This window comes from Chelonia mydas, chromosome 5 (assembly GCF_015237465.2).
Source record: "Chelonia mydas isolate rCheMyd1 chromosome 5, rCheMyd1.pri.v2, whole genome shotgun sequence".
In the NCBI taxonomy this organism is placed as follows: domain Eukaryota; kingdom Metazoa; phylum Chordata; order Testudines; family Cheloniidae; genus Chelonia; species Chelonia mydas.
In genome coordinates, this window is record NC_051245.2 from 39,533,703 (window position 1) to 39,605,791 (window position 72,089).

Sequence of the window (72,089 nt, forward strand, 5' to 3'; positions counted from 1 at the left end):
TGTTTGAGCTTGGGCTCGAGCCTGGGCTGTGGGAAGGTCCCAGAGCTCAGGCTGCAGCCCAAGCCCGAATGTCTACACCTTAGCCTGTGCCCATAAGCCCAAGTCATTTGGCAAGGGCCAGCTGCAGGTTTTTAATTGCAGTGTAGACATACCTTTGCTGCTCAACAGTGACCCATTTTGTCTATGAGCGAGCCACAAGGATGAAAAGGTTGTATGAGGGAGAAACCCTAAAAAGCCCAATAGTGACTGGCCCTGCTCAGATCTGCATTGATTGGGAAAGAGTGGGTGAAATAGCCTTTTCCCTCATCATGTGTTCCTGCTCATGGCCAGCCACAGTCTCGATGGGGAGTGCTGGGTAGGGCCGCTGGAAGAGCTGACCTTCCTAAAGATGGCAGGAAGGGGGAGAGATGTGGCCCTTCCCTCAGTTGTCACCAGCCAACAGAGATGGTTCAGTGTTGGAAGAGAACATGCTATACCCTTTCAACAGGAGGCTGATCAGCCGGTCTGTAATGCCTCCAAAGACCCATACTGCCATGTCCAAAAATCATGAGATTCTTTTAATCTCATGATTTTGAGCCAAAATTTGGGGTTAATTTCCTTTGCCTTCAGATTTTTGAGCCTTCAGGGTGCACTCAGGTCACACTGTTGGGCTTTTCTCTACCACCATGCGGGCTAGAAAGTTAGGGGTTGTTTTGTTTTAAATAAAAGCTGATTTTCACACATAATCATCCACCCGTACATTCTGACTGCTTTATGCTGCTCCAGTGATGCAAGTAGTTGGATACCCAGCTTAACTGACCAGTTAAGTAATGGCTATTACTAATTTGCATTGTAGAGCTGCACAGAGCAACCAGGATGTACTTGTGAACCTAGTCCATTAATTGTGTGACAATAATTAGTTAAGATGATGCAACTGATTCATGAATATGAACAGGACACTCTCACTGCCTCTCACTGTACATTTTATGCCTGTCAATCTTGGCACCTTTTTACAGACTCCACATTGACCTGGAAATAAACCTCAAACTCTCAGTAATGTTGTTCTCCTCATGAAATCTCGCCACAGGTGTATTGCATGTTAAAATGGCCATAGTTTGAAAAATCTCGCAGAAGATATGTAACTGACCCATACCAACACGGAAATATCTAGTTTGCCAAAAATAAAACCTTGATGGATAAATATAATTTACTGCTGATGAAACTAATTTTTTGAGGGTTTTAAACTGGTAGATTCCATTAATTTTTATTCCCTTTTATATGCACATTTCTATACTTTCAATGCCGACAGCGAAAGCCATTGGCAGCGATTATCAATGACAGCACTGCAGCAAAAATGCACTGTATTTCATTAACTGGCAAACTGATGGCACAACAGAAAGACCTTCACACACTATCCTCTGTTTATTTCTTCTGCCCAGTGGCATCTCTTCTGAAAGTGATACCCTGTTTATAAGGTGTTGAGACCCAAACATTGACTGCTTTTAACAATATCCCTCTCTGTCCTCAGTATTTGTTGAACTCATTTAACTTTAAACCTCATGTAAGACCGAGAGGCTTGTTGTCAGTGCAGTGCATGGGAAATAATTGGTTACTCCAAACTTTATTGACATTATAAGGAGTGGCATGGCTAATTCCCATCACACAGCACAGAAACTCTTATTGTTTCACACTAGTTGCAGCACTATATTTGCCTCCCTTGAGAATTTTGATGAACAGGCTTATGAGTTTTTAGAATGGAAACTTACTGCTATTTGAATAATATGATAACTCTCTTTACTAGATCATGCCCTTTGGACGTGTGCTAATGAGAGCTCAAAATACATGGACCAGCAAAGACCTGCGTGAAAATGAGTCTCAAAATGTAACAATTTTAAATTGGATCATAGTGTCGTCATCTCATTTTTGAGTTACTTATTTTGTAAAGAGGCATATGCGTGTTGAGTTGACCATGACTGAAAATAGTTTTGCCATAGAGATTGATAGAGGAAGACTTCTCTCAAAGGTGAGACAAATATCCTGCATGAAGATGCAAGAGTAGGGGGAAGGAGGAGGAAGGAAAACACCAAGTAGAAAGCTTACAGTTGTAAAATAGTTGTTTGACTATTTCTTATTTATAGACTTTTAGGCCTGATTCTACTCTTACATCAGGCTGATGTTATTGGAACTCCTCTGACTTCAGCAATTTACATTGGTGTAAATGAGAGCAGAATGAGATCCAAAGTTTCTAACAACTGCATTCACATGAACAAATACACAATATCGTGGAGACCGAGAAAAAAAAGTCAAAATTAGTACATGTGCTTTAGTGCATGTGTTTCTTTTGGTCCCTAGACTGAGGGGTTCTGGAGCTGAACAGCATAATGGGTGAGAGACTGGTAGGGTGACCAGATGTCCTGATTTTATAGGGACAGTCCTGATTTTGGGGGCTTTTTCTTATATAGGCAGCTATTATACTACCCCTCCCCCCGCCCCCCCCCCCTGTGTCCCAGTTTTTCACACTTGCGCTCTGGTCACCCTAGAGACTGGATTCACAGAACTGTAGCTGGAGTGTTCACTGGAGATCCAGCGATACTTCTCGGGAGTTAATCTTTATAGAGAGTTTGGGAAAAAAGCCTTGATTAGGGGTGCACAAGGATGGTGTGCCTCACTGTTTGAACCCTGGCAATCCCGCTGAGATAGCCACACTGAGTATGAAAATTCAGGAAGGTGGGGTTTTTAACAAACAGCCTAGGTCAGTTTTGCCACTACTGTTTGTTTTAGCTCTCAGCTGGATGATAGTTGTCATCCAAGAAGGACTTCATTTCCTTTGATTTTATAAGTAGTAATATATATACCCCCTCGGGATTACTCACATCTCACAAGGTAGAACATCTGCAGTTTCTGCTCCAATATTGCAAACTTTAGGTTTTAACAAATCAAGCATCGTGACTGCTACTGTCTTATATACTGTGTAATACAGGTATATTAACTATCTTGTAGCTAAACTGTAATTACAGTTCAGATGTAATTTTTGTTGCACGTCATTACTACTAATTCATAAACTGGAACTGTATTTGATACTTGAATTATACAATGTAACTATACTGTAGTTGGAGCTGGAAGATGTGCTGATTTAGCATAGCTTCCTTTGGTAGAACTCCTGTGGATCTTTTACTATGGGGTGGTGGTGGCGGCAACAGTGCCCCTTGGAGTGATTCTGGTCTGGGGCACTGTGAGCCTCATAGATGCAGAGATGTGTGATTTGCATTGAGCCCTATGTCTTGTAAGCAAGTTGTATAGCACAAAGAATGTCCAGCATAGGAACATGTGACTCTTTCACAGGAAACTGACTCTTAATGGTACCCTTTTGTTTCCAGAAGATGAGGATCTCTTTGAGAGAGATGGGTGGGGGGAAGATTGGCGTGCTTTAATAACCCAATAAAACAGTGCGTAAAGGGCAAACCCTGGGATCAGATTGTCCACTTGTGCCATTTTTACACTGGTGTGATCAGAATTAAGTCCCCTGATCTGTTACACTGCTGTAGTTCTGGAGCAATTCCAATGACTTCAGTGGAATTACTTTGGATTTATAATGATATAGGAGAGTTCAGAATTCTGACTTGTGTTGATAAAGAACAATAAAATAGAAGCAAGCCAAATAACTACAACCTTTTGAACAGATTTTATTTCAGCTGAGTGTTGTGAATACCAAACTAGCTATCTCTAGGTGCTTGATTTCTTTCTTAAACATTTTAGTTAGCACAACCAGTGCTTCTCGACACCAGCGGCTTTTCTTGTGGTCACAGCCACCTGGGTGGTGATTTTGGGGGAAGGATGTGCAAAGATGGGTAGAGGAGTAGGCAGCCAGTGAGTTCCCCATATTTCTGTGGGCAGTGGAGTTGGGCTCCGGCTGCGGGGCTCTGGCCAAAGGGCTTTGGGCCCTGGCTGCATGGCAGCAGTCTCTGGCCCTGGGTTCACTCACCATCTTCCATTGCCCCAGCTCCTGCCACCTTCTCTGGCCCCAGGCTTCAGACATGCAGTGGCGGGGTTCATCCACTGGCTGTGGGACTTGGGGCTTGGGATCCAGCCCTGACCATGCAGCAGCAGGTGCCAGCCCAGGGCTCACCGTCCCCCCACCCATCACCCCTGACCCCCACTGTCTCTCCTGGACCCCTATCGATCCCCGCAGGTCCCCGCACCTCCTTACCTACCTCCCCATTAAGGGCTTACTCAGCCCCAGCAAGCCTGGCGATAAATTAAATCTGCTGTGAAAAGTGACATTAACAAACATACAAATAGCACTTTTCCTAGCAGACTTAGTAGCTAGCGGGGAGGATGTGAAAAGTGATATTAACATACAAGTATAACTTTTCACAGCAGCAGACTTACTACCTAGCAAGTCTAAAATAAAAAGCAACCAAAAAAAGACAAGAACATCCAAAGCACCTTGTGTTTCTATTCTGTTTAGGTCCAGTAAAGAATAGAAACAACTGTACATTATTTTTATTATTGAGTCTGCAAAAAAACCCCTACATAAATTACAATGATTTGGACATGTATATGTGGATATTTATTTGTTTTTCCTAAAGACAATTCAGTATTTTAGGGAAAATAGTCAGAATGGCCACCAGCAAGAGTTGGTGGCTACATTCTGGGGCCACCAAATATTTGTTGTGAGAACCTCTGACCTAGACAGGCAAGCCTGATGATCTTAGTGGAGTTCTTTAAAACTCTTTTAATCTCTGCTTCTTTCCCCAGACCTGAAGAACTCCTCTGTGGAAGCTCACAGGCTTGTACCTTCCACCAACAGAAATAGGTCCAATAAAAGATATTACCTCACTCACCTTGTTTATTCTTTAAAGCTGCCAGTTTTGACTGTTAACTTCATGATTTGTGCTGGTGGTGAAATTGTTAATGTCTATTCAGAATAATGGTGCATAATAGTTTATTAAAATGTCAAATAGTACATCCAGAATTCCCTTACGTCTCATTTAAATGTAGCCTCTAGTGGTTCTAAAACACAGACCTGCACTTCAATAAAGAGTCTAATTTACTATGTCTCTCTTAAACCCCCTAATCTTGGTTCATTAATTATGACTATGATTTGGAATACATATAAGCAATGCATTTTGACTTGATCTTGAAGATATTACAACTTGTGTCAGTGTGCAGTGAAAGCCTAGTTCATCCACTCAATCATATTCGTCTGTTTATACTGTGTGAAAATGTTTTCCTTTTCTCAAGGTTACTGAAAACTGTTTGCAGCCACTTCCTTGGAGGAAAAAAAATAATCAAGTACAAAGGTAGAAAAAACATCTCTAACTCTCTTGGTAGATTGGATGCTTTAGTTTAATGTCCTAGTTAGTGTTTTACTTTTGTGATTGAATATGCTCACAAAAGTAAATATCAAATAGCACTGGCTTGCAATGCCCAGTGCAACCACAGCTCTGTAGGCTCAAGCCAACTTTGTTTTCTTATCTTCATTGCCCCATTATTGTAGTCCTGGGCCTTTTTTGAGTCTACTTAAACTTAAATCTGGGTAAGTAATGAAGAAAACTTCTCCCCAAACATTTAATGGGATTCTAAGTTTAATTCAATTTGACCATGCTCTCGGACTGTTATGTCTTTTCCACAAAGATTTGTTTGAATGCAGACATAATCTCTTGCACTCTAGATATATCTTTGTGCAGAACAGGGATGTTTATATGACCTTACAGACAAATAATTTTTGTGTGACCAGTCTACCTGAGGGATCATCTCTTCTGCCCCCTCTCCCCCCTGCCCCCCGTGCCATACTGCCATAGCTGTGGACAGAGAGGGTACTCAAGCTGGATCCCGTCAGTATAAAAGGCAGGAGGTTCTTAGCTTCCTGTGAGGGCTCCAGGACTGTAGAACTTGTTCCACCCCACCCCGTCCAAAATAGTCTGAATTTGGTGACTTTCTAGGCATGCTGCTGAAGATATGTTTGAGAGAATTTTTGGAGAAGGCTGGGGATTTGTGTGACCTCTTGGTGCTAAGTGGCAGAGGGAACAGGGGGTATATAGAGTTTTACAGAGATCCCCTCAGTCAGATACATGCGTAATCATTCACTGAAGGGTGCTATGTGAGCCGTCTACCAAGAGCCAGTAGCCCTCTGGTCATTTTCATACTTATGAAATGCATGCCAGGGCTAATATTTAAGAAGTCATGTATTTACACTAAAAATTATGTTCTTGGAGTTCAGGCAGGTCACCAAGAGGTGACATACCTGTTCCCAGAAGGAACATTCCTGAGGCAACAGCCACATGTCTACCTATCTGGCCATTTATGTATTGAATGGCTCATAATGTAGGCCTATGTCCATACTGAGCCACAGGCTAAATAAGAGTAAAAAGTTACGAAAGAGGAACTTGATGGGGAGATGTTCTGCTTTTGCAAAAAGACAAAGGCTTGTTTGGGTATATGTAGGGGTGTAAAGAAATACATGGAATCCTACGTGCTCACCTCCGAGGGAAGCTAACAGCATGTCTGTCTCATTAAAGGAGGATTATAGCCTGGCTGTAAAATGCTACAAGGATTTGGGGTGAGCAATATTCTACAAGACATGAGTATCTTGTAAGTCTAGGCTTTAGAATGTGTGTTATGATTTGGTTTTATATGTAACCATTTGTTTCCAATACTTCTACTCACTATCCCTTGAATCTCTATGATTTGTCAAATAACCATATACTTGTTTTCGCTATAAACATATCTGAGAGCTGTGTGTTAAACAGGGCATCTCAGATGGACGTGGTAAGCTGGGATGTATTGTTTTTTTGGAGGCTGCAAATCTGTGAATACTGTGAGCGCCCAATGGACCAGGGGCTGGGCACTCCAGGTAGAAACTGGGGAGGCTGCTAACCTGTAGAGCAGGGGTTCTCAAACTTCATTGCATCGCAACCCCCTTCTGACAACAAAAATTACTTCATGACCCCTGGAGGGGGGACCAAAGCCTGAGCCCGCCCAAGCCCCACTGCCCCAGGTGGGCGGGGGGTGGGGAGCTCGAGCCCCACTGCTCTGGGCAGGGAGACCAAAGCTGAAGCTCAAGGGCTTCAGCCTTAGGCAGGAGGCCTGCAACCTGAGCCCTGCCGCTCAGGGCTGAAGCGCTTGGGCTTTAGCTTCGGCCCTGGGCAGTGGGGTTTGGGCGTCAGTCTGTCTAAACCAGTCCTGCCAACCCCATTCAGAGGGGGTCATGACCCACTTTGGGGTCCCGACCCACAGGTTGATAACCACTGCTGTAGAGAGACAACAGGGCCCTGGCGGGGAATGCTTGTGTTTCCCAGGGCCAGTGGAGGTGGGAAGCTTGCCCCTGGCAGGCACAGATAAGACTTTCTCACACTAAAGGTAGGTAGCAGCGAGGTGCCTCACAAGCCTGGACATCGCTGGGAAGCATCACCATCTGCTTCTTAGCTGATGAAGTGATGGATAGCTGAGTTCCTGTTGAGCTGACCAGCATAAGGCTGCTGAGATTGAAGTGTTTGGGGAATGTGTTTCAGGGCATCTTAGTGCCTTGGATCGGTGTCTTTAGTTATTTAAATAAATGGTCACCCAGTGGCTGCAGACAGGGGCTCTCTGCCCTGCTTCCAGCAGTTGGAAAGAAGGGGACAGGCCAGCAGAGGGGATCAGTCACAGTAGCAGCAAGACCCTCATGCAGCAGCATCCAATGGGCAGGTGCTGTAAGAGGCGGGGAATGTTTGCTGCTGAGCAGTCATTCTCAGTGGCTGCGAATGATGGATTTATTTTGTTAATGAAACACAATATTTTTAATAACCTTAGTTCGGTTAGGAAAGAGCAGAAGTTTTCAGTGGGTCAGCGGCTCTTGAGGAGGCACTGGGAGAAGCAGCAGCAGCTCTGAAGGGAGCAGGATCTTCTGGAGGAGGGCTAGCCTCCCTGAGACAATTAACCAAACAAGTTTTGAGCAAACAATGACTATTTTTGCTTTTATGCTGTTCATTTTTGGACTTGGTCTGATTTTTAGAGCCCAACTTTAGATGCCCATTCTTATCTGAGGGTGCGCGCACACTTTGAGCGGGAGGTCTAATTTCCAGCTGGAGGATATACCTGCATTGCAGCTGATTGAGCTAGAGTGCTAAAACTAGAAGCCTAGCTGCAGCTGCGAGAAGGGCTAATTCCCCCAGGTATGTACCCATGCAAGCTGCTAGGTGCGAACTCGGGCATCTGGCCTCTCCCACTGCTCATGCAGCCATGGCTACACTTCTAGTTTTAGTGTGCTAGCTCAATCAGAACTATCCTGGGTTTGTCTCCTCAAGGTGGAAATCCTGCCTTCCAGCTCCTTTGCAGGCATACCCTAAGTCAGTGGTTTTCAAACTTTTTTTCTGGGGACACAGTTGAAGAAAATTATTGATGCCCACGACCCAGTGGAGCTGGGGATGAGGGGTTTGGGATGTGGGAGGGGCTCAGGGCTGGGGCGGAGGGTTGGGGTGTGGGAGGGGGTCAGGGTTCTGGGCTGGGGGTGCAGGCTCTGCGGTGGGGCTGGGGATGAGGGGTTTGGGGTGTAGGAAGGGGTTCTGAGTTAGGGGGGGCTCAGGACTGGGGCAGGGGATTGGGGTGTGGGCTTGGGGTGCAGGCTTACCTCCAACAGCCCCCGGTCAGTGGCGCAGCGAGGGTGCAGAGGCAGGCTTCCTGACTGTCCTGGCACTGCAGACCACGCTGCGCCCTGGAAGTGGCCAGCAGCAGGTCCGACTCCTAGGCGGAGGTACGCAAGCGGCTCCGCGTGGCTCTCGCCCGCAGTCACTGCCCCCCACCCCCAGTCCCATTGGCCAGGAGTGTGGAGCCAGTGCTCGGAGTGGGGGCAGTGTGCAGAGCCCCATGGCCCCGCTGCCTAGGAACCGGACCTGCTGCTGGCCACTTCTGGGGTGCAGCACCGTGTCAGAATAGGTAGACACTAGCCTGCCTTAGCTGGGCAGCACCACCAACGGGACTTTTAACGTCCTGGTTGGCGGTGCTGACCAGAGCCTCTAGGGTCCCCGAGTGCTGAGCAAGGTGACCCAGTGCCTTACATGCCATGACCCAATACTGGGTCATGACCCGAACTTTGAAAAACACTACCCTCAGTGTCTAAGGCCCTGATCCTGCAAACCCTCACATGTCCTTAAGTTTATGTGTGTGAGTAGGTTCATTGACCACAACATAGTATGAGTACCTGTGCAAGTGTTTGACACCCTAATATGAATTTGGACCGTTAGAAATCTAGGTATTTTTGGCCAAAACACTTATTTTCTGTTTGTTTTTCTAAGGTGTAGAAACACCAGCACATCTCATGGGGAAACCAGACAAAAACAAATCCAGGGCATGCTTACTAAAGAGGAATTATATTTCACTGTTAAGTTTCCAATAAATTATTTTAAATTGTGAGAAATTATTTTCTAAAATGAGAAAAATACCATGTGCTTCCATCTTAATTTTACTATAGCTGAGCACGAGTGTTGGGGTGTGAAGTTTCTGATCCACAGTGTGAATTGCCATATTTAGTCCTTGTATTGTGTAAAATCTCCACTGGTGGGAATTCAGCAAGTGCAGTGCTCTGAGGAAAATGTTATAGCAATCCATGCTGTGGAGCGGAAAGCATAACTTCTGCCCAAAGGTTTTACCTCTTAGGCATCACGTTTTCAAGGCTTCCACCGCAACTCCGAGAAAGTTGGGGTTTATTTTTAAGGAAAGCTGAGAGATTCACACAACATGACCACAGGAGGTGGAGCTTTAAGAAAAACACCATATAGTGTAAGATTCATGAGAGTTGGGAAAACAAACTCTTGCTGATTTAATTTCTATTTTCCTTTTAAACAAAAACATTGTGTATTATTGATAAGGGCAGAGGCTCAGGTATTTAAATCAGGAACCCTGGCAGTAGCTCTTTAGGTCCTGAGCTTTGTTTTACATTAATTCCCACACAAAAACTACAGCTTCAGTTTGCCTATGAAAGTGGGCCAGAGCACAGTAATCTTTGACATAGTGACTAAAATAGGCCAGAGGTGTTATATGTGTATAACTGAAAGCAGAATTTGGCCCTTTGTTTTTCATTTAATACTGAACCTGCTAGTCAAGGACTTTCTTCTTGGCGTAAGCAGACTTTGGCTACCGAGTAAATGGCAGAGGCTTTCACATATTTTTTTAATATAAATTCTTAATATCTTCATTATTTTGCAACTTTTATTTCAATAGCACTGCAAAGACATATAGTGCTGAGTAAGAAATAAACTCTGCAAACCTAACGGTAATTTTTGCCCTCACGTTTTTTACAAGTGACAGGCTTGAATGGATACAATTCAAATAGAAACATGCTGAGTGGAGCTCTTAAACGTATGCTCATGTTATGTAGTGGTATAAACCCATAAAAGCTACTTTCCTTGAGAAAGTGCAAAGTTGAACACTCACATCTATTTGGCAAGCATTTTTTTTGCTTATCAAATGCATCAGGATAACCATCTGTCAACCAAAGTTAGCCAAGAACCAGCTTCATCAGTAGGGTGACCAGAGAGCAAGTGTGAAAAATCGGGACGGGGCGTGGGGCATAATAGGCACCTATGTAAGACAAAGTCCCAAAAAATCAGGATGTCCCTATAAAATCGGGACATCTGGTCACCCTACTCATCAGTGCAAACAGCAACACCAGTGGGAAGCCTTCAGTACCCGCTGTTCAAAATGATGCTGCCCCTAGGCAGGAAATCAGGGAGAAGCACCTGTGGAATCTGTGCAGACAGTACAAGTAAAACACAGAATAGTTTTCTGAGGCATAATAGTGTCTCTGTGCCTGTCAAGAGCAAATACATTTACTGAGGTGTGTGGAACATGGTATACCAAGTGATAAAACAGAAGGTGTTAGTGTTGTGCCTTCGGCAGAGAACAAGTAGAACCACAAAGTGCATTTCTGCAGTATTTTATTACATTAACTAAGGCTGCAGAAAAAAAGAAAGGAAGCAAGATACTCATATTTAGGGTATGAGGAACATGGAAACACTGGTCTTTGATGCACAAGTTCTACAGTGACTGAAAAGCTACAGGAAGTGAATAAAGGGCTAAACTAATTAATGGCCATAGTATATCTAAAGCTGTATCTGCTTAAAGTAACAGATCCAGTAATGACTCTTGTTTATGCAGATTTTCTGAATTTCTGGTTTCTGAATGTTAATTTCAGCAGTTTTTCTGACAAGGTGCACCTTGGCTTCAAATGTATTGCAAGTATAACTTGGAGCAAAATTTGAGCATGCCATTGTCACTCAAGTTTATTTCTTTGTCCTCAGTAAGTGCTTATATTTTACAGATTACCATTTTGCCCAGGGCTGTAAGGGATGTGTGTTTCAGTGGTACTCTTCAGAGGGAGCTTTGCTGCAGCGAATTTTCTGTACATCCTGCTAAAGATTCCTGTAATTTACAATTGCATATGACAAAAATATATTTCATTTACAGAATATATCTTATCTTATAGTTAGGGCAGCGGTTCTCAAACTGTGGGTCAGGACCCCAAAGTGGGTCACAACCCCATTTTAATGGGGTCGCCAGGGGTGGTTTAGACTTGCTGGGGCCTGGGGTCAGAGCTGAAGCCTGAGCCCACTGCCGAGGCCAAAGCTGAAGCCTGTGGGCCTCAGCCCTCGGTGGTAGGACTCACAAGAACTTAAGAGCAGCCATTCTGGGTCAGACCAAAGGTCCATCTAGCCCAGTATCCTGTCTTCCGACAGTGGCCAATGCCAGGTGCCCCAGAGGGAATGTACAGAACAGGTAATCATCAAGTGATCCATTCACTGTCTCCCATTCCCAGCTTCTGGCAAACAGAGGCTAGGGACACCATCCCTGCCCATTCTGGCTATTAGCCATTGGTGCAGGGGTTCCCAAACTTGGTTCGCGGCTTGTTCAGGGTAAGCCCCTGGTGGGCCACAAGACGCTTTGTTTACCTGAGTGTCCGCAGGTACAGCCGCTCGCAGCTCCCACTGGCTGCGGATTGCCGTTCCCGGCCAATGGGAGCTGTGGGAACATTGTTCCCATTGTTATGAGAAGAAGTAAATAACACTTCCTCAATCCTATCCCCCATTAGTCACCCCTTTTCCAAGATGAAAAGTCCCAGTCTTATTAATCTCTTCTCATACAGAAGCCGTTCCATATCCCTAATAATTTCGCTTGTTCTTTTCTGAACCTTTTCCAATTCCAATATATCTTTTTTTCAGATGAGACAACCACATCTGCATGCAGTATTCAAGATGTGGGCATACCATGGATTTATATAGAGGCAATATGATATTTTCTGTCTTATTAGTTATCCCTTTCTTAGTGATGCCCAACAGTGTTAGCTTTTTTGACTGCTGCTGCACACTGAATGGATGTTTTCAGAGAACTATCCACAATGACTCCAAGATCTCTTTCTTCAGTGGTAGCAGCTAATTTAGACCCATCATTTTATATGTATACATTACTTTGCATTTATCAACATTGAATTTCTTCTGCTATTTTGTTGCCCAGTCACCAAGTTTTGAGAGATCCTTTTGTAGCTCTTGGCAGTCTGCCTGGGACTCAACTATCTTGAATAGTTTTGTATCATCTGCAAATTTTGCCACCTCACTGTTACCCCTTTTCCCAGATCATTTATGAACATGTTGAATAGGACTGGTCCAGTCCAGACCCCTGGGGACAACACTATTTACCTCTCTCCATTCTGAAAACTGACTATTTATTCCTATCCTTTGTTTCCCATCTTTTAACCAGTTATCAATCCATGAGAGGACCTTCCCTCTTATCCCATGACAGCTTACTTTGCTTAAGAGCCTTTGGTGAGGGACCTTGTCAAAGGCTTTCTGAAAATCTAAGTACACTATATCCACTGGATCCCTCTTATCCACATACTTGTTGACACCCTCCCTTCTCCCCCCAAAGAATTCTAGTAGATTGGTGAGGCATGATTTCCCTTTACAAAAACCATGTTGACTCTTCCCCAACAAATTATGTTCATTGATGCATCTGACAGTTTTGTTCTTTACCATAGTTACAACCAGTTTGCCCGATACTGAAGTCAGGCTTACCGGCCTGTAGTTGCCGGGATCATCTCTGGAGCCTTTTTTCAAAATTGGCATCACATTAGGTATCCTCCAGCCATTTTGGTACAGAAGCTGATTTAAATGATAGGTTACAAACCACAGTTAATAGTTCTGCAATTTCACATTTTAAGTTCCTTCAGAACTCTTGGGTGAATACCATCTGGTCCTGGTGACTTATTAGTGTTTAGTTTATCAATTTGTTCCTAAACCTCTTCTAATGACACCTCAATCTGGGACAGTTCCTCAGATTTGTTACCTAAAAAGAATGGCTCAGGTTTGGAAATCTCCCCCAAATCCTCAGCCATGAAGACTGATGCAAAGAATTCATTTAGTTTCTCCACAATGGCCTTATCCTTGAGTGCTCCTTTAGCATCTTCATCATCCGGTGGCCTCACTGGTTATTTAGCAGGCTTCCTGCTTCTAATGTACTTAAATTGTTTTTGCTATTATTTTTTGAGTCTTTGTCTAGTTGTTCTTCAAATTCTTTTTTGGCCTTCCTAATTATATTTTTACACTTAATTTGCTCCTTGCTATTTTCCTCACTATGATTTATTTTCCACTTTTTAAAGGATGTCTGTTTGCCTCTAACTGCTTCTTTTACTTTTTTGTTTAGGCACTTTTTTGGTTCTCTTACTATGTGTTTTTAATTTGGGGTATACATTTAAGTTGAGCCTCGATTATGGTGTCTTCAAAAAGTTTCCATGCAACTTGCAGGCATTTCACTTTTGGCACTGTAATTTTTAATTTCTGTTTCACTAACATCCTCATTTTTATGTAGTCCCCCTTTCTGAAATTAAATGCTACAGTGTGGGGCTGCTGTGGTGTTTCCCCCACCACAGGGATGTTAAATTTAATTATATTATGGTTACTATTTCCAAGTGGTCCAGCTATATTCACCTCTTGGACCAGATCCTGTGCTCCACTTTAGGACTGAATCAAGAATTGCCTCTCTTCTTGTGGGTTCCAGGACTAGTTGATCCAAGAAGCAGTCATTTAAGGTATCAAGTATCTATATCTCTATCCCGTCCTGAGGTGACATGTACCCAGTCAATATGGGGATAGTTGAAATCCCCCATTATTATTGAGTTTTTTATTTTAATAGCCTCTCTAATCTCCCTGAACATTTCACAGTCACTCTCACCATCCTAGTCAGGTGGTTGGTAATATATCCCTACTGCTATATTTTCATTAATAGAGCATGGAATTACTATCTATAGAGATTCTATGGTAGGTTCGGTTCATTTAAGATTTTTACTTCAATTGATTCTACGCTTTCTTTCACATATAGTGCCACTCTTCCACCAGCATGACCTGTTCTGTCCTTCTGGTATTACTGTGTCCCATTGACTATCCTCATTCCAAGTTTCTGTGATGCTTATTATATCAGTATCCCCCTTTCATACAAGGCACTCTAGTTCACCCATCTTATTGTTTAGACTTCTAGCATTGGTATATAAGCACTTTTTAGCTGTCTGCCATTACATTGTGTAATTGAATGGGACTTTTTTTCATTTGACCTTTTCTCATCAGATCCAACCTGTATTTTATCATCTTCCATTCTCTCCTTCTTACTAGGACATAGAGAATCTCCATTAATAGATCCTCCCCTAAGGCACGTCCCTGTCCAAACCACATGCTCCTCTGCACCTGTCATCTTTCTCCCAGCCCTTAGTTTAAAAACTTCTCAATGACCTTTTTAATTTTAAGTGCCAGCAGTCTGGTTCCATTTTGGTTTAGGGGGAGCCCTTCCTTCCTGTATAGGCTCCCCCTTTCCCGAACGTTTCCCTAGGTTCCTAATAAATCTAGACCCCCTACACCATTGTCTCATCCACGCATTGAGACCATGGAGTTCTGCCTGTCTTAACTGGCCCTGTATGTGGAAGTGGAAGCATTTCAGAGAATGCCATCGTAGAAGATTAGGGTTGGAAGAGACCTCAGGAAGTCATCTAGTCCAACCCCCTGCTCAAAGCAGGACCAAAACCAACTAAATCATCCTAGCCAGGGCTTTGTCAAGATGGGCTTTAAACACCTCTAAAGATGGAGATTCTACCACCTCCCTAGGTAACCCATTCCAGTGCTTAACCACCCTCCTAGTGAAATAGTTTTTCCTAATATCCGCCCTAGACCATGGAGGTCCTAGACTTCAATCTCTAACCTAGCAGCCTAAATTTGGTCTCCAGGACCTCTCTCCTATCCTTCCCTATCTCATTAGTACCTACATGTACTACGACCACTGGCTTCTCCTCAGCACTACACATAAGTCTATCCAGATGTCTCGAGAGATCCGCAACCTTCGCACCAGGCAGGCAAGTCACCATGTGATTCTCCCAGTCATCGCAAACCCAGCTACCTATGTTTCTAATGATCAAATCCCCCATTACTAATACCTGTCTCTTCCTAAAAACTGGAGTTTCCTTCCCCAGAGAGGTATCCTCAGTGCAAGATGATACCATGACATCATCTGGAAGGAGGGTCCCAACTATGGGATCATTTCCCTCTGCTCCAGTTGGATGTTCTCCTTACCTGAGACTTTCATCCTCCTTAACAGCACAGAGGCTGTCAGACCAGGAGTGGGACTGCTCTACTGTGTCCCGGAGAGTCTCCTCTATGTACCTCTCTGTCTCCCTCAGCTCCAGCAGTTCAGCCACTCTGGTCTCCAAAGCCCGTACATGGTCTCTGAGGGCCAGGAGCTCTTTGCACCGAATGCACACATATACCACCTACCCAAGGGGCAGATAATCATATATGCTGCATTGGGCACAATAAACTGGATAGCCCCCACTCTGTTACTGGACTTCTGTCTGCATTATCTTTTTACTCCTGAAGCTCATTCCTTGATTGATGTTTTGTTTTAATCAGGAGGTGTTACTGACTTTAAGTTTAAAGAATGTTATGTTTGTCTAGCGCCCACTCCCCCACCCCCCGCCCCCACTTCCCTTCTAAACTCCCTCGCATAACTCCCATGTTATCCACTCCTGTTCGCTAGCACCTCTGGTAACGCAGGTTACAGGCCCCCTGCCTGGGGCCGAAACCCTTGGGCTTCGGCTTTGGCCTCCCTGTCAGAGATGGTGGGACTCAGGCAGGCTCAGGTTTCAGTCCCCCCTCCTGGGGTCGTGTAGTAATTTTTGTTGTCGGAAGGGGATCGTGGTGCAATGAAGTCTGAGAACCCCTGAGTTAGGGAATGCCTCCTGTACTGTGGTAATACTAATTACCCTTAAAGGATAAATAGCAACAGTTTAAGAGCAACAAATGGAGATAAGCATAGAATTTCAATAATACAAGCAGATCTTTTTGTCTGAGCGGGCAAAAAACTAAGCACATTTTACTTATAGTAATAAAACCATTCACAGAAGTCTAGCTGGACTGTTGGATTACCCCCTTTTTGGCACAAGATTGAGTGGGTTCAAATCCCTTTGTAGCCATCCCAGTGAGAATTTTCTCCTTCCGTGACACCCATCAAATCCTGTGATGTATTTTGTTGTTTATGGATGAAAATAGCTTTAAATGTGGCAAGTATTAGTATCTAATATTTCCCTCCACTGTGCAGGCAGAGTGGAACCAGGATAGATGAAAACAAAGTATTGTACTGAAAATAGTCCGCAAAAGAAAACTATGTTTGTATAATTCCAGTATTAGTGGGCAGTCAGCAGAAGGGGCATAACTTAAAAGGGCAGCACTCAGCATATGTTTTTATGTGGAGCAATACAAAGGAAAAAACTTTGCATATGGAAAATAAAATTGATTATATGCCTGACTTCAAGGCAATCATTCCCAATACACTATAAAGCCAGTGCACTAGGTATAAATATCTCAAACCAGTAAATATGCCTTAACAGAGAGAAGATTGTCCAAATCCAGAACATTAGCTTTAAAGGGAAACAAATCTATTCCAGTGGTTTTGCAGCTTCTGGGAGCCTTCAATCCTCCCTTGACATCACTATCCTCTCTAAGCATGTGGATTAGACCCAGATACACAAGATCAAAACACCTCTGCTTTTAGAAATTCACTGATGTTGCAAATTTGCAAGTTAGCTGTATTTGAAAAACATCTAATCCCCAAGACAGTGGTTTGTTGTTTTTTTAAAAGAGAGAAAATGTAGGTGTCTGAATACACAAGTCAATTTCCACTCGATTGTGCTTGTTCTCTTTTAATGTGACTTCTGTAAAGTGTGCGGGGCGGGGGGGGGGGAGGAGGGGAGAATGAACTGTGCAGGTAAATATCAAAATCATTTCAATTTTAAATGGCTGGTTGAATCTTTTATTATAATATTCTTGTGGTTTTCTGGCCTTCAAAGAATACAAACTATCCTGGCCCCAGATCTGGCATTCATATGTCACTCTACCATCTCCTTTGTATCCCTCTGTTTCCTATTATAAGCTTTTTAGGGCATTAATCTTGTCATCTGCAAGTAAAGCACTGAGTATACCTATGGCATTATATAAATCAAATAAAAAAACAATCCCCACTCAGATCTGGTCTACACACAACTTGTCCCTGTATAACTGTTGGTTGGTGGTGTGGATTTTTACTAATATAGTTATATCAGCCCAACCCCTGGTGTGGCCACAGTTATACTAGTATAAATGTGTGTATACCATTATATCTTCTTCCCCTTTACACATGGCAGAGGTAGGCAAACTATGGCCTGCGGGACCTTGAGCTCCTGGCCAGGGAGGCTAGCCTCTGGCCCCTCCCCTGCTGTCCTCCTTCCCCTGCAGCCTCAGCTTACCATGGCTGCCAGCACTCTGGGCGGTGGGGCTGCAAGCTCCTGCTGGGCAGTACGTGGCATGGCTTGCTCCGGCTGGGTGGCACAGCTGCCAGTCCTGGTGCTCTGAGCAGCATGGTAGGGGGCGGGGAGGGTGGGGCGGGGGGTTGGATAAAGGGCAGAGGGTCCCGGGGGGCAGTCAGGGGACCGGGAACAGGGGGTGGTTGGATAGGCGTGGGAGTCCCAGGGGGCCTGTCAGGGGGTAGGGGGTGTGGATAGGGGACAGGGCAGTCAGGGGATAGGGAGCAGGGGGTGGGATAGGGGGGTGGGATCCACTGGGGGTCCTGGGACAAGGAGCAGGGGAGGGTTGGATGGGTCGGGGATTCTGAGGGGGGCACTCAGAGAGGGGGCGGGGGCCAGGCTGTTTGGGGAGGCACAGCCTTCCCTACCCGGCCATCCATACAGGTTCGGAACCCCGATGTGGCCCTCGGGCCAAAAAGTTTGCCCACCTCTGACATACGGGAACAGCCATACCAGTATAAAGTATCTTTAGACTGATATAAGTGCACCCCCACTAGGCAGTTATACCACTTTAACTATACTGGTATAGTTTAATGGTACCACTTTTGAGATGTAGAAAAGGCCTTATTTAGTGTATAGGTTTCAAAGCTCTTTAGAAAGGTAGTTTAATATTATCTCTAATTTACAAATGGGGAAATGGAGGAACAGGTAAGTGACTTGACCGTGAGGTCATGTTCTCCAAACTCAGATCTGGTAAACACGGGACCACATTGACTAATAATATACCAAATAAACTTCATGCTGTGATACATTAGGGGTGAGGCAGGAAATGACTGTCTGATTTTAGCAGGAATTAGGTCGTCTTGAACAGGAAATGTGACTGAGAGAAACAAAGACTGCTTTTTCTGTTATGACTTGCACAAAAAATGATTCATCAAAGAGAAAATGTGAAGCCAAAGTGAAGTAGCTGGAAGATGCTGCAGCAAAGCCGAACCTAACCTTTGAGCAGTGCAGACTGAAAAAAAGTGTTTGAAAAAGGATTCAAGAAGGCACAAAAACAAATTAATGGATTTATGAAAGAGACGAGTAAAAGGTGTTACACACACTGACTCACCATGTTTAAGTGAAAATCTGATAGTAAATATTTTTGGAAGAACTCTGGATATGTACTGAAGTATAACAAAGAAGTTAACCAGACAGACAAATATGTCCTACCTTCCATTTTGAGTCAGACACCAGAGAAGACAACAAGCAAGCAATAAGAAAACACTGCACACAAACAATCATGAAGATTGTTGGTGAATGACTCCAAATCATAATAGTCCATTAGACTTCTTAATACTGTTGCTTCTTTACTTGTATTTGTAGTCTTTTGAACGTGACTGCAGTAAGACTGGTGAAGGAGGTCAGTAAGAGGGCAAGAGAAGCATTGCCTGATATGAAAACACTGGCTATAGAATAATATCTATGTTAGCCTGTGGTAGGCTTTAGCATCAGGGAAGCATTGTAATGAAGCCACTGTATTGTAGCCTAAGAACCACAGGACTGCTGGAAATTAGCCTAGTGAATGAGCTGGCACAGAGTGGCGTGCGCTACTGGTGCTCTGCTAATAAGAGCATTAACACTGTACCTATGTGTATACTTGAATTCACATCCACAAGACTGCTACAGTTCATAGAACTTTCTTCTTTGTTGTATTCTTTCTCTTTACCTTGAGGATTTACTGTCTTGGACAGTAGAAATCGACAAATTCCTCTTCCATATACAGTATGTTGAGGCAATTCCATTTTGGCATGCCTGCCATGCTAACAGGTTTTTTTTGTTTCGTGGTGGGTGGGTTTTGGTGGTTGTTTTTAGGGATGTGTTTCTTCTTCTGCAACCAAGTGTTAGAAAGTGAGAAGCCTGAATCACTTGCTTGCTGACTCCTCCTCAGGTTCCATAGTTAACCAGCATTTTGTCTGGACAGGGAGGTCCCTGGAAAAGGGTTTCCCGAACTCAGTGATGACATCCTGCTGATACTTTTTGTTTCTGTATCCAAGCACTCAAGGCTGTTGGAGATCTTGACCCTCTGCTCTTTAGCCAACTGTGTGGCTGCAGCGTTACTTCAAAGTTTCTGAGGAGGATGCTGTAGCCCAGTGGGCCAGCCTACCTCTATTATATTCACTGCTTTGCATTATATTCTGCTTTATTACATTCAGCAGAAATGCAAGGAACCTAGAGGCTTGTATCCTGTAAGACATTGACTTCAGCAGTTAGCATGAGGCTTGAGGCCTACGAACTTTGGCATAGATAAACTTAGGTAACTCATACGTTTTGGGGAACTGGAAATAGAGTGTAGGGGGGAATTTTGTCCATTATGACATCAGCCAATCACAGAACATGAACTGACACCAGCTTCTGGAAGGTCGGTGGAACATCTGACCACAAGAGTGCCATGGCAATGAATTGCCGTATATGATGATGGGGTGAAATCATAAATACACTAACCCATAGAAGGAGGACAGCTTAACATTGGTAAGGAGAGGAAATACAAATAAGGAAGAGGGGAGAAACCCCTATTGAATATGCATTAGACATGGTAACGTCAGCGTAACATATTAAAAAAGTGGCATCCCAGGGCAGTAGAGGAAATATGTAGCCCTTGGGAGGGGCCAGAATGATGGCCACTGGTGAAGATAAGGAAGGTGACGGTGATGAGGAAGATATTGGATAACATTTCAGGTTGTTCTGCAAGGGATGGTGTGAGTATGGATGTTCAGAGGTACCTTCTGTATTGTCTCTATCTACCTTGCTGAGTTAGAGTATGTGTTGCTTTGCTAAATATATTAATAAATTATTTATTTGTGAATATAAACGAGTTCCTATAATGTGAGTGTTGCACTTGTACACATCGGGGCTCCCAACTATATAATAATTTTAATAATACTGGGCCTGATGTTGGGACAAGAACCTGTCAACCCTTAAAGTGATAACTGGGAATTTTTCCTCATAAGCTATAGATCAGGCTAAAATGCAGAGAGCCATTGTAACGACTGTCTCACTGAGAGATGCATTCAAAGTTTCATTGATCCTATAACCTTTCTACGAGGTGAATGGAAGGAATGGGCTTGTGTAATGCTCCTCCCCCGTTTCATATCAGCCTTCTGTGACATACTGGATTTGTGATATGCTGCTTGGATTGGGCAGGAGGGATTATCATGATGTCAATTTTAATAAAATAAGCTTGGACCACTAGTGACTTCCATTTATTCTAAACACATCTTGTTCTGATGGTGACACCTAGATTTTTTTTTTGTTTCAGGGAGATTGGTTTCACAATTTAATTAGGTTGGACTCTTATTAAAACAATTTACCGCAATTAGGACAATTAATTTTGGAACAAAGACAGACAAACATAAAAGAGGGAGGAGAGTGGGAGTTACATAAACTCACTCTCTTTTTAATTGTTTGTCTGCCAGACTCCTGTTGTTCTCCATCTCTCCACTTCTCATCTTGGATATCTATCTAGGAAGCACCACACACTGCTGTTGACAAGCTGCTAGAGTCCCATTAACTCTTCAGGTTTGCTAACAGCTATTCTTTCTCCAGCAACAATGCCAAGAAATTATAAACAATTGTGAAATCCTCTAGCTCATAAAAGTTCCAGCAGTGTTCTACATTAAGTCCAAAATAGATAGTGTAACTGGATTTGCAGCATCTACAAGAAAACGTTGTAAAGTGTCTTGACTATTCAGAGTCGATTAATTTTTCAAAACTTTACCATTAAGCCAGGAAGAAAAGTGTTCTTTCCTATATTAACTTTCTGAGGTTTAAAACTGTTTGGCTAATGTCTTTCTCTATTCACAATTGTTTCAAATGTCTCTGCTCTTCCCAGTTTTGCCCAGGATTCATATGGAGAAATACGGAAATCCCAACATAAAGCATACTAGCACATTGATTCAACTTAACCAGACCCAGAAAGTACAAGACATCCTGAGAATGGTCCAAAGCAGACTGCGAAGCGTTACAAAGGAATTTCATTAAACTTGGTGACTGGGCAACAAAATGGCAGATGAAATTTAATGTTGATAACTGCAATGCACGTTGGAAAACATAACCCCAACTATACATATAAAATGATGGGATCTAAATTAGCTGTTACCACTCAAGAAAGAGATCTTGGAGTCATTGTGGATAGTTCACTGAAAACATCCACTCAATGTGCAGCAATAGTCAAAAAAGTGAACAGAATGTTGGGAATCATTCAGAAAGGGATAGATGATAAGACAGAAAATATCATATTGCCTCTATATAAATCCATAATATACCCACATCTTGAACGCTGCGTGCATATGTGGTTGCCCCATCTCAAAAAGATACATTGGAATTGGAAAAGCTTCAGGAAAGGGCAACAAAAATGATTAGGGGTATGGAACAGTTTCCATATGAGGAGAGAGTAATAAGACTGGGACTTGTCATCTCTTTTCCAGGCTGAATAAGGGGGGATATGATAGAGATCTATAAAATCATGACTGGTGTGGAGAAAGTAAATAAGAAAGTGTTATTTATTCCTTTTCATAACACAAGAACTATGGGTCACCTAATGAAATTGTTGGTGACACTGGGCATCATACTAGGTAACTCGGGAGGGTGGAAGGCCACGAGTGCCGAGGAAGCCCCCCCTACGCTAGGCCCAGACAAACCAAAGCCTCTCCATTCCGTGAACTTTCTGTAATCCTGCCAGACTATGAGGAAGCTAGTATAAAAACAGAGACAGAAAGCTGCAAAAACAGTTCAGAGCAGACAGCTTGCTCTCAGAGACAGCCTTCAGACAGCTCCGGCCAGGGTAAGCGTATAGATAAGAAAGGACTGTTTTGCACTAGCTTTCTGCAACACAGGATCGGATACAACCAAATAAGGCAGGGCTTACATAATGCTAATGAGGAAACATCTAATTGGCCGCTTTGGCTGTATTATTGTACAGGGCAATAGGTAATTGGTTGTATATGCTTCTGTAGCTAAGTTGGGAAAAAAGGTATAAATTGTATGATGTAATCTGCAGTTGGGGCTGCACGATTTGAGACAGCTGTGTCTCCCTGGGCCTGTTTGCAGCTGCAAATAAACTCTCTGCTTCGCCACCCCGTTGTGATTATTCGGTGACGCACACTGGGCAACAAACCCCTACTGTTGCTTGCGTTGGGCTCTCTGTGCCGGCAACAAAATCAATAGGCAGCAGGTTTAAAACAAACAAAAGGAAGAATTTCTTCAGACAACACACAATCAACCTGTGGATCTCTTTGCCAGAGGACATTGTGAAGGGCAAGTCTATAACAGGGTTCAAAAAAGAACTAGATACGTTCATGGAGGATAGGTCCATCAATGGCTATTAGCCAGGATAGGCAGGGATGCAAAACCATGCTCTGTAGTGTCCCTAGACTCTGTTTGCAGAAGCGGGGAATGGGCAATAGGGGATGGATCACTTGATAATACCTGTTCTGTTCATTTCCTCTGAACCACCTGGCATTGGCCACTGTCGAAAAACAGGATACTGGGGTAGATGGACCATTGGTCTAATCCAGTATGGCCGTTCTTATGTTGTTAACTGAGCCCAGCTTCTAAACCAAAAGGGCTCAGTTAAACCTTCATGCATGGCTATCGGAAACATAACTCTCAACCGTCTAAGCTTTCTTTACTTCTACTCTGTACAGTAATCAGCCTAAAACTTGTTCGCTGGTGCAGCTGAGTGAATTCTGCTCTGCAGTAATATTAGTTACCAAAGTTGATCACTGTGTCTGATCTGTGATCACAGGAGTAATGACTTCTACTGAGTGTCAGATCTCATGAGAACTGTGAGTGTATTCCATATTTTTTCATGCAATGCATAAGGGTGGCTACAACCCCTAGATGGCTTGTGTCTGTGAAGTTAAAGGCAAGAGCTCCTCAGTGGAGGGCCCTCAATGCTGTTATTTATTCATTGTCTTAGTCCAACATTATCAAAATTTATTCGCTTTCAGGGCCCAATGCAAAGTCTATATTTACACATATTCTCTAAGCTATGAGCTGAGTGTGTTAACCATTTTTGTGGTGATTGGAGGGGTTTTAGTAATGGCATTGAATCAACTTGGAGTATTTTTAAAAGAATCATTAACTTCAAGCTCTGGCCACATGACTAATATGAGTCTGAAAAATACATAAATAAAAATTATAGTCTAATTTAAGATGACTTTTCAGAAGCTGTGAAACTTAATGTATGTAGCAAAATTAGGGTCAAACTCTTCCCATTCACACCTGTCAGGATTCCCTCCCCACTCTGAACTCTAGGGTACAGATGTGGGGACCTGCATGAAAGACCCCTAAGCTTATTTCTACCAGCTTAGGTTAAAAACTTCCCCAAGGCACAAATCTCTATTTGTCCTTGGACTGAGGTATGCTGCCACCACCAAGTGACTTAGACAAAGAATCGGGGAAAGGACCACTTAGAGTTCCTATTCCTACAAAATATCCCCTCAAGCCTACACCCCCTTTCCTGGGGAGGCTTGAAAAATAAACAAGGTGAGCACAAACCAGACCCTTGGGTTTGTAGGACACTAAAAACCTAATCAGATTCTTAAAAACCAGAACTTTTTATTATAAAGAAAAAAAAAGTAAAAGAAGCACCTCTGTAAAATCAGGATGGAAGGTAATTTTACAGGACAATCAGATTCGAAACACAGAGGATCTCCATCTAGACCAAACTTTAAAGTTACAAAAAGAAAACCAAGAATACACCTTCCTCTCAGCTCAGAGAAAATCACAAGCCAAAACAAAAATAAGCTAATGCATTCCCTTGCTAGTTCTTACTGATTCTAATGGAGTTGGATTGCTTGCTTCCTTGATCTGTGTCCGGCAAGCACACAGGACAGACAGACCAAAAACTCGCACCCTCCACTCCCCACCCAATTTGAAAGTATCTTGTCCCCTTATTGGTCCTTTTGGACAGGTGCCAGCCAGGTTACCTGAGCTGCTTAACTCTTTACAGGTAAAAAAATTTTGTGCCTCTGGCCACGAGGGATTTTATAGTACTGTATACAGGAAGGTTGTTACCCTTCCCTTTATATTTATGACAACACCCCTTGCAATCTCAGTGTAAGTCAGGGCAGAATTTGGCCTTGATTGTGTGCTATTTGTAATCTATAGCTGTTCCACAAATACTCACTCACTCATTTTATCTTGAGGCCCTGGTGCCCCACCTACCCTTATGTCAGACAGGCCTTCCAAGGCCGGGGAGCTATGTCATGTGTCCTAGTGAATAGAGCATTGGATTGGGACTCAGGAGACCTGGATTCTGTTCCAAGCTCTGTGTGTATAATATAGTGTGTGTGTGTCTATATATATATAATATACTGTTAGCTAAAAGGTCATTTGGGGATAGTTTACAAAGAAGGGGTTTGTCACACTCAGTTGTATATTTTTTTAATTTTGATTAGCTCTATTTACGTCTAACTACGTGTCTGTACAACACCTAATACAGCGGGGACCCACTCGCGACTGGGGCTGTTAGTCACTACCATAATATAAATAATTCCAGGGTTAGACACAAAGTCAATCAGACTACATTAAAAAGCCATGTTTGGTCAAGTCTACTCAATGGGCCATTTTTTAAAATGTGTCCTCTACTAGCCCTCTTAACTGTCAGTTCTGTGTGCAAATTCATCATTTTTTGTTCTAAAATCATAGTACATGCAGATTTGCACGTGCTAAATGATTATGCTTGCAAAACTGAAAAGGCAGAATTAGAGGTCAGGTTGATGGTGCTTTACAAATACAGCCCTGTACTCCACACTAGGCAAAATCTAATTTCTTTTTTGAACATTCCTTTGCTGTGCCAAACTCCCACTAAGATCCCTTAACCAGACATCAATGGGAGTTGCACATAGCATACGCATCTGAGGACAGAATTTTTCTTGATTCTGTAACCCATGGATGGTCACTTGCACATAAATAACTTTCCACCATATGCTCCAAATCTCGTTACTATGTATGTATGAATGTGTATGTTTAATGCATTCCTACTTATATGCCCACACAATAAAATTTATCTTTAGATAGCAGCTTTGGTTATATACAGAATTATGGTACAGTGTCTTATAATTGCAGGCAAAATCTAAAGAAAAAAGAAAATATCTTAGGCCGCGACTGAAAGATGGGATGGGATTCAGTGGCGTGAAAGACGTTGAAGGATGAGCATTCTAAGTACACGGTAGCTAGTGGAAGAACAAAGGAAAGGATATTTCCATTGTGCCCCCTCTCCTTAAAGGAATGAGGCCAAAAACATGGGCAAGAGGGGATGTGCAGTAGAGAGGAATTGGTGAGTATGTGGTCAGATGGGTCAGGAAGGGAATACTTTATGAGAATTTGAAAGCTAGGAAGCTGAAATGCATGCCCTTGATACATGATCAGAGTGACAGTGTCCCCCTTCCTGGAAAGAAAGTTGCCTTGTTGCAGTATGCTGTAATCTGAATATAGATCACAGATATTTTATTTATAGTTCATAAAATGAAAAGATCTTATTTTGTTAAATTATCTCATCATAGTAATGGCCTCTCCACAAGTGACTAATGTTGCTAATAGAAAATATTCCCTTTGGTGAGGGATAAACCCTTGTTATGACTGGACACATTTATTTCAGCCGATCCATCTACAAATAAAGCATTAATGGTAATCTTAGCAATTTCCACTGTGGCAGAAATATCTTTGATTTTAATGGAAAGGCCCTAATATTATCTGCAACAGACTTATCTGAAGCTTGAAGAAAGAAAAGTTGTCATATTTTATTTCTTCTATTTTAAACTATACTTTTAGTTTGTCAAATATTTGCTCTATTGCTTGTGACTTTAATTGTTTTGTAAACGATTTAACTTGTCCTGAAAGGGTGTAGTTCTTCTGAAGAATTTTATGTGTCTGGGAAAAGTGAACAAATTTACAGTATCTAAAGTGACCCTGAATAAGTGCACTGTTTATTTTACAAATTATTTTGATGTCCAAGTTGTCAGATAAAATTGCTTCAGAGGAAAGGAGTGGTTGTCTGGGTGAAGGGGGGAGAACGCTCTTCCCTGGGAAGCCCATTAGTGCCAATTTCGCTAAACTTAAAGTGAAACTGAATGTGATTCCTCCTTAGTCTGTGGTGTACATTTCTCCCAGTAATTAACATGCATGTGCAGTCTGGCACAATTAAGGACAATTGCCAATGTCTGTTTAGGAGAAGCCGAGGGCTAGGATAAATGGGATTATTGGAAGTCAAGATTAAGATTCTCAATGGCCTCTCTCTGTGCCTCTCTCTGGCTAGCGTTATCAGTCTCTCACTTTCATAAGCATCAGACTTACCCAATTTTTCATTTAAAAATACAAAATTCCACTGCACACTTATATAAATAAAGATGGAAGTGTATACAAGCTGAAGTGCCTATAAGCTACAATGGTTCAACATAACGTGCTTTCAAAAGACATCTTTTTGAAGAAGATATTTCATTTTAAATTTCCTCTTTGGGGGGAAAAATGAGACTCCAGAGACCAAATAAGCAATGGCAGAAGCGGCAGCATAGTGTGAGACAGTTAATCACAAAAAAAGCAGGCTTATATTATTTGTTTCATGACTGTGTGTTTGTGTATGTTATCTGTATGACATAGCATCCAGCTGGTGTGTAAAGAGCGAGTCTTTAAAATATCAGTACTCCGTCACCTAACAAAATAATGCCATGAAAAATAACCCTAGAACCTCTATAAGACATGTTCCTTCTATAGCTGAGAAACTTCTTCCAGAGAAATATTTACTAAGAACAATATGATAAGAGATTAGGAAACATTTTCCCGGAAAATCATTAAGAATGCTCCAGTTATTATAGGAAATCGATAACTTTTACTGTTTTGTAACAGATTAGTTACCAGCTAGAAGGCATTTGAATATCGTACTGATGGGTGCAGTGATGCATCATTGATGGATGACTGCTGACTTCATAGGAGCCATTTCCACAGCATGATAACCTGAGCATGAGAGAATAGAGGTGAAATGAAAATAGTAAATGGGCTTTGGAAAAAATATGTTAAATTATTTACTTTAAAGAACCAGTTGAATGTTAGGTCATCACTGCTGGCCCTTTTTGTGCCTGTGCCAACAAAGATTTGAAGGTCCCAAGGGGCAACTCATGGTAGGTCTTAGCTACTGAGTGAGCTTGGGTTTTGGACCCAGATCTGGAAGCTCAGATTAGCCTAGCCCAGGTGTGAGCTTCCATATTAAGTCACACTCATGTCATACCTGTGTAGCTGTGATGCAGCAGGCACTGCCCTAGAACGTCTTGGGGCACATCCCGTGGTTCGTAGCACTGCACTGAGATGCACCACTCTATGAATTCTTGTGCCATGTATTGTAGGAGAACTTGTCCGTGTTTCCTCAGCCCCTGTGCGGAAGTACTCTGAGCCCACCAACACAGTAAAGTAAGGCACTTCCAGTTTGGCATGCCTTGCGTTCTTGTTCACGGTCTCTGTTTCAGTCGACAGAAGGCCTAGATCCAACTCAAACTGATAACCTGTTGGCAGCCTGAGCTCAGCCCATACCCACCCTGGATCAATCCAGGGAAGGGGTTGCAGCCGCCACCCGGGGCAGAGGGAACCTGGGATGGCAGGGGTGTGTGTGACCACCCCGCCAGGGGCTGGGAGGAGGCTGAGCCACAATGGCAGCTCCAGAGGGAGGGGCTTGGAGCTGTTTCTCTGCATTCCATAGAAACAGAGCAGAACCTGGTACGTGAGGGAGCTGCACCCCGGAGAGCAGAAGGCAGGCCCCACAGAGCAGCACCCTCGGCACCATGAGTCGGGGCATGGCTGCCTGAGGCCAGGGAGCTCCAGCATGGTTCCCTCCCCATGGTCCCACTCCTGCTGCTCCTGACCACCCTGCCACAGCCCCTGGGCAGCTCCAGACGCTTCCCTGAGCCATGGGTGCGGTGCTGGGGGCGTGACTACTGTGCGGCACCAGCAGGCAGCTCCAGGCACCCTGCGGGGCACCCTCCTGCCCCAGTCCGAATGCCAGCACCGGCACCCACTGAGCTCGCCCTCTATGTGTTAGGGGAGGGATCATGGGCCCCTTCTGAGTGTGGGGCCTGGTGCCACAGCACCATTGCTGTCATTGTAAACCCAGTACTGGAACTAGGCCAGGAAACACTGGTGGTAAAATTTCACCCACTAATTCTTGCATCCAGCCCAATATGCTTTAGTTCAACCACAGTGTGTCTTTCAGAAAGTCATTCAGTCCTGATATAAAGATTCCAAACAATAGAGAATCCACCAGTGGTCAGCTGCTCCAATGAATGGTTACCCCCATGTTTAAAACATCGAGCTTTTTTTCCAGATTGAATGATTCTAGCTTCATGTTCCAGACATTGGCTAAAGCATATCTAGTATCACTTTTCCTTTGGCTTTTGTTTCTTGCATCTTTACCCAAAGAATTTCATCCCCTCAGTCTTTATTGTTGAATTGTCTTATGGATATTTAAATCCAATACTTCTGGCAGAACATCATCACCCTTATTTTTCTTCCCTTTCTCTCTCACCCTATACTTCATAACCTTCTATATTGAAATATCTCTTATCTGACCCTCATATCTTTGAATTATGCCCACTAGTCCCTACTGTCTACAATTCGATAACACTGCCAGATCTTTTCCATAGTTCCTTTTCATTTGTGAATAGGCACTTTAGAACATTAATACTCTGCTTATTTTTCTGTTTCAGAATCATTCTAATTTTATATGTTGAAAGTATATGGCATATTATTTGAGTTAAGCCGAAGCCCCACCCCTTTCACTCATCTTGTTTAGACTTTGTCTGCTACAGATGTTAAACTTACCAGTCACCTGATCACATATGGAATTTCCGTGCCCTGTGAATCCAAAACACTCCTCTGTACATAACCAGTGAAATCATTTTTAGCAACCAATATCATTCTTCTCCTTTTTTTGACTCACATTTGGCACCTGCAGAATTTCTGAGAAAATCACTTCTATTGATCCTGTCTTCAGTTCTCTTCCAAGTTTCCACAAGTGTACATGACTCTTGATTTTTCTGTGGCTTCCTTTTCATGCCTGCTTCTTGGTCACTTGATCTCAGCTGACCTTATTTCAGAATGTTCCTCTAGCTTGCCAAGGATGGAATAGCTAGTGTGGGAGCAGGGTTTAATGGCACTGTATCATTTTTTGTATGCCATTTCCTGATTTCTGAGTCATTGTGATAGAATGATGATTTACACCTGAGTTTGAGCCATATGCATTTGATGCCATTTTTAATGAAATGTACATTGGCAATCTCTCCTTGCTGAATTCTAGTCCAAATAGATCATAGCTCAGCATGAACACAATAATACTGCACTTATTGGACTACCCTCTGTCAGATCTCAGCCTAATTTAAACTCATTTACAATCCTGGAATTTTTTATAATTCCATCTGACATTGTAGGAATGGAGTATCTTTTTTTTTTTTTAAAGGAACTCTGGAAATCCTCTTTAGGATTGGTGAAACTTTAAGGTTCTAGAAGGATAAATCACCTGATCTCATACATCAGTGATCCACATTTTACTTGTTGGCTTTCAGATAGACCAAGTTGGTTACTAATATTCATCAGTAAAATAGCATGCCCTTCAGAGTCCATTCATTATGAAAATGTTAAATATTTTTATACGAACTTGCAAGGGGCTTGATCCCGGAATGCATAACTGTGGAACATAGAACAAGGTAAAAGGTCATGAGCAAGATAGGAAGCATAGAGGGAACCCAATCTTGCCTACTAACGGAAGTTACAGCTAAGAGGGGATTGTCAGCTACGTGCTTTGTTTGCACAGCAAGGATCTCATTTTAGTCCATGTTGTCTCAGTTTCATCTGCTCTCTATCCATCTCCACTTCCAAGAGGAAGGAGCAGAGCCTTGAGAAGTCATACTACTCAATGCAAAGGAATACATCTACCGCTTACATTTGCACTGGAACCAAACAGCCTTGCTCGCCCTGCTGCATTCTGTGCAAGGATTTGGATGATCTTGTTACATCATAAGATGTAGATTAGGTTTGATAGCATCTTAAAATGGAACTCACTTTCTCATGTGCTCCTAAAACCTTAGAAGCTTTAGATTGTTCCCCAATCGTTCTCAAATGGAAAATGACTGTTTAATTCTGCTTGTCTGTCACATCAGAAATGTTACCAGTGACAATCACATCAGCACTCTTGAGGAGGAGACTATCGTTTCCACGCATTCGCCATATCACATTTTGGAACCTAGTATGGGGTAATGAGTGGCTATTTTATACTATCACTATCAAGATATTAACATTTTTTCTTAAGTTCTTTTCAGTTAATAGATCAGAATGTGTAAAAATAAATGTGTTCCATTAGGAATAGGTGCAATCTATTGTATGGATTCTGAATTGTTCTTTGGGACCGTACATGTTACAGTTATGTGAGAGCACCCAGAGATGAATCAATGCCGTGATGAAGTCTCTTTACATTTAGCAAAGATGAGAGTATATATTAAAGTCTAAATGCCTGGTATGCCTAGTATATATGTGGTAGGATGTCATTAATCATTACTACACAATGACTGAGATACTGGAGCCCTGTGTATAATTGCATATAGCAATGCATTGTATTAAATATGTCCATATCAGTAATCACTACTTATAATTTAAATCCATTCAGATGATAAAGTTAGTGCAGAACTTAGCAGTTCATTGTTGGAGTCAAGTATCCAACTTTGAGCTCATATGACTACTGTTCCATGCTATGCACTGGCTTTCCTGTGGTCTTTAAAGATATGTCTACACCACACACTTCTTCTGGCAGTGTGTAGAGTACATACACAAGTAGCCCCCCTAGCACAGGCATGCATAGCAAGGTAGATGGTGAAGTACTGCTTAGGTGAGAAAAGTAAAGACATGCCTGAAGCCTATATACCCTACATGGCTCTAGTCACCCAAGCAGGGCCTCCCCATCTACACCGCTATTTTTAGTAGTGTAGCGTCTTGATGCCATCCTGCCGCTAGAGCCTTTCCCTGCAAGTGAGAATGGCTCAGGCAGGAGGGGAAGGCAGCAGGTAAAGGTTCTGCCAGCTCCCCTCTGGCAAATTTTTTCTCTGCTGCCTTGCCCCTCCTTTAGATCCTTTCACAGACATGTGTGGCTACACACTGCAGCCTGGACGCAGCTTGCTTTTTACTGCAGTATGTAGCTACACATACCCTATTTGCCGCCAACCCTGGTGTGCAGCGTAGACATAGCCTAAGGTATTGATTTCAATGAGAGAGAGAGCTGCTGGCTAGACGTTCCTAATGAGCTTTCATCCTCTTTGGAATTCACCCCCTCCAACTGAACTCTGATCCAGAACAGCATAACCAGAAGGCACACTAGGACATTTGCTTTTGAAAGAGTGTTTGAGGAGGGGCTTGGAGTGGGTTTGTCTTTGTGAATCTGGGGAAGGGGAAATTTTGATTTGGTTTGTATTATATTCTGCTGCCTGTTGTTGTATGTAAGGAGGTGGGGATGAATGACCTGTTTGGTTCTTAAAGGTTGTATAATGTATATTTAATTGACGGCAAGGTGCTAAGAGCCTGCGATAGGAATTCTGTTATGTATCTTGTTTAAATCTAAATAAATAAATCAGAGTTATTTGATTTACAGGGGGGATGCGGTGCACTTGGTGCATTTCATGTAAAGTCTCCTTTTAAAAAAAATCCACTCTAACAAGATTTAAATTATACACATTTTTCCCCTTTCTAGAATGTTTTAGCACCCTAAGATACATGTATACTTTGAAAAGATTCACCTGTTCTATGCTATTAAATGTTAAAGTGTGATCTATTACTTTTGTATAGTAAAGTACAAGAGCAAATTTTTTGTAGCACCTTGCATGGGGATTTAACTGTGCAACTCTCATTAATGCTAATGGATATTGTGTAGTTAAATCACGCTGCACTGAAAATTCTATATACCCTTATGTTTTTGAACTGGGAAGGAGCTGTGCTGGAGGGTGCGGGGGGTGTTGGTTAAAGGCAGGCTTAGTTTAGATATAAAGCCTGATTCTGATGTGCCTAAATAACTCTACTCGTGTGAGTATTCCAATTGAAGTAAAAACATCCAGGGTAGAAAAGGAATAGTAAATTAAATGGCATGGGTCAACCTAAATAAGGAGACTATTGTCCCTCAGTGGGACTACTCACATAAGTAGTTACTTGTAACACTTTGCACTAAAGGCTGTTTTGTTTCTGTAATTGCACTTTCCATAGTTTGCACTAAAGGCTGTTTCTGTAATTCTCAGATATGGATTTATGAAATATGGGAGCAGAAGGGCAAGTTAGTCCTAACTTTGTCTGAACATGGTTATTTAAATTGCTAATCCTTTACTAACCTTTCTAATTGTTTGGGTTTTTTTGGGGGGGAGAGGGTATGTGGGATATTTTATTATTTACATCGCATTTAGTACCAAATTGCGCACTTGCAGTCCTACTGCTTTCATTAACTGAGGTCAGAGAGAGGTGCCTAAATTGTCCTGTCCTTTTGGTATGGGATGAGGAAAAGTATTTTCTGCATTCCTACTAATGCTTTGAAATTAAATGAGTACAGAGCTCTTATACTGTGGAAATCAGATTTCATGCAGAAACCACTTGGATTTGGATGTAGCAGTCTTGCTTTTGATTCCAATCCCAATTAAGTACAGGCTGTTTCCTAGCTATTTAAAGGCATCAAATGAAATTAAAATATACATTTTTTCCCCAGAAGTGGCACCTTAAATACTTGTTGTTGAGTATGTACCGTAAGAACTTAATTTAAAAGCCTGGTTTAGCCTGGAATATCCATCAAGATCCCAGAAAAAGAAGTGTAGGTATCTGGGTTAAAAATTATCTTGATCTATTGTGTATGTATAGTACATAGTGCAGATACACACTGATATGGATAATGGTTCCATTCAGAGTAATAGTTGGCTTGTGTGAGGCTTTGTTAACATGTCTTTAGCTGTGCAATAATTGTAAGCTCTAATGAAGCAGAACCACGGAGTAAAACACAGAGCCAAATCCTGTCTGTGGTGCCTAGGTGCATGTTGGGGGATGCAAGGTGGGAAGGGCAAAAGAGAGAGCAGAGATGGCATTTGTATAGACACACACACACACACACACACACACACACACACACACACACACAAGTGTATCAGCAGAAAGTGCAACCTAGAAATCTAGAAAATGCTTAACAGGGAGCCCAGCCGATGCATTTGGAACACCATGAGCTCAGGTGTCTGGTATGGGCTTTCTCAGTCTCCCAACCTCCCACATGTGGCCAGTTATGCACATTTATGTGCTAGAGAGAGTGTGGAGAGGGAGCAAACAGCTCCTTTTCAGATCAGCTGGAAGATGCCCCCCATCACAGATCCTCCCTCCCTTCTGCCTGTGTTTCAGCAGGATAACTCAAATGCAGCTGGTACCATTACACTCTTTACCCACCCACATAATGACCACTTTGCAAATGGCTGAGACTTTGTCCCATATTTGAAGGTGGGAAATCTAAGAGAAATTTGACACCTTCCCCATACTGGACATAAACCCCATGAAACTTGTTCAGTGTTCTGTTACGAAAATCTCCTCGCATTTGGTGACCTTAAACATGATGCCTGCGCAGCAGGTTATTTCTTTTGTAATTAGTCACAGAGAATATGGAGGGGGATCATTTCCAGCAGTGGATTAAAGTAGACTCCATGAATTTGTGAATCCGGGTCCTGGCCTAGATTGGGCCTATGGAACCACAAATTTTGGATCCAAGAATTCATGGGCTAGAAGAAGCCGCCAGGGAGTCATGGAGTCCTCCATAGTGACTAGGGAGCAGTACATACTGCTGGCAGTGAGCCACGCCTTTCAGTAGCACTTTGAGTTGTGGTGTGAGGCTTTCTCTTTAGACTGGCTCCAGCCGCTATTTTGCTTAATTCACCCCTGGTAATTCCTTTTAACTGGCATCAGCTAGTATCTTGCTGAGATCAATGAAAGCACATTAAAAGTGAAAATGATTTATCTGTAGTAATTTCATTAACTTCATTAAGCTCTTATAGCCATGTGGTGACATCAGAAGTCAAAACATTGCAGCTTGGTGAAACTAAAACTACAGAAGAAAATGCTATAGAAAACTCCAGTCTGTTGGGGCATCTTGATGATAAAGCGAGAGAACTGAAATAATTACAGCCACTAAGAAGATGACGCCTCTCATGATTCTCTGTGGCTGCCAGAATGAATAGTTCTTTCTAGTTTATCTCATGTCCCTGTATCTTAATTTTAAAAAAAAAAAAATACAGAATAGCTTATTTATGTGCTTTCATATATTTTTGTTTGCCTTATTTAATAATGGATGGCTGTGGCGTGAAATTCACATATGGGGCTTTGCTGCCATTCATAAACCATTTCAGCAGCGGTTCTGCAGAGTCCCTTGAGTGAAGTAAAACTTTATCTCCAATCCATGGCCACTTATTATCCTCTGCTGTAAACTAAGTGTTTCAATGCAGGTAATTTTTAACTCACTTCATTAGAGTTTAAGGCTAGATGCTGCATTCTCAAGGAACCCAAGTCACAAAAACGTTACTCCAGGTTGTGTCTTCATTATCTCTCAAGATACATAGGGTAATGCCTGTTCACTGCTTGAGGGGGAAACCATCATGGAAAACCTTGTTGATTCTAGAAACAGTTTTGGTGTAACTCAGTAGCTGGCATTCTTCCCTTAAATTAGTATACACTAATGTTCCAGCACTGTGCTTTTAAAGGTTCCGGACCAAATCATCAGCTGGTGTAAATCTGCAAAGTTCCATTTAAATCTTTTGGATGAGATGAAGACTGAGGTCCCAAACTGTTGTCACTATAAATCCTAGGGTATTTTGCCAAGATTAAGGGATACTAGATTAGGTCTCGATAAATTTTCAATTCAGATTATAATGTCTTGCCCAACTAAATTCAAACTACTAGTGAACACTATATTATATTTTTCCTGCACTAAATTGTTGCATATTGTTTCCAAAGGACAGGTGGCTACATTTCAGTAGTGGGTGAATTGATTCCTATATATATGTATGATGTAGAAATACTTACATTCAAGGATATGAATTAAATGCTCCAAAATCTAGAAAGGTGAAATGTAAGGTTTAATGTATAGCCTCTTACTGCAGTGTGATCACGGGTTCTTAGACACACTTTTTTTTTTTAAACAACCTCGTGTATGTGCTCACATTCCTAAACTCTAATATGACTAAACAATTTAAAGAGAACTGTGACTGATGCATCCGATGAAGTGAGCTGTAGCTCATGAAAGCTTATGCTCAAATAAATTTGTTAGTCTCTAAGGTGCCACAAGTTCTCCTTTTCTTTTTGCCGATACAGACTAACATGGCCGCTACTCTGAAACCTGTGACTATTAATAACTCCTATTTAGCAGCCATCCTACTTTCAGTTCTTCCAAACCAGGCAAGAGTGTACCCTCTTGGGTTTTGCTCATCTTTGAAGATATATGTAGCAGAGCAGGATTTGAAGTACCTGAGTTTTAGTCCTCCCTGATGAGAGGAATTTGTAGCATTTGGATTTTCTCTCTTCTAAGGCCTTTGGTATTCAGATTGGTGCCAGCTGAGACTGTGGTTGCCTACCATAAATCTAGCTGGTAAGGTGGCTTTGCAGCTAAATTCCTGGCACTACAGGAAAATTTGTCTGTTAACAATAAATGATCTAGCAAAAATATTTTTAAATGAGTTCTATTTTGACTTAATATGTTTTGATAGGGAAGCAGCCCTGGCTAGCATGCCATGTTCTCTGGTTCTGGTTAACTCAGGGAAATAAAGGCAATGGTATGTGATTTATTAGTGGCAGTGGACTTACTATCTGCCCTTCTTTGGACTAATCAATATATAGGGTCTTTAACCTCTAAAAGGGAATTTTTAGTTTGTGGTTCATAGAACCATAGAATCACTGGATGATTCTGTTTGAATTCACCAAACAAAATGTTTTAAAATCTTGAAGAGCTGCCATTTCCAGCTGCAAACGGTGAGTTAAAAGAACTTGAAGATTCTTTGAAAAGGAATTTGAACATAGTTTTTGTATGTAATTATGGGTGGGGCTGGTAGCACCACTTGTTGTTAAGGTTGCCCAGCACTTCCCATTATAAGCCTATGTTTTAAGCATCTTATAATTTTGCCAAACTTTAGCTGTGGGGCGGTAATTTTCCATGCTGGATGTCAGCCCCAGGCTGAATTATTTTTGAAAATTTAAATTAAAATGGTCCAGCCATTTCTGAGAAATATGCTAGGGAAAAATAAACTGTTTCAGTTGCTAAATTCTGGCCACCTTTTTTTGAAAACATCAAACACCCACATACTTTGGAGCAGGGACTTGAAATTTGGTGCAGAGCTGGACTTTGCATCAGGGATGATGTCTTTTGCCGTCCCTTTGAAAATCCTCCCAAAATTGTCCAAGTAAAGCCTCTGAAGACTCAGTTTACACACACTCAGTATAGACTTCTTAAATTTTAGCACCTAAATTCCCCAAAGATTCAGCTGCACTGAGCATGCTCCATCCTGGGGCTAAGCAGGACTTCCCCGCAATTTCAGTTCTGGGCTGCTGCCCCTGCTGGGCCCAGTTGGAAAGAGGAGGAAGGTTCCTGATTTGAATACACAGGGGATAAGAGTTGGACCTGGGGGGAAGAAGGACAGATCTGTTGAGGAGCCAGGTCTGATGGGAAACTGGGACTCACTGGGCAAAGGGACTGGGACAAGGAGCTGGGGGTGGGATGGTGACATTGGACAAGGAGACTAGAAGGAAGATTGGGACAGGAGCATGTAGAGAGGCAATTGGAGGAAGCAAGGGTATGGGGGAGAAAGACTGATCAGATAAGGAGCCAGGAAGCGTGGATCTAGCACTGGACTGGGCAAGGAGATGTAGATTGCGCCTGGGAGTCTAGATGTGGGGAGAAACTCAGATTGGGATGAGAAACCTGAGGAGTAGAGACTGGGCCTGGTTAGGTGAGGAGAATGGAACTGAGACAGAGAGCCAGGGCATGGAGAAGAGAAAGAATGTTACAGGAACAGGTTGGAGGTGATGGAGCAAAAAGAATCAGACTTGGGTGGTGGTAGAGAAACAAGCTGAAGGGTTTGTGCCCACTAGAGAATGCTCTCCTCCAAAGGCTGGATGGAACCCAAGATCCCTGTGTCTCACCATTCCTCTGCTGTCAGCAAATATCTGTGAAACCCACTGGCAAAGTGCCCCATCCTTCTCTAGTGCTGGTCCACATAGAGGATAATGACCTACTAGTGCTATCAATTGCTCTGTTAGCTCAAGAGGCAGAGGCTGTGTGGTGGATCTAAAGGCTCCAATCCTGCCGATGACCCATGTTGGTATCCATGTGATACCGTGTGATGGAATAGCTGATTTTTTTTTGCAGATCTTTTAAAAGCCTAGGAAACAGCACCCAAAAAAGACCATGTTAAAGGAACATTGTTAAGGTTGCAAAGTCAAGTACTCAAAAGTTGGGAAATGCCAGAATTAAGGATGCACAGGCCCTCTTGCACATATCCATTATGAGACCATCTTTAATTCCTTTATCACATACTATTTTACCACAGGACTCCTGCCTCATTCAGTGCACTGGACAAACCTGCTCAGGAGATGAAACAGTATTGTGTATTGAAAGAGGCTATTTTTCTCTGAGTGATTGTTATAAGTATGTGCATCTTGTACACCGGTGACTGAGATTTTTCTCTAGTGGTACTCAAGGGGTGGCCACGCATTTGTCCTGCCTCTCCTTGTGCCTGGAGCCAGGGATATAAAGGGTGGAGCTGATACACCCCTCCTTCATTTCCTTCTTTCTGCCTGTGGTCAGTTGCAGCACTTTGCTGAACTTTAGTACAGTCTTTGTCTTTAAAAATGTGTATATACCTGGTTGGTTGATACTGGGGCGCTCCAGTCAGCATCCATGGAATCCTTCATCTGTTCAGCTGCTTAGGCCTGATAATAAACAGAGAAGAATCCATCCTATCACTACTTTAAAGAATAGAGTTTATGAACACTGTCCTAGATTCAACTTTGGCCAAGGTATATCTGCCAGAAGCCAGATTTCTGGATCTCTAGACCTTTGTGCAACCTCTCAAGAAGTAGCCACAACCAGAAAACGGCACTGCCTCAGGATCCTGTGGCATATGGGCACTTGCACATATGTAATGCAATATGCCAGGCTCCATCCTGTCTATGGATACAGATGGAAACACTTCTTGCCACAATTTGACAGCTTGCCGTGATGTGTCTCTTATGCAGTCTTCAGTCCAGGAGATTTTGGACTATCCTTTGCATCTGAAAGAGTCAGGTCTGGCAATCAGTTTGATTAAGGTGCATCTGGCTGCAATTTCAGCATTTCGCTCTCATAATGACTGTTTTCACTAATCCCATGGCAACCAGGTTCCTAAATGGATTGGACAGGCTTTTCCAACCAATTTGGGATCCAGTCCTACCTTGGGACTTGAATTTAGTTTTGTCAGCACTTATAGCACTTCCTTAGCCTCTTGCTCAATGTTACATCTTTTGGCTAAGGTGGCCTTGAGAGTAGCCATCGCTGCTGTGAGAAGACTAGGGCAATTGCATGCTCTGATAACCGATATTCCTTATACAATATTCTACAAGGATCGGTGCAGCTTAGTCCTTCAGCTTCATTTCTATCCAAAGTAGTGTCTGACTTCCATCTCAGTCAACCAATATACTAACGGTCTTTTTCTAAAGCTGCATCCTCATAAAGCTGAACAAAAGCTGCATACGCTAGATATGCATCGAGCTCTGACTTTTTCCCTGGACAGAACAAAGCCCTTTTTTTGTTTCTTCTCAACTCTTTGCTTCCTACGTGGAGAGAATGAGAGGTACTCCTGTGACAAAACAGGCTTTCTAAACGGATTACTAGCTGTGTATCCATGTGTTTACATTGTTAAAGGTCTGATGTCGACTGAAAAATTGCCAGTGGATTCAACTAGAGCAGTGGTTCTCAACCAGGAGTTCACGTGCCCTGGGGTACACAGAGGTCTTACAGGGGGTACATCAACTTATCTAGATATTTGCCTAGTTTTACAACAGGCTGCAGAAAAAGCACAAGCTAAGTCAGTACAAACTAAAATGTCACACAGACAACAACTTGTTTATACTGCTCTATATGCTATACACTGAAATGTAAGTACAATGTTTATATTCCAATTGATTTATTCCATAATTATTTGGTAAAAATTAGAAAGTCAGCAATTTGTCAGTAACAGTGTGCTGTGACACTTTTTTGTATTTTTATGTCTGATTTTGTAAGCAAGTAGTTTTTCAGTGAGGTGAAACTTGGGGGTACACGAGAAATCAGACTCCTGAAAGGGGTACAGCTTACCTCCTTGTAACTGTTCTTTGAGATGTGTTGCATATGGTCCATTCAACAACCTATCCTTTTTCCCCAATGCTTCAGTTTATCCCTATGAGATTCCTGTAAGAAGGAACTGAAGGCAGGGAGCTGCAACTCCTCCCGTTGTACCCCTCTGCTCCAGGGACAAGGGGAGGCAGTGTGCATGTGTAGCTGCCCCATGGATGTTGCGAGGGAGAGACTCCAGCACCAGTGCATGAGACATGCACACACCTACACTGGAGTGAATGTATGCAACACATCACAAAGAACAACAGTTAGGATGAGAAAGTAAGTAACTGTTTTTTGTCTCTTAGATCCTTGCTTCATTTCTTGCACAAGCTAGGAAGATGTGCACTGAGAGAGGCAGGAGATTGCAGGAAGAGAAAGGATGGTCTCGTGGTTAAGGTAGTTGAAAGCTGCCCTGGAGAACAGGATTCTCTACCTGCCTTTGCCACAGAGTTCCTGTGAGATGCTGGGCAAGTCATTTTAACCAGACTTTTCAGAGGTGGTCACTAATTGTGTGTTCCATCCAGAACCCAGAAAAATGAGGGAAGACCTGGGATCTGATTTGCAGAAGTGCTGAGCAATTCACAACTGTAACTGAAGTCAATGGGAGCTGTGACTTGCACAAATAAAGTGCTGTATAATGCTAAGATCTCTGAAAAGTCAGGCCCTAAGCATCTTGTATTGGACACCCAAAGATAGTGGATACCTTTGACCTTAGTCTCTCTGTGCCTCAGCTCCCCATCTATAAGATGAAGATAATAGCACCCCCTCACCTAACAGGTGGTGTGAAGAGACATTAATTAATATTTGGGAAGCACTCAGATACTATAGTGATGAGCACTTATAGAAAAGCCCATGAGGCAACTAATAACTCTGCCTTCATAGAAGAGTTTGTATAGTGTGCAGTAAAGTAAGGCCTAGGGCCACACACTAAACAATGAGGAGAGAAAACGCTATTGAATAGCTGCTCTTTAAGTGAGCACCATCCATTTCATGCACTGAATGACGCAGGAGTCCTGTGGAAAAAATAGTATGTTATCATGTAATTTAAAAGCTGAGGCATAATGTATATGCAGACGGGGGCTGAATTAGGGTTGAATGGGCAATTTTAATTCTGGCAATTCCGAGCTCACGAAAGCTTATGCTCAAATAAATTGGTTAGTCTCTAAGGTGCCACAAGTACTCCTTTTCTTTTTGCGAATACAGACTAACACGGCTGTTACTCTGAAACCTGTAACTTTTAATGCTTGACTTTGCAACCTTAATGTTCTTTTACCATAGTTTTTTGTACGCTCATTTTCCTATGTCGTAATTTGGCCCCTTGTGTGTATGCATTGTGATACACTTAGCTCTCAGTAGCTACTAGAGTTGAAGTTGTACTACACTTTCCAACAGCAGGTGAAATGCCTCTGTTTTTGTCCCCCAACAATAAGGCCATTGTAATGAAACCCCTATAGGAAAAGAATATGGTTGTGACAGGACTAGTAATGTTTACTTCGCTTCTGAAATGAGTGGCAGTGAGTGCAACGCAGGTGACATTGAGAGTTCGACATGGTGGATCATTTAAAAAAAGTCTAATCACTGCCATCATATCCAGACCATTACCTAAGCCCTCTCTGCTTATCCGTTAGGTTTCAGAAATGATTGCCCAATTTCACAGCTTTTTAATAAGGATTTTGTTGCTGATATGTTCTTTGAATCATGGCATTTTCTCATGAACATTTTCAACCTTGCTTCCAATGTTTTACGAAGCCAAAATAGAAAAGGAGTACTTGTGGCACCTTAAAGACTAAAGCTTATGCTCAAATACATTTGTTAGTCTCTAAGGTGCCACAAGTCCTCCTTTTCTTTTTGCGAATACAGACTAACATGGCTGCTACTCTGAAAGCAAAAATAGGCATTTTTACACAGGGTTAGCTTCTGCTTTTTTTTTTTTTTTTTAAGGCAAAAGCAAGATTGTTTTGTTCTGCTATGGGAAAATATCTGGGGTGATTAATGTTTTCTTTAGTTTTTTTTAAAGTGGGCAAAATGTATTTTGAAGTAGAGATAACAAACTTACTAAGTGGTTCTCCCCATAAGAAATGTAGTAAAGAAAAGAACTGGCCAATGGTAGATTCATATAAAATCACTTCATAGACTTCAGTTTTAGTGTGGTATGTTTAGAAATCTGGGGAGAGATATCAGAAGCAAGAGCTAAAAGCCTTCATCAGTGGAACTTTCATACATGCATTCAGAATGCCATTGTACTCATCATAGTTACAAGCAGTGGTGGATTACTGCATGGGGCCCCCAGAAAAATCGCTCCCCACCACGGCCCCAGGGCTGAAGGAGCTCTTGCTTCTCACTGTGGCCCCATGGCCACAGAGCTTCTCTGGTCTTGGGGGCCATAGCAAGGGGGAGGCAGAAAGGAGCAAGAGGGGCAGAATGAGGCATGGCTGTGGTTGGAATGGGGCGGGCCCATGGGGGAAGGGGCGGAATGGAGGTGGGGCTGTACGCAGAAGGGAGGGGTGGGGCCAAGATTCTGGTGCCACGCCCCCCCACTTGCTCTGGCCCAGGGCCCCAGAAGATCTTAATCCACCTCTGATACAAGAGTGCATATAGCAAGAGGCTTGCTAAATAAAGTACTGGTAATTCTTCTGAATGAAATGTATCAACTAAGGAAGGAAAATATTTGGGGACAAATTTTCCTTCTTAATACTGTTGCAATGCCATTAACGTCAAACTCTGCTTTCAATTAAACAGATACCCCACATCCTGTTTTCATTGGAATGGTATTATGTGAAAACAACTCTTACTGGCTCATTCTTATGCAGAGTAGTGACTAGATCACTATTTGTGTATGATGTGATACACAGCTTGCATAGGATGCCTTCCTTTCATAGCCTTTTCTCCTGAACGCTGTTTATTTTTGATTTATGCTAACTGCAGAAGCACGCCTATCTGAGGCTCTGTTGCATGGATCTACAAAGGGATTTGTGCACTGCAACACTCAGGCTATGCCTACGCTGCACTTTCATCGGTAAAACTTTTGTCGACCAGAGTTGTGACCGCTGACAGAGCTACTGCCTCTCGTCGAGGGTGGTTTTATTTTCTCAACAGGAGAGCTCTCTGTTGGCAACAAAGAGCAGCTAGACTGTGTACCTTACAGCAGCACTGCAGTATTGCAACACAACTTTTAGGTGCCTATAAAATCACAGGAACAACACTGTGATGCACAAAGCCTGAGTTGGTTGCGAGGCTCCCTCTACAATGAATGGGGCGAGGTAGGTGCTTTAGAATACAATCCACAAAATCCAGCACACTAGGTGGAGAGACACTAGCCAATGAGGGTTTGTTGATGAGAGGAGTGTCCTGAACTCCTTCCCCTCTCACAAAGATAGGCACCACCCTGAAGCCTGGACTTCCCTGCTTATCTCTATTTGTGATCCACTAACTCTGGGAAGTAGGTGCACCTCACCTAACTGTCCTGCAGGGCTTGATCCTGGAGGCGTGCTCAGAGCCTACCTACCTCCCAACAAAATGGTTGGGGTTGGGGCCGGGGCAGGAGAGAGAACCTCCTTTAAATCCTTTTGCCCTGTGGCAAGGGTCCTTTACCCAGAACGTGGGAGACCACCAGTTGAGCGAACGGGAGTGGCTAACGGGAGGTTTGTGAGGGAGTTTAGAGGCAGAGTGTGAAGGGGCGTTAGCTATACCTAATTTTTTAAATGTAAAGCCAGAAACACCCCCTGATAAAAATAAAACATCAACAAAGCTGCAGGAGTAAAAAGAATGCAGGTAGAAGTCCAGCAACAGAGTGGGGGCTATCCAGTTCATTGCACCCAATGCAGCATATATGATTACCTACGCTATGGGTAGGTGGTATATGGTGTGTATTCGGTGCAAGGAGCTCCTGGCCCTCAGAGACCATGTGTGGGCTCTGGAGACCAGTGTGTCTGAACTGGAGGAGCTAAGGAAGACATAGAGGTACATAGATGAGACTTTCCGGGACACATTAAAATGGTCCCACCCCCAGTCTGACAGCCTCTGTGCTGGTGAGGAGGATGAAATTCTCAGGGAAGGAGAACGTCCAACTGGAGCAGAGGAAAATGATCCCATAGTTGGGACCCTCCTTCCAGATAATGTTATGGTATCCTCTCACACTGAGTATACCTCTCTGGGGGAGGGAACTCCAGTTATTGGGAAGAGACAGGTGTAGGGAGAAGGGGTATAGATTTATTAGGAACTGGGGAAACTTTTTTGGGAAAAGGGGAGCCTATACAGGAAGGATTGGTTCCACCTAAACCAAAATGGAATCAGTTTGCTGGCACTTAAAATTAAAAAGGTCGTAGAGCTGTTTTTAATCTAAGTGGTGGGAGAAAGCCAACAGGTGCAAAGGAGCAGGTGGTTTGGATGGAGACATCTCTTAGGGGAGGATCTATTAATGGAGATTCTCTATGTCTTAGTCAGAAGGAGAGCATGGAAGATGGTAAAATATGGGTAGGATCTGATGCGAAACAGTCAAATGAAAGAGGCCCATTCAGTTACATCATGCAATGGCAGACAACTAAAAAGTGACAAGTTTTTAAAGTGCTTATATACCAATGCTAGAAGTCTAAATAATAAAATGAGTGAACTAGAGTGCCTCGTATTAAATAAGGATATTGATATACTAGGCATCACAGAAACTTGGTGGAAAGAGGATAGTCAATGGGACCCAGTAATACCAGGGTACAAAATATATTGGAAGGACAGAACAGGTCGTGCTGGTGGGGGAGTGGCACTATATGTGAAAGAAAGCGTAGAATCAAATGAAGTAAAAATCTTAAATGAACCAGACTGTACCATAGAATCTCTATCGATAGTAATGCCATGCTCTAATAACAAAGAATATAGCTGTAGGGATTTATTACAGACTACCTGCGCCAGGATGGTGATAGTGACTGTGAAATGCTCAGGGAGATTAGAGAGGCTATAAAAATAAAAAACTCAATAACAATGAGGGATTTCAACTATTCCCATATTGACTGGGAACATGTCATGTCAGGATGGGATGCAGAGATAAAGTTTCTTGACACTGTAAATGACTGCTTCTTGGATCAACTAGTCCTGGAACCCACAAGAGGAGAGGCAATTCTTGATTTAGTCCTAAGTGGAGCACAGGATCTGGTCCAAGAGGTGAATATAGCTGGACCGTTTGGTAATAGTGACTGTAATATAATTAAATTTACCATCCCTGTGGCGGGGAAAACACCACAGCAGCCCAACACTGTAATATTTAGTTTCAGAAACGGGGACTACATAAAAATGAGAGAGATAGTTATACACAAATTAAAAGGTACAGTGCCAAAAGTGAAATCCCTGCAAGCTGCATGGAAACTTTTTAAAGATACCATAATAGAGGCTCAACTTAAACGTATATCCCAAATTAAAAAACATAGTAAGAGAACCAAAAAAGTGCCACCATGGCTAGCCAACAAAGTAAAAGAAGCAGTGAGAGACAAAAAGTGGGAGTCAAATTCTAGTGAGGAAAATAGAAAGGAGCATAAGCTCTGGCAAATTAAGTGTAAAAATATAATTAAGAAGGCCAAAAAAGAATTTGAAGAACAACTAGCCAAAGACTCAAAACAAAATAGCAAAGTAAGTACATCAGAAGCAGGAAGTCTGCTAAACAACCAGTGGGGCCACTGGACGATGAGATTCTAAAGGAGTACTCAAGGACGATAAGGCTATTGAGGTGGGAAACTAAACGAATTCTTTCCATCGGTCTTCACGGCTGAGGATGTGAGGGAGATTCCCAAACCTGAGCCATTCTTTTTAGGTGACAAATCTGAGGAACTGTCCAAGACTGAGGTGTTGCAAGCTGAATTAACAGTTGCAGCTATCCCTCATAACCCAACACTAATTTTATTGGGGACCGACTTTTTTTAATGTGGCTCAGGCTGTCCAAGGGTCTGTCAGCAACACGGAGGGATCTTGTGCTGAAACCCCAGAGGGAAAGAGTAGTCAGAGAAACTGCTGGGGAAATGGGAGAGTATCTCTTTAATTCCTCTGCAGCATTGGAACACTCTCTGCTGACAAGGGTTGCGGTGGTTGAGGCCTGCTCTTACCTGGAGGCCAAAGACCGTCTCTTCTCCAGAGGGGAAGGGAATGTTTGGCTCCTATCTGAGATGTCCCTGTTTATGTATCCAAGGATTGCATTAGCCCTTTTAGCCACAACCCTGGGACTTCACATCCAACTGATTATCTGCCACAACGCCCAAATCTTTTCCAGAGGCACTGCTTCCCAGGATAGTCTCCCCCATCCAGTAAGTATGGCCTACACTTTTTCATCCTAGATGTATACATTTAAATTTAGCTGTATTCATAGATTCATAGATTCATAGATATTTAGGTCAGAAGGGACCATTATGATCATCTAGTCTGACCTCCTGCACAACGCAGGCCACAGAATTTCACCCACCACTCCCACAAAAAAACCTCACACCTATATCTGTGCTATTGAAGTCCTCAAATTGTAGTTCAAAGACCTCAAGGAGCAGAGGGGAAATGCCTATCAGTAAAAAGTTAATTGAATCACATTCTAGCATATAATTTGTTTGTTTTTGCATCATGTGCTGGCTAAATAAATACCCTTTACAGTAGGTTGGAAGAAGGTGGGACTCCTCTTGCATACAGAGTATATTAAGTATCAGATACTGTGAAATTATACACTCCGGACAAAAATAGTTGAAGGACAGGGAGGGGAGAAGGAGGAAAAGAGAGTGGAATAGCAAGTTATTAGCAGCTTGTTTATTTGTCAAGCAACTGATAATATCAGGAGAGAAAATAGGAAAGAAGTCATTGGGCAAACTGTGGGATTTCACACTGTACAAAGCTCTCCTTCTGATGATTTCTCATCACAAAAATAAAAGGAGTACTGAGCCTCTTCCCTTCCCTTCAAGCTGTAATCACTATTAAGTAATAACTTATCTGTTGCCTTTTTTGAATTGGGAGGGAGCTGATTACAGCATGTGTGTACTTAAAAATCTGATTCTAGCTGCATCTAGCTAATGCTTAACATAGGGAATCTCTCTGAAACCTGTAATATTTCCAAAAGCAAAATGGGCTTTGTACTGTGCCAACTGGTTCCTGCCCAATATGTGCTGCTGGGACAATGTTCTCTCTTCAGGCCACTATAGTTTTCCTAAGAACTATGGATGAAAGCCACTTCTCTTGCACATTCATCATGCCGAATGCAGCCCTGCTGTTACTGTAACCATATGGGACAGCTCCTTCTGGTCCTTGCTGTTCAATGGAGAGTCTTGAGTACATGATGTCTCCAGAATTACTGCGATACCTCTCTTTAGAGGCTGACTGTGTAATTCCCTCTCATGGGGTGATCTGTATGAAACACCCAAAAGATCTCCCCTAAGATCTTAACTAAGACTCTGTTTATTAGAAATAGACAGAGAAGACATAGCACATGAAACGGAATGAAAGCCAACTCAGATTTAAGTCAGTAAAACAAAACTGTACAGGTGTAAGTGTTCATAGGGAGGATAGAAAAAGAATTTTTTTCACAGCTTCAGCATTCTGTGTTAGTCGCTTGTCGTCTGTCAAAACGTCTGATCATCACTCCCTCGCTGAGCAGCTGGAGTTCAGTCCGACCCTGAGGTGAGCTTCAATGACCCCCTGCACTTTCAGAGCAATTCTTCCAGTATGGCGTGAAGTATCAGTAAAGTAAAAATGTTACCTTTCATTTCAGCATTGACTATGTGTACAGACTAGGGCTGTAGTGTTTGCTCTAGTGCTCTTAGCATGGGAAGCAGAGTAATCTCCCGTTTCTTGGGCAAACAGGCTTGTTTGATTCAGCTGTCTCAGTACCCAATCGTATGTTTCAGTTTCATTAGTTGAAATAACAAAGGATTATAAAACCCTTAGATGAAAATAATACAGCAGAGGCAAAGAAGCCTGACTTCTGTCACAGCTCCCAGTGAGCTCCCCTTTCTAGCCCCCACCACCCCATAAGGGGAATCCAAGCCTCTGCGCTCTGGATCCCCTCGGTTGTGTTAAGCTTCTGGCACCTCAGCAGACTGCAGCATTGTTTCTTCCCTTGGCCTCTCTGTCATGCTTCCTGGGCACAGACTCCTGTCTGCCAATGGAAATGGGGCTCCACCACCCACTTTCCCTAGGCTCCGAGCACCAGCACTGGCCCCTGAGATACCCCACTTCCTTAAACACAGCCCTTTCTCAGAACTCTACCCTAAAGGTGTGAAGCTTCTGGTTTTGGTTTAATTCTCTCAGGGGCACACACTAGTTGTAAAGCACTCAGCATGCATGCACAGATACACTTTGCACAGTTTAACACCTTTATCCTTTTTTACACTTACTCATGTGAAGTACAGGAGAGTACAGATCATAAAAACCAGTTAACATGCATGTCCCTGCCTGAGTTTCCTCCCCACTCCAGGGCATTCTTTAGGCTGAAGTCTGAATTCCTTGTATTGTCCAGTGTCCTTGGGGAAAATTAGGACTCAGGAAAATGGGTAGGGCCCCCGCCCCACGAGGCTGCTACATGATGCATGACCTGTCTCTCCTGTAGCCCTTTACCCAGCTTCTGCTCTTGCCATCTCTTGCCCCACACTTCCTCTTCCTGTCTGGCTCCCCCAGTTCCTGTGTGTTTCTTTAGCTAAAACCCTTCTGGTCACCTAGTCTTTTTTTTGTTCCACTCCTGGCAAGTTTCCATTTCTCCTATCTTCCTGCCTGCATTCAGAAGAATCAGCTAAACTAGAATTCCAAGACTTGAGCTTCTTTTTTAGCATAACTTTTGTGTGGCTAAAGTACTGTTAATCTTAGTTCCCTTTATATGTGTCTAGTGTGTACATGCTACAGACCCCTCAGCAATGGTGGATCCACACACACACAGGTATTCGGGATTCAGCAGTTTCTCATTATACAACTACACAATATCAATCAGAATTTACAAGTTGTACAGATGTAGCCCCATCTCAGTTTCTATAAAGGGAAATCATGGCTTTCCAATCTACTTTAGAATACTTTAAGAATGTCAACAAACTAGTGGATAAAGGAGAACCAGCTGATATTCAAACTTTCAAAAAGTTTTTGTCATAGCCTCTAGCAAGCTATGAAGGAAACTAATCACAGAACGGTTAAATCCAAGACTGCAATCCCAAATGCTTACACAGGTGCAACATTATTCATATGAATTCTCCCATCAGTCTCAGTGAGACTACTTTCTTTGGACTAAATATGTGAATAAAATTGCACATGCATTCAGGTGTTTGCAGGATGATGGCCTAAGAATTTATTCATAGAAATTATATGACAAATAACTTTAATTAAAGAATGAATTCCGGAAAATCATGATCTGTTCATGGACAATTCATGAACAAACAAGCAAAAAGTAAAATTTGTCCAATACATTATTCAGAAAGAATTAATCTATCAGCTCTACTCTTAATTTTCCTATGTAGCATCAGCCTTATTTTCAAAACATATATTAATTTATGCATTCTAATTAAATCTAGTTAATATCAAATTACCGGTACTTTTATTTTGGACAACAACTGATTTTATTTTCTGCCCCAGTTATGTCTGTAACACTATTTCTATGTATCTGTTGTGCTATGCTTTGCTTAGATATTTCATATGCTGGACAATTCAGATACTACTAAAGACTCTACACATTGCAGCAGGAGGAATTTGCCCTTTTTCCTCTTTCACATTCACAACTGCCAGTTTTGCGAAGCTAAAATTAGATCTCATTTGGAGAGTTTGGAAACATTCCCAAACAAAAAGGGATTTTTCCTCTCATTCATATTTCCATGTAAATTTATCTTTTTGTTCAATTTTATTTATAAACTCTTGCAAACGAGTTTATAATGAACACACTGATAGACTCTTAAATTATAGCATTGATGCCCTAGCAGGCAGGCAGTGTTATAATCAAACTAATTAAAAGGCCAAGTAAAAGATGGGAATCTGCATATGAAAAGGAACATCATTTTCCTGATGGAGGTTTTACTGTCCTTTTATATTTGCATACACCCTGTAGTGTATAACCACCATTTGAAGATGAACTACTTAAAACAGGAGAAGGGTTTTTTTCCCCTTATCTCTTTAAACCAAAGCAATATTTCAAGGATGGACCTGTGCCTTTCAAAGTTTGTTCTTTGAAGAACTGAAACACTTTCGTTTATCCAGAACAGCAGATGCACAACACACTTGGGGACAAATGAGATGAGTTAGTTGTGTACTGAATTTTTAATAATGTTTTCCTGGTAAAGACTTCTGAAAGAACTTTTGAAGATTGCAAACTAACACGGCAGTAAGCAGTTGCCTTCATTTCAGCCATGAACAGGATTGAGCAGAAGGATCCATATTGGTTTCCATGTTCAGAAGTCACTGCAGGACATTCTATTCTTTGCAGTTTATATAATTACCAGAAAAGAAAAACACTGAAAGAAGACAGTGTATGATCACATACAAACCTGGTTTCCATCTTCAATTAAAAAATGTTATTACTATTTTAATTTGGACTCCAATTCCTCTTATAAAATCCCAGTTTTGTTTTTGCAACTTGTATCCTTGTTATCAAATCCAGGAAGTCTAGGGGAGAAAATACTTTGAGATGCTCTCAAACTTCTGGTGCAGATACAGGTCTGGGATATATGGGCTTTGAGTCATGGGTCAGCCTAATGCTTGGCCTATGAGGAATATAACGTTTAAAAGTAAAGAGAGGGGGTGCTAGAGATTCCCCTCCCTCACCTTGAAAAAATTAGCTCAAAGATTTATGTCTGGTATGAAAATCACAGCCATGAGCTTTCACACATGTGCTTCTCCTGACGTTTGAAACTCTCTTTCATAGTGCCTGGTCCAAGGCGGGGAAGCTAATGATCCAATGAGCGGACCAAATTCAGTGATGAATCCTGGTCACGTGCCACCTGAGGCATGTTGCACGTATGGTAAGAAGAAAATAGTGAGGGCATCTCCATAGGGCATGAAAATAGTTGTGTAATGCCCAGCACTGTACTATTTGCTCAGTGAGTACCTTTTTATAAATATCACCTTGAACAAGCCTGTTATCGGAGGGTGACACTTCAAGAAAGTGACTCGAGTAACTGGTTATCTCTGAGTGACACCCGCAAGGCTGTAGTTTAGATTAGCCCTGCTAGAGTTACATACTTTCCATGTAAAAATTCTTCTTTTGCTGCATATGCTTAAGATACAAGCACTGAATAAGCCTTCTGAAAACTCTGAATTGTTTCACCTTGGAAGCCTTCCTCTAAAAGTACTCTCAAGAACATTGGAAATTTATCAGCATTTGTACAGTGAATTTTAGACATCACACCATCTCTCTTAGCTGTCAGCATAATTTCAAAAGATGGATGACTATTAAGACCTCAGAGTGCACAGAGCACTATTGAGAATCTACAGTTGCTCAGCTGAGGTTTGGTATATAATGCCTTCTTGCCACACTTTGGTTATCTAAAACACATTTTCTGGGGATCATTTAGAAACTGACTGTTAGTTCTTATATTAAACAAGTGAATGCTGCCCAGAAAAATCCAAGGTGTTTTAGGAAATTTAAAATATGACTTCCAGGTATTGCTTAGTTGAGTAATAACATAGCCTTGACTATGATTTTACAGGAAAGTGAAATTCGTTTTGAATTCCCTGCTCTGTGGATACATTCTGTGACACTGAATTACATCTGCCATACCGTGAGGACACAGGCTCACTCCTGCCATGTCCTAGCACTTTGTGACACCAAATTCCCTTTGGGTGCCTCCCTGTGGACTCACATTTTTGGAACACCTTGTTTATAACCTCTGTCTGGTTAAAGCAACTGACGTCTTAAAATGGCTGTGCAGTCTATTTATGCACATGGACCCATTCATTGGGGATATTTCTATGACAGGAAGGAATAACTTGTCCAAAAGCATGGAAGTACTGTATTCGCTCTGCCGTGTAGGGGGATGAGGGCATTATCTTTATACTAACGTTTTGCTGATAGCATTCTTGTATCAACCAGTGATTGAATACATCCTGGTGTAACATTCAATGGTCCAAGAGTAAATATCTCATCATGACGATGAAGGCCTGTATACGTCACTGGACAGTACGTGATAGTTTTACATACCTTAAATTCTGATAACTAGAACTCTTGCTCTGCATTATATATGTTAAATATCTGTCACACAGAAGAAATTAATAACATTTCTGATACTGATGTAAGAGCTCTTGAACCCAATTCAGACCAGGTGATTAAGTGAAAATCTCCTTATCCCATTACCAACCCCTGAACCAGCCATTCTCCTCTTTGTTCTGATGGTACAGATTTGTTGTGATAGTGTTTACTCAAATTTTAAAATGCAAACCTGGCTTGCAGTGTCCTTATTATATTTAGACAAGATTTGTATGTGTGTGTGCTAATTGTGCTTATTACATTGTTTCATTGATAAATGCAAGGCAGCACACTGCAGTGTGGTAGCATGTTATCACTTCTTCAAGTCAAGATATGTTAAATCCAACAATTGCTGCTGTTAGGTTCTTAACGTGTTGCATGCCATGAACTATTAGGCAGCAAAATGTGCAGTAAAATACAGCGGATAGTACTCTTATCAAGATTTGCATATAGTGATGCCTACAATAAACCCTGCTGCTAATCTGCTGCTAGAAAATGTATGATTTTTCACAAGTGCGTGGTTGCGCTGCACCGTTTGCATTTTAGGAACCAAATCACATGACCAGACATTTATCCACCCAAAGGGTCAAATCCTGCTCATTTTACTCATGTGAGTAGCCCCATTGTCTTCAGTCAGACTGTTCACATGAGCAAGATTTAGCTCAAACTTTGGTGCCAATGAACAATATACAAGTCAACAAAATTAATGTGCCTAATTAAAATGATCAAATTTTGTCTGCCTCTGCTCAGTCAGGTCTTTCTTACTGTGAAGAGATTTCTGTCTATGTTCAGTTTGGAATTAGACTGAGCTGACTTCATTTATGGTACCACAGCCATGGGTGGAGTGGGGGAGTAAATACACTTGCTCGAGTCTGAGCCAGCTTTGTTCATAAATGTTTGAAAGGTACTGGAGGAGCTTCATTCAGTGACTTATGAACTGGATCCTTGCCCCTTCTGACTGTTAAAATCAAGTGGACCAGTGTTGGGTGCACATGTTTTAGATTGCTAAACCATAGCAGGGAACAGAGTCTGTCCATCACTAGGCTTGTTGAAGAGACCAGAGTTGGACACTTGCAATGGACAGTTGAGCTGGGTGAACACTAGTAATACAGTCAGCATTTGACATTTAAAAAACACTCTACATGAGGGATAATTCCTACCTTCTGGGGTGGCTTCACCATTTGTAATTTTAAACTGAAAATAATTGAGATGTGGAGGAGGAAATCAGGAGAGGAGGGAGAAAGTTCAGGGAAGATTCTTCTAACAAAAAAAGGAATATATTTTTCCCATTTGAAATGTTGGTTTTGAATGTATTTAAAAGTAAAGATTGGAATAAATCTCATTTAGTGTTGTGACAGCTCCTTTACTCTCCAGCAGTGTGGGCTGTCACACAAAAAAAATTAAATTTATGCCATATAAACCCCCCCACATCAAGTTACAATGCGGTCTGTTCTTCTAGCCACGCGTGGAGGATTTGTATGCAGATCTCCTCTAGGAATGAGTGAATGCATGAATGAATGGGAGTCACCCAGATATTGTAAATCCCTTGCACAAAAGTGGGGAAAAAGAGTCTCCATATTAGTCCCTGTAGCTGAGTGAATAATTCATAAGAAACATCATTAATCATAATTACTTTTATTTATCCTGCAGCAGTGCTTAGGAACCCCAGTTATGGACTGGCTCTCTATTTCACTAGGCCCTTTACAAACGCATAACAACAAGATAGTCTCTACCTCAAAGAGTCTGCAACATAAATATAAGACAGGCAACCAATGGATACTATAGGCAGACAGGAGGAGTGCAGAAAAACACTGAGACAGTCCTGCCAGTGTGATAGCCAGTGATAACAGCAACTTACACTCTCTTGTTCTGTTCAAAATTATCTGGATAGAGCTGTGATTTTATTGTGTTTATTCACTGAAAAATATATCTGAATAAATAATCTCTAATAAAGATTCTTGTCCCACAGATAGTTTAGGAGCAGTTTGTTGCCAGTATTTGACATTCAGAATCAGATTGACAAGACACCTAAGTTACATGGTATGTTTCTTCTTTCTGTTCGGTTGAACTCTTGGACGTAAGTTTCCAGTGAGTATATTAACCATGTTGACGAGCACTATCTGTAACACTCTGGTCACTGAAGTGGCTGCCGAACTGGGAAGACTGGCCACTTTATTGAAGTTAATTAATCAGTTTCTGTAGGGGATTATTGACCCTTGGGCTAATGAGGCTATTGGAGAGGATATATTTGGGAGGAACAGGGTAGTAAAAGAGAGGTCATAGGGTGAGCTGGGAAGAGGAGAGAAAACCCTGTGAAAGTCTTCTCTTCCTCCTGCACACCTGTGGCTGAAACTGAAGACTAAATAAACACCTAGTGAAAAGGAAATAGCCTGTGTGTGTTTGTGGCTAGGGAACTCTCAGGATGCATGAAGGGACCCCCTTTGACACCATTAGAGATTAAAAATTCACTCTCTGTGAACATTCTGCAATATTTGCTAAAAATTTACCAACTTTTGCAGCTGCACAGCAGTGGGGACGGTACAAGAGCTTGGCATGGGCAGGGAGAAGTTCGGGGCCACATTTTTAAAGGTATTTAGTCACATTTTGGAAAATCCCTCTAGGTACCTATTGGCATCTCTAGCCTTGCTCACCGTGGAGTTCAAGCAAGCATTCTGCTTTTTTGAGGCAGAATGACTTCCAGTGCATCCCGTGGAACAGGCTGGCTGCAAAGTAATCACCTTGTCCTAGGGATGTCAAATTGCTTGACATTAGTATCTTATTAGTGCCTGTGGTATAGAAAATCAGGTAGACACTCTAAGCTGGGCCTTTTAGAAAACTTCATTTTCGAGATATCTCTTCAATGCTAATTAACATTGTCTGACACAATTGCAGCTGTAAACATGATATAACCTCTGAGTAAGTTATAACAGTTACATTCTATCAACTTCTTCCACTGCCCATTCAAAGCATTACAATGAAAAAGACTCAAAATATTTGTTTTTACTCTCTATATAGAAAAATATGTTCCTGAAATCCAATCCTGCCTGGCTGAGTCAGGGTGCAGTTTTCCACTGGCCTGGCAAGGAGGAAGATTGGCCCTTGGAGATATAGGTCTTGTGTACAAGTCCAAGTGTGGCAAGTACTTGTGTACAAGCGTGGCAAGTCGCGTTAGAAACGTGTGATTTGTAAACAACTCTAACTGCCCTGTGTAGACCCTGCTGACTTGCTCTAAAAGGTACCTCGTTTGTGTTGCCAACACACCTGCCGGGTCTACACGGGGCAGTTACTGCACAGCATTTTAGAGGGTTTTACAAATCACACCGTGTAGGCAAGTCATTATTCTTTAAATTTACAGCCAAAATGGAAGGCAAACGAGCAGCTGCAAAACTACATCTCTGTACTTTCTTTTAAAGTTGCAACCAAGGAATTCTTTCACTTCACCTTTCTTCAAATGCACATTCTGGTCAGGTATGTTTGTAAATTAGAAAGTAATTAGTCAGTGTTTAGAAGATATTTAAACAGAGCTAGTGACATACATCTGCATGCTAATGAGATGGTATCGTAAGTCTTTGTAGCCAGAAGCAGGAGTTAGAATATAGTGATGTCAAAAATGTCTAGATCTGAGTCTGTCAGGCACTTGGCCTGGGAGGAAAAAATCCCAGAGGGAGGAATGTAATCTTGCATTTGATTGAACAAGCATATGATTCAAAAACAGTAGGAACATTACTAATGTAGTACTGTGAAGGGGAGAACAATGGCCTGGCAGTGGTGATTGTTGTTGGTTTGTACTTCTATGTGAGTTATGTATAGAAAGCTAATAACGGAAAAGCTATGTTATCCAGCACTTCACCACCTGGAAAGCTCTAGAAACCGGCATTTCTGATCTTCACTGAAAGTCCGGTTTATAGTCCAGTTGGCACGGGGCTGACAGGGGGTTGGGGCATGGGAGGGAGTGCGGAGCACAGGCTCTGGGAGTGAGTTTTGGTGTGGGAGGAGGCTTAGGGTGTGGCAGTCAGGTCTGCACGCCAGTGCTCGGGGCAGGACAGGAGGGGTCAGCGCGCAAAGCCTTCTACTGCACCTCTGCCTCGGAGCAGCCAGGACAGGACACCGATTGCGGGGAGCCACCCAAGGTGAGCGACTCCCAGATCCAGCACCCCGCACCCTGTCCCCCGCCCCGCACCTCCTCCCGCACCAAACTCCCTCCCAAAGTCCACGCCCCGCATCCCCTCCCACACTCAAACTCCCTCCCTCTCATTTTTCACTTACCGGCACCCCTTATTTCCCCAACATGCCGGATAAAACAGCTTTTACTGTATACAGAAAAATAAGCTCCCAAGTATTGTTGATTAGCTCATGACATGGCCTGTTTGAAAGACAGTGTGCTGCTCATACTATGGAAAGTTGTAAAACAAAATGTAAGGATCAATACATATATTTAAGGGATTTTTCAGTTTGGTCAAAGAGTGAGTAGTTTGCTTTATTCCTCCCTATGGCCAAAGAGGGCTGGACTCTGCTTCTTCATTAATGTCACAACCTGAGTTTGCTGGAGAGGGTCACCAAAGAGTAATTCAAAGCACTCCTGGCCTGAGCGCAAGAGACCAAGGTTAGCACTTGAACTCCAGTATTTCACATGGCAGCCAATGCATTGCCCAGTAGCTAGAACACTGGATCAGTCTTGCTTAAGAAGCTTTAAGGAAAAAATGTGTATTTTTTACATTATAAATTTCTAGGGATTTAGGGCTGAAGGTAGAGGAAATGAAGAATCAGTATTAGTTACATATTAATTTAGAATGGTTGGAGAAAAATCTGTAGTTGGAAATTTGAAACAGATTCACAAAAGTAAGCCATAAAACTGATTATTAATCCTTATAAATGAAAAATTGGTTGTGTTTTGAACAATATGTTTTATTACTCACTAAGACTCCAACGTAGCCTTATCCTCAAACCAGAAGCAGGACTCCAGGAGATCATGCAGGTACAGAACTCCCTTATGGAAAAGTCTTATAGAATTTAACATGGATGAAGTCAATAGGGGTTCTATAGAAACATAATAAGGTTCTTTCGTAATTACTCTTTAAAAACCCCTATAGAACTTACTATAGAGTAATATCCTTCAATAGGATTATTTTAACCATCCTATCTAATTTTATAATTGAATTGGTAGAATTGGTAGAATTTCTCTATTCAGTTGTACAGGGTGGTTCAAAAGAGCTATGAAAAAGTAACTTTTCTATTAAACTATCTGTCAGACTTAATAAACAAAGGGATATCCACTGATACACCCTGCTGAATAGTGCACTGAGCTGGCCAGGGCTGTGACAAAGATGGGCGGAGGGAGTGGCAGGGCCTGGGACAGAGGATCTGCTACTGTGCAGATTCCCCTTCATGGACAGATTGTTCAGCCACTCTGTGGCTAGGATGGGGATTAAACCTACCCAGCTACTAAGGTCAGGTGCTGTGGTTAAGGGATGCCCTGATGAGCTTGATGCGAACAAAACAAATGTAGCTCCTGCTCCGTGGAAACACCAAGTCCTATATGATAAAATGGTGAACGTGTTTTTAATTAACTTGGGTCCTGGGAAATCTCATTGATGCTTCCTTCTCTTTCATCTTATTCTCTTTCACTACAGCCAGTGGTCAGGGAGGCCAACTGTGCTCTGGTTTAGCCTATTAGTGGAGGTATTTCTCAGAGTCAACTACTGTCAGGCAAAAATGCGTGATGTAATATAAAGCATTTGAACTAGACTGCAAATCAGTATAAAATGTTGACACCTTTTTTGCTATTCAGTACACACCAGGTGGCAGAGAGAATGATTTACATTACCAGCTTAAACATTTATGAAAAACAGATAAAAGTAATAGAAGACAGACTGGTCATACACACATCACAGTTTGATAGTACTGGGGACATAATCCCAGGCTCCATGCTGCCACAGTAACTAATTCATTAAAAAAACATTCCTGGATCCCTGGTGTACTTTTCATGATGACAGGATGGGGTTTTTTGTTGTTTTTTGTTTTCCCAAATGAGCGAGCACAGAAGGGAGCGCTTGCAGACTTCCTTTTCTGTTTTGATTATTTTGTTTATCAAAAAAGATTTTGTCAAATTAATGCCTTTTTAAAAGGTGGAAATGCCAGCTCATGCTAACATGCTATAAATGCTTGCAGACTTTGGGCCTACCCCATGCTCCTCACTTGGGCGAAACTCCCACTGGCTTCATTAATTTAAAAGTCTTTGAAACACTTTGCCTGAGTGAGGAGTCAAGCCCAAATAGATTGAGTCTCATGTAAAACACACAAAATATGTATGTTGCTTTTTTTGTTTGCTTCTAAGTATAACTGATTTGAAATAAATTGAAATCAGGCTCAGTTACCCTCTAATAGTGGATAATAGGGAAGCACTATTGTCTAATGGACAGCACACAGGAGTGAGAGACAGGGGAATCAGTTTTATTTCCGTCTGAGGTACTGATTTACTATGTGACCTTGTTTTCGTGTCCCATTTTCCTGTGTCAAATGGAGATAATATACTTACCCATATTTGTAAAGCACTTTGAAAAATATCATAAGTACTGTATCAAGGCTATGAATTCTTATGTTTTGATTTGGTAAGGGATGCTTTGTGGCCCCACATAATGGACTTGCATGGCCCAGTAGAAGTGGGGGAATAGTACCTCTATTAATATGTTTGTGGGGGAGAGGGGATGATGCTAGTTGATGGGGGGGGGGGGTAGTTCAGTGCTTGGGGAGGGGTAGGTGCTTGATTGCATAGCAATGTACTTATGACATGATGACTTATGTAATGGGACCGTGGTGGGGGATGATTCACAGTGTGGATTCATATAAGGAGGTGATTGAAGTCTGGATTGCTGTATTTAACTATCTAGAGGAATAGTGTTTGCTTACTAATTCCTAATTATTCCTGCTCATTTGTTTAGCTTTATTATTTCAGATACTGATTGTATGATGAGATATGGTAATAGCAATAAGCTTTCTTGATGATATAAAAAGTTTTATTTGTAGTCACCCATTGTTAGGCAGGCCAGCTGCCATTAGAACACCCAAACACCAGTTACAAAAGAACATTTCCAAAACAAACAAAAAGTGTGTCAAAAAGTGAAAACATGACAGAACCCCCCTACTGCTGCCTTTCACATGGCCCATGTTCTCCTTTCCCTATTTTCCACACACTTGATGCCAGGGGCTGGAGGTATCTACAGGAGAGGGGGTCAAGATGGAGGGCTGCATGGGGGTTTAGTTACCCTGCCCAGCTGTCCATAGGACCCAATTGCATGGGCCACCCAGACATGGAGTTTTCCAAGCTGTTTCTGGCCTAAGGGTACATCATAGGGTCATCAGGCCATGATACGGGAGAGGCAGCAGGAGCTGGTACCCTCGCAGCCATGATTAAGATGAGACACTCAAACAGTTCTCTCTGCTGAGCTCTGTCCTCCTCCCTCAGCTGCTGTTCCTGTTCCAGGAACTGCATAGCAAGTGCCTGCTCCTGCACTGAAACCCTGTCCTCAACTGTGCAGTGAACCTGAGCCTTTCCTCCTGCCTCTTGGATGCTTCTTCTCCAGTCTTAAGTCCCTCTGCTTCTGGTACTGGACCTGCTTGTTGGCCCGCTCAAAAACTTGAATCATAAGTTCATCACGGAAATGCTTCCTCTTGTAATGGTCCATGAAGGTACATTGGGCCAAGCTTGTACTGCACTGAGGTTGAGCTGTGAAGGTAAAGCAGCCGGTAGAGGTCGAGGGGCATGCAACAGGACAAGAAACAAATAGCTCAGTGGAGGAGTACAGAAATAATTCTTGTGGAATTTCAAGGGCATAAAATGTTACATTTCAAAAAATGAACGGCAATATATTGTGAAAGGGATACTTCAGTCCACAGAATTGCCCTGGACACAGCCTGGTTAATCACAGTTAAAGTAGTGCAGAGATCATGGTGAGTTAAAAATTCTATGCTGTTTCTGTTTTATAAGAATTGCATAACTTTTTGGGGGTGTGGGTGGACATGGTCAGTGGCCTTGCTGCAAAAGCATGTTCTATCAGTTCAGGAGGACATAACTGGCCAAGGGAGATGTTATTCCAAGCTGCTCGTGGGGAAAAAACTGAAACACATGCACCCAAAGTATTCAAACATATAGTGACTTAACAGCACATCTATGAGTGGAGTGGTATAGCCTCAGGGTTCTGGGTTGCATAATCCACTATTAAAATAAACCGGTATCCTGTGGTGCTCTTTTGCAAGGGGCTGACTATGTCTGAGGGTCTGACTATGCCTTCTGAGCTCAAAAAGTGTGCTTACTCATGAGAGGGGAACCAAGGGAGCTCTCTCTGTTGGCCTACGGGCTGTCAGCTGACATTCTGGTCACGAAGCACAAAAATTCAGAAAGTCTTTATAGACTTCAGGCCAAAAAACTGGGCTAGAATTTCAGCTAGCATCTTCTTCCTCCCAAGGTGCCCCATGAAGGGTATGATGTGGGTCAACCACATAACTTCCTGCTAAGGAGGTCTGGGCCTCAGAAGCTGGTTTCAGACTTCCTCAGTCTGATGGTCCTTCTCAAGGTGTCATAAGCAGTTGCCCTGAATTTCAAAGTGTGGGAACAGTTCAGTTTGATGAGGTTGGATGGTTTCCACATTTACCACCGCCATTTGGGTGTACGCTCAGCTCAGCGTATCATCCACCCATTGTTCTCAACGAAGATGGAGAATTGGGTTAGGATCTCTGATTTAGGTAAGGGAAGGGCCTCTGGTAGTTGGATATCCTCTCTCCAGTATTGATGATCTCCCCCAAACCTGCAAGCTTTGCTGGTTCAGGTGGAACTGAGGATAGTGGTAGGAAGGCCTTGGTGGCTGGAAAGGGTCCTGAAGTCTCCTTTAATAACTCCCTAAAATAATTGCAATCTCAACCAATAATAATGGGATAGGTGATAGCTGGGCTAGTCCAATCATCAGGGACTTCATATGTTCACCCACAGTTAGCATCACTTGAATGCAGGAATAAGATTTCACATAATGAAACAAACTGGAGAGCATCGCTGGTGAACTGCTGCACGCAGCCATGTAGTGTTCCCAAAAAAGGGGCCAAGGTTTGTAGGCAAGCTTAGCACTCCCTCCGGGATCTGGGGAAAAATATAAGCTGGTGGAATAAAAAACCCACTGTCCTTTTGATGAAAAGGCTGTTGTGATGCACACATCATAACAGGATAGTGCTTTGGGCCAACTCAGTGTTTGGGACCACAGAGCTTCACACCAGGGTCTGAGCACACCCTGAGTCCATGAGCCCTTCCACCTCTATTCCATTCCTCCTGATGGGAATGGTCAGCTTTGCAGGTTTTCCTTGTCAAGCTTGGAACCCCAGGTCCAGATTTTCCCCAGGCTATACTGCATATAGGGGAAATCTTGGGACCAGTGCCCAGGACAACCACATGCAAAATTCACATCTTGGTCCTTGCTGCTGTGACTAGACCCTCCTCTGGGTACTAGGGAGGCTTCCTCCATGTGGTATTCCCTTCTTAAACTCCAGTGGATTGGCAATCTCTCAGACTGGGCCATGGATCAATAACTCCAGACATTTGGTCCAGGGTATCTACAGTCCCCTCAATCCCCAGGCCTGAGTCTGGGTGAGGGAAGAGTGGGTTGCAGCCCCTCAAGATGTCTGCTTCCATGGCCCTCTTTATTATTTGGTGGTGTGTGGCCCTTAGTCCCAGTGGGTCTCTGGTGGGGCATCATCATGGGGGTCTTGGCCACCAGATAATTTTCCATGAGACAAATGGCATCAATTGTGGTTTCAGGATGGTGCCATAACACAGTATCTCCCTCCCACCCCCCAGGGCAGTTTGTGCAACCTCAGGTAGGTATGGGGCCAGCAAAATGACCCATTGGTCTAGGGGCCATCAGGTTACTTTGACCACTCACTTGACGGTCCCAAGGAAGGCCGGTACAGCACACCCCGGATAATTGGCTCTGACCAGGTGGGGGCCTTCATAAAAAAGGTTCTTAAATCCTTACTTGCTGCCCTAAATATCAAGCAACAAATTCACATCAGTTATTGGCCACAAAGCAGCGGCACTGTAAAAAGGCAAAACCAGGATCTTAAACATGCCCTCCGTAAAATGTGCTCAGCCTCAGAAACAAATTGGCCCCGAAAACTGCCTACTATTTTGGCTGCTTTACACAATTCCAACCACTTAGGCACTGGGTATACCCCCTACCACACCCCTTTTGATCATCCAATAAATCTTTAAAAATAAAAAATTACTCACCAATTCGCCAAATAGTCAGTATATTGCCCAATTTTAAAAGAAGCTATATAAAACCCACAAAGCCATAAAAGCTGCTTTAAATTAAAAAAAAAAAAAAGCCAAACATTGTGACGGTGCTCCCCATAAGGCTTTATGGAGATATGCTTATGAATGTATATATGACATAACTAGAATATTTTTATGCTACACATGCCATGTAACATATCTTTGTAGAGGTTATGATCTACTGAATCTATTAATCCTATTTGTATGCATGTGTCGTTTTTGTATCCGAAGTTATGAATATTGGCTGTGTACTGGCTTGATTTTTAAGTAACCTTTGTAAAGCATTTGGTCAGCTTCTTGAGAAAGGAATGTGCAAATCAAGAAGCACTTAAAGTACAATAAGAAAAGGAGTACTTGTGGCACCTTAGAGACTAACAAATTTATTTGAGCATAATGCATCCGACGAAGTGAGCTGGAGCTCATGAAAGTTTATGCTCAAATAAATTTGTTAGTCTCTAAGGTGCCACAAGTACTCCTGTTCTTATTGTGAATACAGACTAACACGCTGGTACTCTGAAACCTTAAAGTACAATGGATCTTGGAATGCTCCAATCCACATAAGAAGGCTACTTGAGGATATTCAAGATAGCATGTGACCCATGGCTGCTACCTGGTAAGAAACTGAGTCATGCATGGACATGTGACTTGCCCAGGTGACTCCAGAACTCCATCTTGGAGCTGGACTTTGCATAGGAGAGAGGAGGGAGTCTCCACCCACAAGAGAAAGTCTATTTAAGCCTGTAGGAGACCACTCCATTTTGTCTTCAGCTGGCTAAGGAGATAGCCTCTCCACCCCCAAGGATACCTGAAAGAAACTGGAACAAAAGACAGTAACTACAGGGGGTGTGAGTAGTCCTGGACCCGGACTAGAAGGAGATTAGTCTGTAAAAGGAAGCTTACTGGAACTGGTGAGGTTTTGTCTGTATTCAGTTTTATTAGGCATAGACTTGCGGGTTTTATTTTATTTTGCTTGGTAATTCACTTTGTTCTGTCTGCTACTACTTGGAACCACTTAAATCCTACTTTCTGTATTTAATAAAATCACTTTTTACTTATTAATTAACCCAGAGTATGTATTAATCTGGGGGCGGGGGAGGAAACAGCTGTGCATATCTCTCTATCACTGTTATAGAGGGTGAACAATTTATGAATTCACCCAGTGTAAGCTTTATACAGGGTAAAATGGATTTATTTAGGGTTTGGACCCCATTGGGAGTTGGGCATCTGAGTGTTAAAGACAGGCACACTTCTGTAAGCTGCTTTCAGTTAAGCCTACAGCTGTTAGGGGATGTGGTTCAGACCTGGGTCTGGGTTTGCAGCAGGCTAACAGGTCTGGCTCAAACCAGGCAGGGCACTGAAGTCCTAAGCTGCCAGGGAAGGAAAGCAGGAGCAGAAGTAGTCTTGGCACATCAGGTCGCAGCTCCCAGGGGGTTTCTCTGATCCAACCCGTCACAGCACCATAAAAGCTGCTTTAAATTAAAAAAAAAGCCAAACAAAAAAAGATCATTAAAAACATCCAAAAATAACAAATTAAAAACAAAATAATATTGCAAAAGCTAAAAAAGGTGGCCCACATTCTGAACGCCAAGTGCGTGGGCCCATACGCCATGGTAAATTGCATCTCCCCAGTAGTGTACCAGCTTCAGCTACCAGGCAAATTAAAATAAGCGCATTCCAATCAGCTCAAAACATATGCTTCTCCCTAGGTTTCTGGTCATGGCATCCTGGGCCTCGGCTGTAAACCTGCCATCTGCCTGGACTATCTGGGTTTCCATCTGCTCATAAAATTATCTAAACAATTATAAAAAAAACCTCCAAAGGCTCTCTCTAGTTCAAGTTGCTAATGGGGCCTGAGCCACAGTGTGGAGTAAGGCTGGAGGGGAGGGTCTGTAAAAGTAGTGCATAGTCCAAATAGACACCGTAGGGCCACGGCAAAAACCTGGTGGGTGGCCCCAGACCTCCTCTGAATCCCAAAGGAACAAACCCTGTTCCTCATGTAATGGCCTAAAGCAAAATAAAACTTAAAAAGTTTTTGTATGTGCCTCAGTTTCCCCAATACGTGCATTTACGTTGTTCATTTCTTCTCAATTTGCTTTGTGAACAAAACAAGCAGTAATAGCAAAAGCCCAGGGACACCCCGAACAAAAGTAGTAAAACCACTCTTGCTGCTTCAAGCCTGCAAAATCCTTCATTGTAATACAATGTATGTCTGGTGGTATATTTTTATTAAACTCCATGGGTTTCCAATGCTTTTGTTCTCCTTTATTAATTTTACCATTATCCAAAATTGGCCATGGTAAACAAAAAGGTCTATTATCCATTGGCAGGGGGGCAGTTGCGGCATGTCATCCTGGGAACATGGCACCACGTATTACCTGGGCGTTTTTCCAGCGGTGGCCCCCTGCCGAAAGCCCCAGGTCCCCTGGCCTTGCGTATCCCTCCCCAATTGGGTCCCAAATGGGGTTAACCCGAAAAACTCCATACCCCGCAAGGCAGCACTGCCCGAAACAATGTCGCACCCCATCTCCCTCTAAACCCCCCTCCCAAAAAGTTTGTTTCCACCTGGAAACACTGGCCCCTACCTTTAAAAAAAAATTAAATTAAAAAAAAAAAATCTCTAATCGTACTGCCAACGCTTGTGGTTCCACTAAAAAAAACCCCTAAAAGCAATGGCTCAAGTAAACCACCAATAAAAAGGTACATAAAAAGTTTTTCAATGTCATAAAAAAGTTTAACACGCCATCAAAGTCAGTGCTCCACATTAACAGCTGGCATCGGGGTGTGGTTGCGGTATTGGCACCCAAATGGTGTAGGGTTCAACCCAGTCCCCGTAGTTCCAAATGTTGGTATGTTACTTACGTCACCCACTTATCCACACCCACGTCCCACCAGTGTAAGAGGGTAAATATCACATGCCCCAAACAATTTCCGACATCCCTTTTAAATTGTAGCCTTCTTCGCTTAGCCCCCAGTCTTCAAAAAATGGTCCTAGGAAAGCATCCCCATGTTTCCCCCCCACCAGCAGCGGTGGCAAATTTTACCAGCCACAAAATAAAAGGCAGCCACTCAACGCTGAATCCTCCTCAATGCCACCTTGAAAGCTTTAGACATTTACTTGCCTCTAACCCACTTTCAAGTCCCAGCTTTCCTTCCCAGTTGTACCAGGGGGGCTGCCCTCCTTACACAGGCGTAGTCCCCCCGAAAAAAGCACACCTTAGTAAACTCCTTGTAAAATAAAGCCAATTCGGCAGCTAGCATTTAAAATATTCAGCAAAAAGCCGTAAAAAACAAGCAATTAAAACAACTAAAAAAGGCCATGGGGCTGGTCACAAGTGCGGATCTCACCCACCTTACAGTGGCCACCTCCGCCCTCAAACATAGGGCTAACTTGGCCCTCCATACGCGGAACACCTTGCGGGGACTAATTAAGGCTATAATTAAAGCCAAAAACCAACTAGCGTAAAATTCTATGTGCTCCCAGCTCCAACAATATTTAACCCAACAAGTCTGTAGCATCCAGAAGAATGTGCTCCATAAAGCCTGGCCTGGGAAAATCCATTCCCACTCAGGGTTTCCCCGGGAGCAGTGGCCTTTTCCTGAAGGCTCACTAACTAAAAGTGCACAGGCATAGCCTGCTCCTTCACAGCCCTTGGTCCCATAAAAAAAGTATGGGCCCCTGCTATAAAAATCCAACCAGGCCTTTAAGAAAGCTGCCTCTGGAACTAAGTAGTCCATCACAACGTATAAAAAATGGCTCCCCCCAATAACACGGCTGAGCGGTATGTGTTACCTGCATCCCCCAACTATCAGCACATATAAATTGCAACGGGCAACACCTGGCAGCTATGGTCTATAAAGCCCCCTCAAATAATATATTTAAAAAACGGCGATGCCGGGCCACTTTTATAAGATGAATCAACACATCTGCTAAAAAGGGAAGGCATCAAAATACGCCTCCACAAAGCACATTTGTTTACGAATACCTCTGCGTGTGTTTAAAGGACCACCTACCCCAGGGTGCCCCTCAACTTCCTGTTACATTCTCAAGCGCAAAATTTTTCGGGGCATTGGCCCGCTGTTATTTAAAACATTATATTTCTCACTATATTGTGTTTAATTTTTCATAAATTGCACCCAGTGTTTTTCTCCCATTAGCGCACACCTGGGAGCAGCTTACTATGTTCCAAACAAATGCCTCCGCCTTTACAGTGTTACAGCGCACCGTCCATCTAAAAATAGCCGCCTTTGCCACAGCCATTCAAATAAAACGGCTATATCAACAAAAAAATGTGTTATGCAATATTACTAATAAAGCCAAAAGCCACGACTGGCTTATGTACGCAATTACTGCTGCCTTAATAATTATGTTTTTGCTATATTGCTGCTTGTGTAAAAGGCCAACAGTAACACTAGCCACGGTGTCAAAAAAAGGGTAAAAACCTAAGTGGTGACCCCTCACAACAAAATGTTGAATCGGGGTCAAGGGAGGGGGACTGTCACAATAAAATGCCCCTCTCCTCATGGAGTCCCCTAAGCACCAGCATTATATATTGCTAACGCCTTTATATGCATTGGAAAGTATCTTGGGAAGGGTTGAAGATGTGAGTGGGGAGTGGAAAATTCCTTTGCAGGTTATGAGAGGCCGAAGAGGGAGGAAGGAAGAAAGGAACAGGTTAATTTGGCGACCAAGCTAGGCCCAAAAATAAGAAACAAAACTGCAGCCCAAGGCCAGCGCACACAAACAAGCTCTCTGCAGCCAAAAGCCTGTGTCTCAACCCCGGCCAGCCATTAAAAAAAAAAACCCTAAAAAAATTGCAAAACTAAAAAAAAATCAATAAATAAAAACCCAACAGTCTCGCAACCCTAAAACTAAAAAAACTAAAAAAGCTGCAAAAGGCCTGTTCAAACTGATACCAAAAGCACAAAACCCCCCCAAAAAATATAAAGGGAAGGGTAACCACCTTTCTGTATAAAGTGCTATAGAATCCCTCCTGGCCAGAGGCAACATCCTGTTACCTGTAAAGGGTTAAGAAGTTCAGCTAACCTGGCTGGCACCTAACTGAAAGGACCAATAAGGGAACAAGATACTTTCAAGTCTTGGGGGGGGGGGAAAGGCTTTTGTTTGTGCTCTTTGTTTACATGTTTGATCTCTCTTGGGACTGAGAGTGGCCAGAGAGAAATCCATCTTCTCCAACCCATCCTAATCCAAGTCTCCAATGTTGCAACCAGTATAGGTAAGCCAGGCAAGGCGGATTAGTTTATCTTTTGTTTTATGTAAATTTTCCCTGTGTTAAGAAGGAGGTTTATTCCTGTTTTCTGTAACTTGAAGGTTTTGCCCAGAGGGGATTCCTCTGTGTTTTAAATCTGAATACCCTGTAAAGTTTTTTGCATCCTGATTTTACAGAGGTAATTTTTTTACCTTTTCTTTAATTAAAATCCTTCTTTTAAGAGCCTGATTGATTTTTCATTGTTCTTAAGATCCAAGGGTTTGGGTCTGTGTTCACCTATACAAATTGGTGAGGATTATTATCAAGCCTTCCCCAGGAAAGGGGGTGTGTAGGGCTTGGGGAGATATTTTGGGGAAAGACGTCTCCAAATGGTCTCTTTCCCTGTTCTTTGTTTAAAACGCTTGGAGGTGGCAGCATACTGTTCAAAGCCAAGGCAAAGTTTGTACCTTGGGGAAGTTTTTAACCTAAGCTGGTAAGAATAAGCTTAGGGGGTCTTTCATGCGCGTTCGCACATCTGTACCCTCGAGTTCAAAGTGGGGAAGGAACCCTGACACCCCCCAAAAAAACCCAGGGCTTAAAACCTACCCCAAAGCTAAAGCAAGTCAAAAATTTACAGCAAACCCTAAACAACCTGTGCTCAGGTCAAAACTCTCGTCTACCCTCCTTCCACCCCCTTCTTCTTACATTACACCCAGGCTTGGCCAGCCTTGGGTTATGCATGTGTAAATATAAAAGTGGGTTAGGGCTTGGGCACTAACGCTTTCTTCCTCCCTCTAAGTAATGTGGGGCACGCCCAGCACTCACTGCTGTTATTTGGTTAATAAAGCTTTAAACTTAGTCACTTGGTGTGCTCCTTCATCTCCTCCCCTAAAACTCCTGCGGCCTCAGCCTAATCACCTAAAGCCCCAGGCAAATTGGTAACATAAATCTGTCACACCTTAAGGACACATTTCCAAATTCCTATGTTCAGAATACTGTCCCTTATGAGGGAGCATCTCAAAATTAGCATCTTCTATAAACATATCTCTACATCTTCCCTTTTAAAGAAAAAAAATTAACTCTTATATGCATATATTAAAACAGCTAACGAGTGTCTAATAACCCATGTAGTACATTTCTATAAACCCAATGTATCCACTGCCTAGAGAGGAGAGGTTACCAGCACATCGCTCTCGAATGAATCTTTACCACTCACTTTCCTCAAATAGCCCATCTCCAGGCCAGTTAGCAAGTCTCTATGAGTCTTTCAGGATATTTAATCTCCCGCTGTGATCTTCTCAGCAGAGTCTGAGTTGTTCTCTTGTTCCTTGACAGTTTCTACTTTGTGCATTGATGATAAAGTATCAGATGGGCAATGCCAGAGTCCACATATACTGTCAGTGTGTTGGAACTTTCTGGGATTACTCACAGATCCCTTCGATTACATTGAAATGTGTCCCCCTGGTCTGTCTGGACTACATAAGACTTTGGATGCAGCTGTTCTTTAATGGTACCCCTTTGGCCTCAAGTATTAGAGGTGTGATTCCTCAGGCGCGCTCTAGCACCTGGGTTAAGAGATGAGAGATCACAGGCCCTTTGTCAAAATAATATTTCTGCTTCCACTTCCGATTTTCTTTCATCTTCTGTATGGTTTCATTGTGATGAGATATCAGCAAGTTATCAGTAATTAATATACAAGTTGAAAATAGATCCTTCTTCCCATTAATAGCTGAGCTGGAGAAAAGCCATTCTCCAAGGGTGTACTTTTGTAAACCAGTAACACTTTATACAAATCATCCCCACTGTCAAACGTCTTTTTCATAAGGTTTTTCACTGTCTGTATAGACCTTTCCACATGTCAATTTGATTGGGATTTTAATCACAAAACATCAAATCCAAATTACCCCAATCTATGGCACATTATCTAAAATCTGCACTGGAAAATTGTGGCCCATTATTACTAAAGACTTCACCTGGAATTCCATGTCTGAAGAAGTTTCCCTTCATGCCAGCTATCACGGATTTACTATTAGTACTGTGTAGTGTGCAAATTTCTGGATACAGGGAATAATAATCTGCGACTATTAAACCATCCTTTGATTTCCAGGTAAAGAAGTCAGTGCCTGGCTTCTCATAAGGCCTTTGTGGGACTTGATGAGATCTCAGTGGCTCCGCCTGTTGGCATGGCTTGTATTTCAAGCATGAAAAGAAATGTCCTACCACATTAGTAATGTCATGATTGATCTGCGGCCAATACAGCACCTCTCATGCTCATTGTTTGCATTTCTCAATTTCTAAATGACCCTCATGGATCTGCTGTAGTATTTCTTTTCGGTGGCTCATTGGAAGTACAACCTTACTGCCCTTGAAAATCACCCCATCGATCACAGTAAGTTCATGCCTGCAGTTCCAATAGACTCTTATACTTGGACAGCAGCTGCTTACTTCTTCAGGCTATCCTTTAATTATCACTTCTTTAAGGATTCCCAATGATTCATCTTCCTCTGTTTCCTCTCTTATTTGTTGCAGTTTCCTGTTAGCAATGGGAATTGACTTTACAATTAGATCTACATAGGCTTGCATCTCTGTATGGTTTTGGAGTAGCAGCCGTGTTACTCTGTATCCGCAAAAAGAAAAACGAGTACTTGTGGCACCTTAGAGACAAACAAATTTATTTGAGCAAAAGCTCTCGTGAGCTACAGCTCACTTCATTGGATGCATTCAGTGGAAAATACAGTGGGGAGATTTATATATCCAGAGAACATGAAACAATTGGTGTTACCATACACACTGTAAGGAGAGTGATCAGGTAAGGTGAGCTATTACCAGCAGGAGAGCGGGGAGGGAAAAAACCTTTTGTAGTGATAATCAAGGTGGGCCATTTCCAGCAGTTGACAAGAACATCTGAGGAACATTGGGGGGAGGGGAAGGGGGGGAATAAACATGGGGAAATAGTTTTACTTTGTGTAATGACCCATCCACTCCCAGTCTTTATTCAAGCCTAAGTTAATTGTATCCAATTTGCAAATTAATTCCAATTCAGCAGTCTCTCGCTAGAGTCCTATTTTCGACCTCTTTGACTCAAGGAATATTTCCAACACACCTCTGAACAACATACTAAGCCATAGAGACCTTCCTACCAAGACTACAATTTTAGGATATAGATATTCAGGCCTGTCTGCAAAGGCCTGTACTTTAAGAATTTAGGTGTATTCTTATCACTTGGCTAGTTCTAGAGGTATAAAAGAAAGAATCAAAATCACTGTCTGCTGGTGTAAGGGCCTTCTCTTACTGTGACAGTTTGAGGCCCTGTTCTTAGGCTAAGGCCTTTTGGCTAAGCAGCAGAGGCAGCCATAAGCTAGGAAGCGAACAGTCACATCCTCACATTCCAAACTAGTCACATTGAAATAAGGTGCTATTGGGCTGTTAGGCACTATCAGGACAGGATTGTATTCCTATCGCCTCCAGAGAAAGGGAAGTGCCTAGAAAATATAAAAGGAAACTTAGTTTGATAGCATCCTATCTGGCAAGAACTCACTTATCAATAGCTGGGATGTGAAATCCTCATTTCTGTATTGTCTTGTCATTATAGTTCCCACTTTGCTATTGTTTGTCTGTATAATCTCTGTCTGGTTCTGTGATTGTTCCTGTCTGCTGTATAATTAATTTTGCTGGGTGTAAACTAATTAAGGTGGTGGGATATAATTGGGTACATAATCATGTTACAATATGTTAGGATTGGTTAGTTAAATTTCAGGAAAATGATTGGTTAAGGTATAGCTAAGCAGAACTCAAGTTTTACTATATAATCTGTAGTCAATGAGGAAGTGAGTGGGCGTGGGTGGGAGGGGATGGGTGTATGGGTGGGGAGATGGGAACAGGGAATGGGGGTGCGGAAATTGGAATCATGTTTTGCTAAAGGGGGAAATGGGAACAGGGAATGGGGGTAAGGAAATTGGAATAATGTTTGCCTAAGGGCAGGAATGGGAACAGGGACCCAGGTGTAAGGCTCTGTGGTGTCAGAGCTGGGAAGGAGGATACTAAGGAAGGAAACTGGAATCATGCTTGCTGGAAGTTCACCCCAATAAACATCGAATTGTTTGCACTTTTGGACTTCGGGTATTGTTGCTCTCTGTTCATGTGAGAAGGACCAGGGAAGTAAGTGGGTGAAGGAATAAGCCCCCTAACATACAAAAAGAAGGATTCTGGGTGGA